This window comes from Rana temporaria, chromosome 1 (genome assembly GCF_905171775.1).
Source record: "Rana temporaria chromosome 1, aRanTem1.1, whole genome shotgun sequence".
Lineage (NCBI taxonomy): Eukaryota > Metazoa > Chordata > Amphibia > Anura > Ranidae > Rana > Rana temporaria.
Window position 1 is genome coordinate 32,694,748 of NC_053489.1, and position 72,089 is coordinate 32,766,836.

Sequence of the window (72,089 nt, forward strand, 5' to 3'; positions counted from 1 at the left end):
CGTCTGTCTCTGTCTCATCATCTTTTGCTAAATCCTTTTTTTCATGTGAGGTTTTATACAGTCAAGACTGATAAGTGAAAAACTTAAGGGTAAAAAAATATTACATTTACCGTATATAACGAGTATAAGCCGACCCGAATATAAGCCAAGGCACCTAATTCTACCACAAAAAAAATGGGAAAACTTATTGACTCCAGTATAAACTTGGGGGGGCATGCCTCACTGTGCCTCACTGTGTCCATGTGCATGCCTCACTGTGCCCATACCTCACTGTGCCCATACCTCACTGTGCCCATTCCTCACTGTGCCCATACTTCACTGTGCCCATGCCTCACTGTGCCCATGCCTCACTGTGTCCATGCCTCACTGTGTCCATGCCTCACTGTGTCCATACCTCACTGTGTCCATGCCTAACTGTGCCCATACTTCACTGTGCCTATACATTACTGTGCCCATGCCTCACTGTGCCCATGCCTCACTGTGCCCATGCCTCACTGTGCCCCTGCCTCACTGTGCCCCTGCCTCACTGTGCCCCTGCCTCACTATGCCCATGCCTCACTGTGTCCATGACTAGACTGATGTTAAACATGGGAGTCTATGGAAGGGGTGCCCAGTATAAAAAAAATCTGTGCTTCCCAACTGTAGGTCCCCCAGACAACAAACTTTGCACACTTGTAGTGGAGACACGGGGCTACGTGTGTGCCATGTTCCGTGTCCAGGGGACCTATGACCGGCCGGTATCAGGTCCCCAAAGTTACCAGAGAAATTACCATTTAACATGGGATTCTATTGAAGGGCTACATGTGTGCCAAGATTGGGGTCCATGGGACCTACGGCCGGCCAGTACCGTGTCCCCAAATCTGAGAGATCAGGTGCAAAAAGGTGACTCGAGTATAAGCCGAGGGGGGCATTTTCAGCACAAAAATATGTGCTGAAAAAGTCTGCATATACTTGAGTATATACGGTTTTATGGATTTTTTAACCACTTAGTGATCGCCCGCAATGTACTGCTGACGAGACGCCGCTGTAAGCAAAGCAATGTACTGCTATGTTGCTGCCTACTTCCGGGTTCAGGGCGCGTATGTGTACAATCACAGCGGGAGCTTGTGTGCAAGTCCGGGACCTGCTCATGGGCTGTGTACATTCACCTGCTGAGAGCTCTGTGCTGACATTCAACACAGAGCTCTGTACACAGAGAACAATCTCTGTGTGCAGGGATGAGAAACTGAGGCTGTGTACACACGATCGGTCAAAACCGATGAAAACGGACTGAAGGACCGTTTTCATCCGTCTAAACCGATCGTGTGTGGGCCACATCAGTCAGTTAACCTTCGGTCAAAAAAATTAGAACTTGCTTTAAAATTTAACCGATGGACTGATAACCGATAGGTCAAAACCGATCGTTAGTATGCAAAAGCATTGGTTAAAAACCTGCGCATGCTCAGAATCAAGTCGATGCATGCTTGGAAGCATTGAACTTCGTTTTTTTCAGCACGTCGTTGTGTTTTACGTCACCACGTTCTGACACGATCGGTTAGTTAACCTATGGTGTGTAGGCACATCAGACCATCAGTCAGCTTCATCGGGTTAACCGATGAGAACGGTCCTTCTGACCGTTCTCATCGGATGGACTGATCGTGTGTACGCGGCCTTAGAGATCAGTTAGTAAAAGCAGCACACATTACACATTGTTAAGGCTCGTACACACAATCGGATTTTCTGACAGGAATTGAGTGATTACAAGCTGTTGTCGGAAAATCTGACTGTTTGTACGCTCCATCGGACAATTGTTGTCGGAAATTCCGCCAACAAATGTTGGATAGCATGCTTTAAAATTTTCCGACAACAATAATTGTGTTTTTTTCCGAAGGCAAAGGGATGTCCAACCCAGTATTAGCAAGGTGTTCCTAATAAAGTGAGTGAAGATACAGATATAGGGCCAGATTCTCGTAGAACGGCGTATTTTTGCGGCGGCGTAACGTATCCGATTTACGTTACGCCTCTGTAACTTAGACGGGCAAATGCTGTATTCTCGAAGCACTTGCTCCGTAAGTTGCGGCGGCGTAGCGTAAATCGGCCGGCGTAAGCCCGCCTAATTCAAATGTTGAACAGGGGGGCGTGTTTTATGGTAATGTGCTGTGACCCGACGTGATTGACGTTTTGCACTTACGGCGCATGCGCCTTCCCTGGAATATCCCAGTGTGCTTTGCGGCAAAGTACGCCGCAAGGACGTATTGGTTTCGACGTGTACGTAAATGACGTCCAGCCCCATTCACGGACGACTTACGCAAACGATGTAAAATTTTCAAATTTCGTCGCGGCAACGACGGCCATACTTAACATTGGTACGCCGCAGTTATGCCTCATATAGCAGGGGCAACTTTACGCCGGGAAAAGCCTAACGTAAACGGCGCAAATGTACTGCGTCGGCCGGGCGTACGTTCGGGAATTTGCGTATCTAGCCAATTTGCATACTCGACGCCACCTAGCGGCCAGCGTAAATATGCATTAACGATACGACGGTGTAACACAGTTACGCCAGTCGGATCTATGGCAAATCTTTGCGTAACTGATTCTAACAATCAGGCGCATAGATACGACCGCGCAACGCAGAGATACGACGGCGTATCTGGAGATAAGCCGTCGTATCTCCACTGAGAATCCGGGCCATAGAACTTTAACCACTTGCCGACCGCCGCATGCAGATGTACGTCGACACAATGGCACGGGCAGGCAAATGGGCGTACCTGTACGTCCCTTTAAATTTGCCCGCCACGTGCCTCGGGTCCCGGGAACTTGATGTTCCTGGGCAGCTCGCGATTGCAGTCGGCAAAGGCAGAACAGGGGGATTCCTTTGTAAACAAGGCATTCCCCTATTCCGCCTAGTGACATGTCACTGATAGCTGTTTCCCGTGATCGGGAACGGTCATCAGTGACGTGTCACGTGTAGCCACGCCCCCTAACAGTAAGAATTACTCCCTAGTACTGACTTAACCCCTTCAGCGCCGCCTAGTGGTTAACCCCTTCACTGCCAGTGTAATTTTTACAGTAATCAGTGCATTTTTATAGCACTGATCGCCGTAAAAAGGACAATGGTCCCAAAAAGTGTCAAAAGTGTCTGATGTGTCCGCCATAAAGTTGCAGTCACAATAAAAATCGCAGATCGCTGCCATTACTAGTAAAAAAAAAATATTAATACAAATGCCATAAAACTACCCCCTATTTTGTAGATGCTATAACTTTCGTACAAACGCTTATTGCAATTTTTTTTACCAAAAATATGTAGAAGAATACGGAAATTTAAAAGCAAAATGGAAGGATGAGGTAAGTGAAGGAGGACTGCACTAAGGTAAAGGAAGCTATTTAGGGGAAAACATTTTTACCTTTACAACCCCTTTAAAGCTATTTTAATACAGTTAATATTTTATAATGCAATATTTTACACACCTAATAAGTAAAACGATGAAAGACATACAAACAATACACAGCGTAGGTCACTTTCCTGATCTACTGACGATGTTCAAGTGAATAAAATTGTATCATAATTACTTGGGATGCATTAAAAAACTGTAGAATCAATCTAAATCAATTATCATAATTTAATTGGAACACATAATTTAATTATCCACTCTTCTTTAAAAAAAAAAAAAAACACAATGATAAATCACTTCTCTGGGAAATGGAACTTGATTAACCTATTACTGCGGAGATTACTGATAAAAAAAAAAAATGTTGCTCATTTGTTTGGATGAAATGATGCCATTTATCGGCTTTATTGTGAATATCTCTGGCAACTAAAAGGCTCATTCACTCCAATGGCAGTTTGATAGAACAGGCGCATTGATTTGAACTGTGAGCATCCGATGATCACCAGCAGACAGGATATAATGAACAAAGGTTTTTAGGCCAATTGACCGCTTGCCGACCGCCACACGAACATTTACGTTGGCAGAATGGCACGGCAGAATGGACGTACCTGCCGCAAGGTGCACGTGGGACCCGCGGACTCAATGTCTGCCGGTGTCCTGCAATGGTGTCACAGAGCTGCAGAACAGGGGGGTGCCTGTGTAAACAAGGCATCTCTCTGTTCTGCCTAGTGACAGGACAGTGATCTACTGCTCCCTGTGATCAGGAGCAGTGATCAGTGTTATTTCACTGGTAGCCCAGCCCCCCGCACAGTTAGAATCACTCCCTAGGACACACTTAAACCCTTCCTTGCCCCCTAGTGTTTAACCCCTGCCCTGCCAGTGTCATTTACACAGTAATCCATGCATTTTTATAGCACTGATCGCTGTATAAATGACAATGGTCCCAAAATAGCATCAAAAGTGTCTGATGTGTCCGCCATAATGTCACAGTCACAATAAAAATCGCAGATTGCTGCCATTTCTAATAAAAAAAAATAAAAAAATAAAATGCCATAAAACTATCATAATGGTAAAATGATTGCGCTACCCCAAAAATAACAAGAAACCCTAAACAAAGGGGATGGGGAGGTGAAGCAGCTGCACAAGAATGTGACAAAATTCAAAATTTAATGAGACATCTGGGGTCTCACCTGCCCTCAGGATTGGACTGGGACAAAAATGTGGCCCTGGACTTCATCCAGACCAGCCCAGGGCACAACACCTCAGGGTATAGTGCACATCAGGGCACGGTACAGAGCACAGCACATCAGGGTACAGAGCCCAGCACATCAGGGCACAACACGTACAGGGCACATCACATCAGGGTACAGGGCACAGCACATCAGGGCCCATCACACCACATTGAGGCACAGCACATTGAGGCACAGCACATTGGGGCAACGGGGCACATCGGGGCACATAGCACATCAGGGCACAGAGCACAGGGCACATTATGGGGCACATCGTTTACCAGCAATGCATGCAGAGTAGTGCAGAAAGCGTGTGTAATAAGTTGGCTAAATCTCGATCTACCTGTCAGGCGCAGCTGTCGGCGATTGACAGGTAGATCGCTGTGGACCTCCGACCGGCCCACTGAGCAATCGGCCCACCGGGAAACTCCCTCTAGTCCCGATGGCCAGTCCATCCCTGCCTGCCCTCCAATGAATCTAAGGCTGTGCAGATCACACAACATTAGATTGTTCGCCAGCCATACAGGCTAAAGAAAGTGAAAGGTGGGACACGGAAGTGAAATTGTTTTTATTTAGCAAGAAGAAGGGGAAGAGAGCAGACAGATGTCCCCTCTACCTGGCCGGGGGGAGGGCAGTTGTGTTACCAGGGGTGTTTGGAAGCCACGGGATCACTTCTATCCGACAGCAGGCAGTCATAGTCTGTATGTCTGTTGCAGCGAAAGTCTTAAAGTGTATTTAATGCGTTTTAAGAATATGGAAATATTTAAAGTGATACTAAAGATTCAAGTTTTTTTCTTTTAAATAACAAACATGTCATATAGGAGAAAAGTAAATATAGAGCTTGCACAGATATGGCTAACAAAATGGCCAAGAGCATTACTGGTAGAGAAATGAATATGTATTCCCAATTAAGGGATGGGGCGTGGGACTATGCGAATGCAATTGGGTATGTCTGGAAAATTATCCATAAATAGAAAATAATAGCAATGATATTGATAGCTCTCAGACCACAGAAACCGTCCACCAATGACAATTTATGTATAAAAATATAACGCCAGATTCACAGAAGAGATACAACGGCGTTTCTCTGAAACACCGTCGTATCTCTCAGAGTATCTATGCGACTGATTCATAGAATCAGTTACGCATAGATAGCCCTTAGATCCGACAGGTGTAATTGTCTTACACCGTCGGATCTTAGGATGCAGTACCTCGGCCGCCGCTGGGTGGAGTTTGCGTCATATTCCAGCGTCGGGTATGCAAATTAGCAGTTACGGCGATCCACAAAGGTTTTTCCCGTCGTTACGTCGGCGCAAGTCTTAGTTTCCCGTCGCAAAGTTAAGCAATGTTTTTCATTGCTTAACTTTACACAAGCCATGTTAAAGTATGGCCGTCGTTCCCGCGTCGATTTTGAATTTTTTTTTTCCGGCGTATGTACGTTACGGACGTCGCGATTCACAAACACGTCGCGCCGCCGTAATTGAGCGCAAAGCACGTCAGGGAAAATTGCGAACGGAGCATGCACAGAACGTCCGGCACGGGAGCGCGCCTAATTTAAATGGTACACGCCCCATTTGAATTGGGTGGGCTTGCGCCGGACGTGTTTGCGATACACCGCCGCAAGTTTACAGGTAAGTGCTTTGTGGATCGGGCACTAAAACTGAAAACTTGCGGCGGTGTAACGTAAACGGGTTACATTACACGGCCGCAATTGTACCTGAATCTGGCCCATATAGTTTAATATAGTAGTTTTGTTTGATATAAGAGATCTCTTTCTCTCTTTCTCTCTCTCTCTCTCTCTCTCTCTCTCTCTCTCTCTCTCTCTCTCTCTCTCTCTCTCTCCCCCACACACACACACACACACACACACACACACACACACACTCTCTCTCTCTCTCTTTCTGGTATTTTACTAAAATATGGTGATAATCTGCATAGTTAAAAAGAAAAGGTCAGTTAAAATAGTGAAAAATAAAGATACAACATGAACAGATGATGCAGTATGATAGAGCCATATTTATGTTTGTTTAAACAGTCATGTGACAAGAGTATTCATGCTGTATGATCGGTTCTGAAAACTAGTGTAATGTAATGAATACGTTTCGTTAGGAAATAAAATATTTAGGACAGAGCCCAATATAAAATTAAAATGCTTATGAAGGAAAATATAGTAATTAGGTGAAATGGATGCTTTTATGAAATTTAACTTAGTAATGGGAATGTAGATTGGATAAATTATGTTTGCTATGGTCAACAGAGGTTTGTTAACTATAAACAAGGATGCATTCCAGTATATTACTGAACACCTAGAAGCCACTTCACAAACGTCTTTGTTAAAATCGCATGACCCTAAACATATGGCCTTATACATGATATTAGGTGACAAGGGGGGTGCATCTGGAATCATACCTGCGGACAGTATTTTGGGTGATAACACATTTGTGCTCAGGTATAGCAATTTTGTTTATATTGGTTACGATAATGTTTTGTTATAGTGACCGTGTCCTTCATTCGGAGCGGGGCCCATGCTTCCAGCAGCCGGGGCATTGTGGGCAGAACATGAGGGAAATGAAGGGGCAATAACCATAGCAACAGGCCCTGGGTATCACATTACAACAATCAAACTGGCAAAAAGCCCTCTATGTATCAGGTCATGAAACGCATACCATCGTCAGGGTAAGTAGGCAAGGCTGTTATAGCCAAGAATCATAGTCCCCATTTTCATATATATATATCTAAATCAAGCTCAGCGGAAGGAAATAAGCTACCAAAGGTAAGTTAGTAAAAAAACAGGCGTCTGTCTTTTAAAAACCTTTCGCCTAATTTTTCTCTTCCCTCACCAGGAGAGGGGGGGAGATGAGAAAGAAAGAAAGGGAATTAATTACTTTCCAGCACAGAAAGAGTTAACTAAGGAAGAGGGAGGGGGTGAAGGGGCCCAGGCACACCCAGTTTGTGCCACCATTACAGGGATGGGCAGGATTTCATCTTTGTGATCAGGAAGGCATCTTGGGACTATTAAATAAGCCCCAATTTACACATAGATTTGAATATACAAATAGGCTGGGCCGTCCCAAAACCTCAAATTACCGTGAATTATAGTGTTGAGCAGAATATGCCATATTCGATTTCGCGATATATCTCGAATATATATTCGAATATTCGAGATATATTCGCTAAATTCGAATATTCGTGATATTTTATCGAAATTAAATGATTGCGATTTTTCGCTATTGCGAATGCGAAAATAATTGCGATTTTTTGATAACTGCGGTAGGAGCACTCTGATTGGCTCAGAATATTCGTGATATTTTATCGAAATATCGCAACATGCGAATGCGATATTTATTGCGCAATTTCGAGAAATGCTGGAGGAGCGCTCTGATTGGCTCAGAATATTCGTGATATTTTATCGAAATATCGCAACATGCGAATGCGATATTTATTGCGCAATTTCGACAAATGCTGTAGGAGCACTCTGATTGGCTCAGAATATTCGTGATATTTTACAATACAAAATAATTGCGAATATTCGGCAAATGCGGAAGGAGCACTCTGATTGGTTCAGAATATTCTTGATATTTTACAATACAAAATAATTGCGAATATTCGGCAAATGCAGAAGGAGCACTCTGATTGGCTCAGAATATTCTTGATATTTTACAATACAAAATAATTGCGAATATTCGGCAAATGCAGAAGGAGCACTCTGATTGGCTCAGAATATTCGTGATATTTTACAATAGAAAATAAAAAGTGTTTTGCATTGGTGGTGATTCTTTACTCTATCCATCTGTCACAGCCGTTTGTCAATCAAACACCTTGAAGATTGAACACGTTCATGCTGCATGCTTTGGACTTTTTTTCACTTCACATATCAAAGACATTTTTATGAAAGATTATTTTTCTATTATTGGGACTATATTTCTTTATATATTTGTTTCACTGTGTATTTCACAAGTTATTTGCGCTTGCTTATTTTAAAATTTGCCCACATGTCTTGTCACTAGACATATTTTTTATTCTTGTAGAGCGACTCCATTTTCTGTCTTGTATTAAATTATGTTGTATAACATTTTTGAGTTGCTGCTGTATTCTCCCCTTTTTTTAAGGTATGCGCAATTTTTTCCTTCTTACAAAAAAAAATAATATCAAACATACAAATATTCATAACAGAAACATACACAAAGCCCCCCCCCTTTTGCATCAGAGACAATCAGAGTTCTCCTACCACAGTTATCGAAAATTCGCAATCATTTTCGCATTCGCAATAGCGAAAAATCGCAATGTTTTTTTTTATATATTCGGCAACATAAAAGGATCGCCTCAGCTTAGCTACTCGGCCCAGGGTCTCTAATCATACCAGCAATGCTTTTAGACGTCGATAGGATGTGATCTGTTTTAAAAATCAAATTGAAAAAATGCGAATATTCGGAATTGCGAATATTCACCGCGAAATTCGAAATATAGCGCGATTTCTCGAATATGCCATATTCGAGCCGAATATTCGCAATGCGAATATTCGTGAGCAACACTAGTGAATTACTGAGATTTTAAACAGATGGATTCTAACAAAAATAACAGTTGCAACATCCCAATTCAACTTTTTTTTTTTTTTTTTTAAAACTGTCTTCTACTTATCTTTTTTTATATCCTCGTAACAGCTAATAAAACATTAAAGTGTAATTTCATGAGATCATTTATGAGGGCAGGTTTAGGGGCGGGGCAGGGTAGGGGTAGGGGTTGGGATGGGGCAACTGGTGGAGAGTAACCCTTGAGGCCTGGCTAGTAGATCAGGACTTGACATTTTGAGCCCTGTATACAGTACAAGATTTTTTTTTATTGTCATTTGATCATTTGTCTGTATTAGTGGATTTCTCCTCCCTTGAAGAAGAACAATGTATATATTCTACATATTTCTATGAAGATAATGATAGCAATGTCATCTTCATTTATTTTCCTTAAGTCATGTTATCTAATTTGTCTACAAGAAGTAAGGAGTATTGATCTGATATAGTTTAATTGTATTGTGGGCTGACAACACACAGCATCTCGGGGACTGAGTGGTGTCAGCCCTGCTAAGTGTCTTTTGCTAAACTACCCACCCCCCTTAAGTTCTCCAAAACATAAAGGCTGATTATTATGTACACCAAGATAAAAACGAATAGGGGGATGTGCAGAGGACACTGGGTAGACTGGATTTGTTAACAAGACCTACAGAATTTTTTGCACTTATCAAACAAATATAAGCAAATGGTTCCCATGGTGTATTACATTATGAAAGGGGACAAAATAAGAAAAGTTCTTTGTTAGGGTCTACATACACCTTAACTCTATCATTTGTAAAGCCTTGTACACACGACCGAGTTTCTCTGCAAAAGCCAGCAAGAAACTTGCTGGGAGATATTTTTTTGCCGAGGAAACCGGTCGTGTGTACATTTTCGTTGAGAGACTCGACGAGCCAAAAAGAGAGCATGTTCTCTATTTCCTTGACGGGAATGGAGAAAATTGGCTTGTCGAGTTCCTCGATAGCCTAACAAGGAACTCGACGAGGAAAACAATGTGTTTCGCCCGTCGAGTTCCTCGGTTGTGTTCGAGGCTTAATGCTCCCAACAGTAAAGAGTCCCCTTTCACTATGGCTCAAAGGGATATTGAAGACTTTAATATTTTAATATTCTCAACAACTGCTTGTAGCATGTATAGCGAGCTTTATACATATGCAATTGCTATGTCTGTGTGTCATAGGCTTACTTGTCAGGGAGATTTTTAACTTTTACTTTTTTTGTGAACTTTCTCATTCTGCAGTCCTTGAGAATTAACCATGCTGCAATGCATTAAGATAGGAATGTAATGTTCTATCTGGTTCCACAAGGTTCGCTGTAATCTAGGTTAGTAAATTGGGATTTAATGAGAAAAGGAACACAATTAAAATCTCTGGAAGCTCACAAAGCTGTAACACTTTTCCCGAGCAGAACAAATTAAGAAACACGTTTCCCTTGTCAGGCCAAAGCAATGAACAATTCATATTCGGATTTTGTTATAATTGTGCAGCAGTGGTGTCCTCTTCAGTTATGATTGATCCCAGAGCTTTTTTTCTCAGAAAATAGGTCCAGGAACTCAACTACGACCCGTTCAGATTTCACAAACAGTAGAAGGGTCTTAAAGGGACATTAAATACCAGAATTGCATTACATACAGGGGCAGATTCAGGGGGGTTACATACAGAGTGCAGAGCTGTCACCTGTAAACACAGAAACCAGACTTCTGTGTTTGCAAGTGATTGTGTTGAGCAGGCACCAAAGGGTCTGAGCCAGAGGTGGTGGAACTGAGTTCCCCCAAGTTCCCCCTGAAAAAAAGCCCTGATTGATCCACCCAGGTGGAGACCCGTCCTAGATTGCGGCTGTCTGATACCTCCCAGATCTGCTCATGTCTCACATAGGCCTCCAGCCTTTTATTACTTGGAAAAGATAAAGGAAGGGTAGTGTTATCCGCCTTCTGTGATGTCATATTGATAGTTCCCTGTCTTGCGGGGTCCCACAAGGATACTTTTTTACATCCATATGAGGCCGCTGCTTTGCATCATTCGCTGTCACAGCCTCCTGCTCCATGTTAATGCTGACGACACCCAAATCTACTTTAAACTATCCAAGAAAGGGGAGGATCAGGTAATGCTGGCCTCCTGCCTGGAGGAAATCCAATCCTGGATGGGTGCCAATTATCTCAAATTAAATGACACCAAGACTGAATGTATAATTTTCAGTAACCAGGCATATTCCAACTTGTTTCCATTCTGGCCGGAATCTTTTAAACCTTTTCCAATTCTGGCCACTCAGGTCAGGGACTTGGGCGTCATCTTTGACTCTAGGTTGAACTTGCGCCCCCAGGTAAATCAGGTGGTGAGCTCATGCCACTTCCACCCGAGACTCCTGAGGTCAACTTTTCGCTATATCGCAGACTCTGATAAGATCGCCATGGTCAATGCCATTATCAGCAGTCGACTAGACCAGTGTTTTTCAACTCCAGTCCTCAAGGTGCACCAACAGGTCATGTTTTCAGGCTTTCCATTATTTTGCACAGGTGATTTGATCAGTTTCACTGCCTTAGTAATCACCACAGCCATTTCATCTAAGGGAAATCCTGAAAACATGACCTGTTGGGGCGCCTTGAGGACTGGAGTTGAGAAACACTGGACTAGACTACTGCAATGATCTGGGCTTGCCTGCTTGTACCATCTACAAGCTCCAGTTGATTTAGAATGCCGCAGCGAGACTACTGACAGGTGTTGGTCATCGTGACCACATCACTCCATCCCTTAGAGCCTTACATTGGCTGCCCGTGAAAGAACAAATTCTGTTCAAAACTGGATGTCATGTACATAAGGATAGATGTTGCCCAGAGTACCTGAGGGAAAAATTCATCAAGTATGCGCCTACCCGATCCTTGAGATTTGGCCAGAACCTTTAATTTGGCCAATTAAAGGTTCCAAAATTCAAAAAGAAAAAATTCGGAGAGAGAACAAGTGAAGTACAAGGAGCTGAATTTTGGAACTCCTTGCCTCTGAAACTGAGACTGGAGGATGATGTTATACAGGTTTTGATTTGTATGCCCATACACGTTATAATTAAATAAAAAAAATAAGCAAACATACACATGTACTGTAGACAGGCCCAGACTGGCCATAGCATACCTCCCAACTTTTTGAGATGGGAATGAGGGACACCTATCAGCAAAAGTATGCAGGCATAGGACACACCCCTTGCCACGCCCCCTTAAAGGAGAATTGTACAAAAGAAAAAGATTGGTTAAACCCACAAGTGCTTTTTTTTCCACTACTATTTCTTTATATTGGCTTTTGGAATTTACAAATGCAGCAATTTAGAAATCAGATGAAAGGTTTAGCACTGGGAAACACTTTTTAATTGATAAAAAGTGCATTTTATATACATCTGTATAGATCAGACCAAAATGAGGGACACATGAGGAGAATGAGGGACAGAGGGACATTGCTCCAAATCAGGGACAGTCCCTCAAAATCAGAGACAGTTGGGAGGCATCAACATCTGGGCCAAGGTCCAATGCCTGTTGATGACCAGGCTGCACAGCGGGAGGTAAGCGGTGACCACGGCCTGTAGAGGGTTAACACAGGCCTCGGTCACCGCTCACCTCCTGCTGTGTGGCCATGCCTATGTCTCCTCTCCAGGCTCTCCTGCCCTGCCGACGACATCATCTATCAGCAGAGCAGGGGCGGGAGGAGCCAGAGATCTGTACACTAAACAGCATGAGTGCAGGGATCCGTGGTTGCTAGGCAGCAGGTCAGATCCAATTAAAACAGTGATCGCTGTCTGCGCACACGCGCTGCAAACCTACTACCCGAACTCCTCAGCACTATTAAGTTCATTTTCATGGCAAAGAGGGACTTTGCAATTAATTGAAAATCATCTGATCACTCTTTATAACATTCTGGAGTATATGCAAATTGCCATCATAAAAACGGAGGCAGCCGACTTTGTGGAAATTAATATTTGTGTAATTCTCAAAACTTTTGGCCACGGCTGTACACTTTTAGCAATAAGCTCAGGATTGATAACAATCAAAGACCTTGAAACCTTCTTTCACCGTGCTCCTCATCAACCCACACATCCACTTTTTTTCAGTTACGTTATTGTGTTTTTCAGCTCAATGAACATAATGGGAGTTGTGGCCAATAATCATTGTATAGCATAATGTAATTTGCCTTTCTTCACTTTCATTTGTTCTAAAGTTGATCAGTTTTTTTTGTTTTAATCAATTACATTATAAACAATAAAAAGCAAGTTTTGACCACGTCAGGCAGTACAGGATCCATGACGCAATACCGCAATCTACAAATTATTTTTTTTCTTCCTTGGCTTGAACACTAAAACGTGATATACTGTATAGCTAATGAGCCTATAGGCATAAATTACAACTGCTTTGGCTCCTTGTAATAAATTTACTTTGGCCATTTTTTTTGCAAGTGGTTCTGTGATTCATCGTGACATCAGATTTTAAAATTCATGTATAAGGCCATTTATCTAATGGTCTATAATTCTTTGTGTGACTGTTAATCAAAAGTGTAAATGTAGAACATTGCCCTGATTTAATGTAATTATAATTCACAATCTTGCTAGCAGTGGCTTGGAGATTTACCTTTAAAGGAGAAAAAAAAAACATTTTTAAGAATGTATTTGGTTTAAAGTTAGTGCATATTTAGGAGGATCAGAATTGGCTACAAATTAATCAATAGATTAAAATTTTGACCTCTATTGGATTGTTTTTATGCTGCTTTGGGTCAAATGTCCCTGTCGTTTGACCACTTCCATACCAGGCACTTATGCACCTTCCCGCCCAAGCCAATTTTCAGCTTTCAGCGCTGTCGCATTTTGAATGGCAATTGCGCGGTCATGCTACACTGTACCCAAACAAAATTGGCTTCCTTTTTTCCCCACAAATAGAGCTTTCTTTTGGTGGTATTTGATCACCTCTCTCTGCGTTTTTTTTTGCGCAACAACTAAAAAAAGACTGAACATTTTGAAAAAAATTACGTTTTAATTTTTTCTGTTATTTTTTTGTAAAAAAGGAAGTTTTCTCTTTCAATTACGAGCACTGTTATGGCGGCACTGATGGGCACCGATGAGGTGGCACTGATGGGCACTGATTAGCGGCGCTGGTATGCAACACTGATGGGCACTCATAGGCGCCACTGATGGGCACTCATAGGCGCCACTGATGGGCACTCATGGGCAGCACTGATGGACACTCATAAGCGGCACTGGGCACTCATAGGCGGCACAGATGGGCACTCATGGGCGGCACTTATGAGTGGCACTGATGGGTACTTATGGGTGGCACAGATGGGCACTGATAGGTGGGCACTGGGCATGGATGGGCACTGTGGGGTGGCACTGATGGACACTGTGGGGTGGCACTGATGTATCCATTTTGCCAGTCAGTGCCCATTTGGGCACTGATTGGCATCTTTTTTTTTACTGACTTTTTTTTTTTTTGCCCTTCCCTGGTGGTCCAGTGTGGGCTTCCCTGGTGGTCCAGTGTGGCGATCCGAGGGGGGGCTGCGCTGATAAACAATCAGCGCTGATTAACAATCAGCGCGAAACCCTCCTGTCAGGAGAGACGCCGATCGGCTCTCCTCTACTCACGTCTGTCAGACGCGAGTAAGGAAGAGCCATCAACGGCTCTTCCTGTTTACATCGTGATCAGCCGTGATTGGACACGGCTGATCACGTGGTTAAGAGCCTCCGCCGGAGGTTCTTTACCGAGATCGGAGATGCAGGGTGTCAGGCTCCATTCACACCTAGGCGTTTTAACACCTGAAGCGCGACGCTACAATACGCCGGAGGGTCGAAATTACATTAGTCTCTATGAAGACTGTTCACATCTCAACGCCGAACGCTGAAACGACGATCGCCTGAAGCTCAAACAAGTCCCGGACCCTTTTTTGTCGCGCGTATCGGGCGGTTTGGGCGTATTTGAGCGTTTCCATTTCCCATAGAAAGTAATGGAAACGCTCGATTAAAGCGACTTGCGCGACAACGGGCGTTTGCTACGGGCGTTTCGTCGCTTTAATCAATAGAACTTGTCGCTCATGCAGAAGATTAAAAAAATCTACCAACATAGCAACAAGTGATGAAAAGATGATCATTTTTCCTATTGCAAACGCGCAAATAAGCATGAATACGCGCGGCAAAACGCCCAAAAAAACGACCGAACGACCGACGCTCAGGTGTGAATGCAGCCTCAGACTGACACCCCGCATCACCGATCGCTGCGCTGCACGCCCCCACGGGCGCACGCGGCATGAAATCCTGCAGGACGTCAATAGACGTCCAGTCAGGATTTCAGAACCACTTCCGGACGTCAATCTGTTATTGACCGGGCGGGAAGTGGTTAAACAGCAGCTTTAAAGAAAACATGATGCACATAGCTAGTGATGGACAAACTTTTTTATTTTCTGAAATTTTGGTGCAAATTGGGAGATCTCGGTAAAATATTGCCAATCTGCAAAGATGCATTATGGCCTGTACACACGATTGGATTATCCAACGGGAATTGTGTGGTGACAGGCTGTTGTCGGAAAATCCGACCATTTGCACACTCCATCGGACGATTTGTTGGATAACATGCTTTAACCACTTCAGCCCCGGACCATTATGCAGCTAAAGGACCTGGCCCCTTTTTGCGATTCGGCACTGCGTCGCTTTAACTGACAATTGCGTGGTCGTGCGACGTGGCTCCCAGACAAAGTTGGCGTCCTTTTTTCCCCACGAATAGAGCTTGTTTTTGGTGGTATTTGATCACCTCTGCGGTTTTTATTTTTTGCTCTATAAACAAAAATAGAGCGACAATTTTGAAAAAAAATCAATATTTTTTATTTTTTGCTATAATAAATATCCCCAAAAAAGATTAAACATTTTTTTTCCCCCTCAGTTTAGGCCGATACGTATTCGCGTTTATTATTTTTTTCTAGTAATGGCGGCGATCAGTGATTTTTATCGTGACTGCGACATTATGGCGGACACATCGGACACTTTTGACACTATTTTGGGAACATTGTCATTTTTACAGCGAACAGTGCTATAAAAATGCACTGGTTACTGTAAAAATTACACTGGCAGTGAAGGGGTTAACCAGGAGGGGTCGCTGTAGAGGTTAAGTGTGCCCTAAGGGAGTGTTCCTACTGTGGGGGGGCGTGGCTGTGTGTGTGACGTCACTGATCGTCATTCCCTATGACAGGGAACAGACGATTAATGTCAGGCTCACTAGGAAGCACGGGGAGAGGATTGTTTACACTTACCTCTCCCCGTTCTTCCTCTCTGTGACCCGATCGCAGGACACCGGCAGCGATCGGATCCGCGGTTCCCGCGGGGACGGTCACGGAGCTGAGGACCGGGTCGCAAGTATGCCGGCGGCGGCGCGCTGCGCGACCCACGGATGTGCTCTTAAAGGGGATGTACCTGTACGCCCTTGTGCCCAGTCGTGCCATTCTGCAGACGTATATCTGCGTGCGGCGGTCCTCAAGCGGTTAAAATTGTCCGCCAACAAATGTGCGTTGTCGGATTATCCGATTGTGTGTAATCCATTGGAAAAAACTTCAAAGCACAAACACGCATGCTCAGAAGCAATGCTAACCATAACACAACATTAGCAGAATTTGCCCAAAGGGTGGCGCTAAAGAGCCAATTCTTTGCCGTTTGTATACAAGACAAGTTCCTGGCCAACGCCCTTCGGACAAAAGTCCTATGCTTTGTCCGCAGAAAATCCGATCATATGTATGAGGCTATGGGTAAAGCGAAACTAGACCTGAAAACAAAAATGCAAGGCTTTTTTTCCCCAGAGAATAGGCGCAGGAACTCCCCTTTTCATAGTCACCCCTTATCTCCGCCCCTTCCCACCTGTCAGCAACGTTCCTTGGTTCCATCCCTACCCACCCCCCAGTACTGGCCCATGTAGAGAATACAGAACCAAGTAACATTTGTGATTCTAAGTAATTGATATGGAATTTGTTATTGATAATAAGAGAAGCAGTAAAAATAGATCAAATAGTATAGTAAAAATGATGGTATATGGTAGTAACCTATGGCTATGAAAGTTGGACCATAAGGAAGGTTGAACGCTGAAGAATTTATGCTTTTGAAGTCTCCAAATATCACCCAAACCGTCCTCTCCGCTCTTCTCAAGATCTCCTACTCTCAAGCTCCTCTCCTCCTCCCATGCATGTCTCTGGGATTTCTCCAGAGCCTCTCCAATCCTCTGGAACTCGCTACCTCAACCTGTCCGGCTATCCCCTACTCTTGCTACCTTCAGGTGATCCCTGAAAACTCATCTCTTCAGGAAAGCCTATCACGTCTCCTCCTAATCTTTTACCACTTCCATCAGCTCATTCCCCACAGTTACAACCGTTTGTACCACCTGCCTCACCCTATTAGATTGTAAGCTCTTCTGAGCAGGACTCTCTTAATCCTCTTGTATTTTATTGTATTATAACTGTATTGTCTCCCTTTTATATTGTAAAGCCCTGTGTAAACTATTGGTGCTATATAAATCCTGTATAATGATAATAACAATGGTGTTGGAGAAGACTCTTGAAAGCCCCTTGGACGGCAAGAAGATCAAACCAGTCAATCTTGAAGGAACCCTGAATCTTCACTGGAAGGACAGATCCTGAAGCTGAAACTACATTGGCCACCTAATGCAAAGAGAGGACTCATTAGAAAAGACCCTGATGCTGGGAAACTTGGAAGGAAAAAGGAGAAGAGGACGACGGAAAACAAGATGGATGTATAGCATCATCGAAACAATGAACATTAAGTTAAGCAAGCTCCAGGAGACAGTGGAGGACAGAAAAACCTAGCGCTATGGTCCAAGAGGTCATGAAGGGTTTGGACATGACTCTTGGACTATGAACAACAACAAAACTAGATCCCCTGCAGCCAGCAACAATAGATGCCCCAACAACAATAGACCCCCCAGCAGCAACAACTGATCTCCCCGCAGACAGCACCAATAAACCCTCCAGCAGCCAGCAGCAATAGACCCTCAACAGTAGATCCCTCCCAGCAGCAACTGACCCCCCCAGCAACATAAGACTCCCTCCAGCAACAATAGATCCCCCTTAAGCAACAATAGGCCTTCCCAGTAACGATAGACAAACGAATAAAAAAATGGGTTCGGGGGCCCCTTTGCAAAGACACTGTTCCTTTGCCCTGAATGGAGACAGTATCTTCTTAACCCCCCTGGTGGTGTTCCCGAGTCTGACTCGGGGTTAGATTTTCATGCTGCGATCGGTAACCCCGAGTCAGACTCGGGCTTGCCTCGCTAGATCCACAGGCTTGGTTTACTTACCTTGTCCCTGGATCCAGCGATGCCACCGCGCTGTGTGAGCGAGCGGGACCTTGCTCGATTCACACAGCGTTCTCCGTTCCCTGCGACGTTACGACGCACGGGGACGGAGAACGGCGCCAAATTCAAAAACGTAAACAAACACCTTACATACAGTATACTGTAATCTTACAGATTACAGTACTGTATGTAAAAAATACACACCCCCCTTGTCCCTAGTGGTCTGCCCAGTGTCCTACATGTACTTTTATAAAATAAAAACTTCTTTCTGCAAACTGTAGATTGTCCATAGCAACCAAAAGTGTCTTTTTATGTCAAAAATGGTTTTAGAGCAGCTAGAAAACAGCGATAATAAATTATAATCACTTGCAGAATTGTGCGATAGCGATTTGTGGGGAAATTCGTCATAGAAAAATAAAAGTAATGACAGCGACAATTCTGCAACTGAGCAAATTTCAGTGATTTTGAGTTGATTACATTATTGAATAATTTTTATTATAATTATATTATTATTTGTTATAAATATTTATAGTTATTTATTAGATTATAATTTATAATTTTGTTTTTAAAAAAATGTCATACCCGGGATGCCTACTAGACTCTTGTTTGGACAGATTTAAATGAGTTATTCCTAAGAATTACAGGCCTACAGTATAAAACGCCAAATTCCTTGCAAATAATGGTACCGTTTTCAGCACTTTTTTCTGAAAGAATCATACCGCCAGGGAGGTTAAAGAGTAGCTGGTTCTGGTAAACCACTTTTTTTTATATTTTTCATATTCCTCCAAGAACACTTTGAGTATGACATTATGCAGTTTGAGATCAGAGTATTACAATGTTGAACCAGACCAACGTGGTTCCGGAGCCAGGAAACTCTGAACACGCACCCCAGGCCAGGAGGGCCACACAAAGGGGCGGTGGGAGGACTGCCCAGGGCGGACGACGACGACCCAGAACCCGTGATGTCTGTCCCTTAAATACCCCTCCCCAGCATGCGCAGCAAGGCGATCAACCCCCACTGATTGGCCGCTGAGAAAGAATACCCAACACGCCTGGATCTGACTGCTGCCACCCTTGGCCTGGGGCAGAACTGACACCCCAGACAACAATAGTGGTCACCTGCAGTACAGCCACGGCTGGAACAGAGGTCTAAAATTTAAAAATAAAATAGGTCAGAGGTTACGAATCCTCAGACTAACCCCTTAATTTAAAGCAGGGCCAGCAAAGAAAATAGCTGCCCGCTACACTTGTAATTTGGACATCTATAACCTGCAACAAGACCCTTTGATGTGTCTTCAGCATAAATAGCATTGATTTTCCATATAGAAAGATGGAAGAACAAGAAAGAGTGACAAGAACGCGCCTTTCATCTAAACCAGTGGTTCTCAACCTTCTAGTGCCATGACCCCTTGATAAAATTTCCCAAGTTGTGGGGACCCCTAACAGTAAAATTATTTTTGTAGCATGGGTTGTCAGCACCCAAAGCAAGACAAGTAATTTGTGCCCCTAACCCACAAACATTTAGCGCTCCCTGAGTCCTTTTATTGGCAACTTTAATCACAGGTAGTGTTACTCACTGTGTTTCCGTTTTCGTGGTGTCTCGTAGCAATGACACCGATGCCGAAATCAGGAGATAGGGTCTCCTCCAGCCCCTCCCATTTCACATTCCTCACCAGTCAGCTGACTTCTAGTCTTAGCCCCCCAGCAATGCCGGAAACTGCGAAGAGGCTGAGTGGGCGGCTGCGGGTTCCAGTAACAACCCATCTGGGTGGCCACAGGCTCCAGGGGTAGCTAAAAGGCTGGGAGAGTGATGCAGGCTTCAGGAACAGACCAGGATTCTGTGACCCCTGGCAAATCCTCATTTGACCCCCGAGGGGGTCCCGACCCCCAGGTTAAGAACCACTGATCTAAACAGTTTGCCTTAGAGGTGTCCCTCTTATCTCAGCGTCGTGGGTGGTGCTGAAAACGTGATTCCATTTCCAGAACCAAAGCTACATTTTTTTATATGAAAATAAAAGGCGCCCACCAATTTCATCCAAGAAATAAAGCCCCCTTTGTTCTGCGACTTCCAAATTAACCAGGGACATAAAATTCCATCATATCTAATTTTCTTCACACAATGTGAATTTTTAACAAACTCATTCGTTTTCACGGCCCCAACTTTTAATTTTACCAGACTCGTCTTTCTGAAACATTCCATGAAGTTAAAACGGCCTTAATCCCCCCGGATAAAATGTGATTTACATTCATCTGCATAGAGTTTGCACAGATTAACGGCTAATCCTATACACATGACTGCTGCATATATATGTATTTTTGCATAAAAGCTGCATAGGCACTTTTCCAAATCTAATTTTCATAAATAAAGAGTGCAGGGCCTGACAAGCAATTCATTGAAGCTTGATTATATGGGAATTTTGCCTGAAATGGGAGGAGGATTTTAAGTGAACCTGTGTGGCTTGTCTGAGCTTTAAAGTGGACCTAGCATTATATTACAGAAAATTGTTGCCGTATACTTATCATCATTTGTCTTTCCCGGCCTAAGCTCATGTCAGCATACCAATGGGTTAGCTCTGATCTCTGACCCCCACTCAGGACAAGGGATGGACTGGCCATTGGGACTACAGGGAGTTTCCCGGTGGGCGGATAGCTCAGTGGGCCAGCTTCAGTGACAGAAGCTGTCTCTCCCTCCCCGAAGCGCTCCCCTCCTCTCTCTTCACGCCGCGCTCACCTGGGGGGAACAGAGAAGCAAGGGGAGGACCAGAGGAGACAATAGAGGAGCATGGGGGAGGGGACAGACAGCTGACTCAACAGCTATGGCCTGGGAGTTTCTCACTTCTGCCTAATCTTGTCCCATAAGGGGGGGCACCGAACTGATTCTTTCCCCCGGGTGAAATAATGTCTAGCTTCCCCACTGGTACTGCCTATCAGGCCGGGTACAGACGAGCAAACATGTACGATGAAACCGGTCCGTCGGACCGTTTTCACCGTACATGTCTGCCCGGGGATTTCTGTATGGTGGCTGTACTCATACAGCCACCATACAGAAATCCGCGCGTAAACAATACGCGGGGCGTGTCCACGCGTGGGCGGCCCTGCCAGTTCAATGCTTCCACGCATGCGTCGAAGTCATTCGACGCATGCGAGGGATGGCGGGCCCTCGGACATGTACGGTAGGTCTGTACAGACGACCGAACATGTCCGAGCGGGCAGGATTTCACATGTCCCCGCGGACCAGTTTCAGCAGACATGTTCGGTCGTGTGTACGGCCCATAAGAGTACCAGTACCAGCCGTTCTACTCTAGCAAAGTAGAATGGCTAGTGGCTAGTGAAGAGGGAGAGAGGGCTTGGGTGGCCGGGGGGTGCAGGAGTTGTCCGGCCGCCATGGGAGAGACCTGTCAAAGTGGGCCAGTCTGGATGAAGTCCAGGGCCAAATTTTTGTCCCAGTCCAGCCCTGCTCAGGACTAACCTTTCAGAATTAAGAAAAAGGAAAGTTTACCCACCCCCACTTGCCCATTCCTATGTGGTCTTACAATAGGACACTCTGGGACAATCCTTTAAGAATTAAAGGGTTAGTAAAGGAAAAAAAAAAATCCTTTAAAATAACAAACATGTCATACTTACCTCCACTGTGCAGTTAGTTTTGCACAGAGTGGCCCCGGTCCACGTCTTCTGGGGTCCCTCGGTGGCTGTCTCTGGTCCTCCTCGCAAGTACTGACCACAGTCATACGAGGGCTCGCATGGTGGTGAGTAATTGCGGGCGCGCTCCCGTGATACAGCGAAAAAAAAAAAATTTAAACATGCTGCATTTTTTAACGTCGTTTTTCGGGTTGTAAAAAATGGTTGTGTGTGGGCTAAAACGATGTTAAAAACCCGCGCATGCTCAGAAGCAAGTTATGAAACGGGAGCGCTCGTTCTGGTAAAACTACCGTTCATAATGGAGTAAGCACATTCATCACGCTGTAACAGACATAAAAGCGCGAATCGTCTTTTACTAACACGAAATCAGCTAAAAGCAGCCCAAAGGCGAATGGAACTTCCCCTTTATAGTGCCGTCGTACGTGTTGTACGTCACCGCGCTTTGCTAGATAATTTTTTTAAAACGATGGTGTGTGGGCAACGTCGTTTTAATGATGAAGTTGGAAAAACTTTGTTTTTTCAACATGCTGAAAAACAAAGTTTTTTTTCATGCTGGAAAATTATCGTGTGTACGCGGCATTAGGCTCCACGTACACTGGACGTTTTTACAACTGCTCCTGAAGTATTTAACTTAACAGATAGTAACTCATGTTTAAAACGTCAGTTTTGAAGCGTTTACATGCCACGTTTAGTGGCATTTTGCCGCATTTGCGTTTAGAAGCATTTAAAAAAAATTGTGTTTGGCGTCGGAAACGTGGAAATCTTCTGCGTCTGAACCAATTTTTTTGCTTTCAAAGAAACGCTGTTAAAATGCTGTTAACCACTTAAGGACCCCTTCACACCGATATACAGCACGTCGGCAGAATGCCACGGCTGATTATTTTGTGTCTATGTTATTTTTCTCCTAAACCACTCAAATATTGGTTTCCTTTCTTATATTATTTTATTTCTTTTATTTCTTGATCTATATATATATATATATATATATATATATATATATATATATATATATATATATATATATATGTGTGTGTGTGTGGGTGTATACAATAGTGTTATCTTCCTTGAATAAAGTTATGACAGAGTTAAAGTAAAACTCAGCCCGGAGTGAAGACAAGAGACAGATGGTTTAACTACTAATCCTAAACAGCTGCTATTCCTCCCTCCTTCCGGCCCCCTCCACCGAAGAAGCAAAATGGCGAGTGAGTGTGGAATGTGAGCCACAAGGTCAAGAATAGACGTCACAAGAAGAAAACCATATATGGACTAAGCGAGTCAGTTGTGCTCATATGAATGATGTCATTCTGTCTATAAAACTGTGGTAACAATAAAAGTTCCTCCTCTATGCGGTGGGACACTGAAGGAAGCAGACTGTTTCTCTTCATCTGCATGCTTTCACAATTTGAATCAGAGGCAGAATGGTTATGCTCTGGAGTTGTGCCAGGGGTTATCCATTTCAGTTCCTGTACGTCCTCTTTAAGTTCCCAGCCGTGGGGTCTCGAGCGAGCCGGTCCGAAGCTCCGTGACCACGCACGTGGGACCCACGGACCCGATCGCCGCCGGTGTCCCGCGATTGTTCACCAGAGCTGAAGAACGGGAGAGGTGTGTTCTTCATTGTGACATTGTCAGCTGGTAATCACTTTCCTCCTTCAAATCGCCTATTCCCATGGGATAAAAACACAGATCATCTTGCCAAATATGATGGATATGCAAAATAAGGAAGGTCGAATCTAGTGCTCTCTGTTTCAAATGTTTACTAGTATATAAAAAAGGTAAGGTATACAACTCACAAAGATGGCGCTGTAAGCTATGCAAGCTAAAAACACATTTCAGACACAATAGGTCTCAAGAGGGCCACCATGTAACGTCAATTGCATCATTACTGATTGTTTTTGATTCATAGCGCAGCACTGTTTATTGATTATTTATACCAGTGGTATAGACTGTACTTAGAATGCAAAACTGGCCTAAGGGATGGAAAAAAAAATAAGGAAGGTCTACACAAAAAAATGTTGATGCCAAAACAGAAATAAATAACTTTTAATCACTAAAAAGCTGTTCCTTGACTGGAGGGCGAATCTTCACAACTCCTTTATGAAATGTGCCTCTAAAGAATTAGATAAACATTGGACTCACATGAAGGCCGATAAAAACTGAAACCTACTTTTTCTATGTTTGAAAAGTCAGTCCTAAATCCAAGCCTTACTGCAAAAAGTTCAGTAACATTACCAGTCTCCAGGGTTCAAAGTTTAAAACCCTCCCCTCTAATGAAATCAAAGAACTTCTTTCAGACTCTGTGATAGGATGTGCAAGTGAAGAGGCTTGCATGACTTCAATAGCATGCTAATCACTCGAAAAAAGAGCCTGGGACTGCTCAACGTACCGGCCATCAAATTCAATCTTTTTAAGTCTGAGTATCTTGAGACAAGGGCTTATCCTAACCTAAGAGGCAAGGGTATCTGTCAGGGTGCTACCCAGAACAGAGGTGCATGTGGATAATTTTACAGGCTTGGCACTTCCGTCAGTATCTTGCATAAACCACACTTGTCTGCATGGGAACGCACGCAGATGTGGCAAGTTTATTTTGCAGATTGCAAGGATCTTTCTTCTGCTGAGAAATAATTCATGGGTTCCCCTCCAAGTAGTTCTAACAAACTTTGTGCCTTGCCTATGAGAACATGTTTCTACATTGCTCATACTAGCATCTTGCTAAAGAGTGCCTTACCTGAAAAATATATGGAACACAGGCCCTGTTTTGAAAAAGCACTGACTAGTGCCTCTGCCTTTGACTTCAGGGCTTGAGTCTCCAAGAAACTCAGAGATGGCAAAGCTTGTAGCTGCAGGTAAATTCCCTGATGAAGTCACGTGATCGTGACGATACGTGTCGGAATACACGGACACCCGAAGTGACGTCAGACCACGAGCTCGCTGTTCGTTTTTGTTTTATATGTTTTTACCTGCTTTTATGTGAGTACCACATATTGGCTGTTATTTAAATAAACATCTAGTGTTACATACTTCACCATTGGGATCCCCCTCTTTTTCTTTCTATATCATTTTGGAAGGATTTCCACTGCCAATTGACCTATATAAAGGAGACATATCCCAATAAGAAGCACCTACCAGGACACCATATTGCCATCTATAGGATATCCTTAGGGTGACCTATTACAGTACCCCGGACCACCATTGGCTAGTTTACACTGTGACCTTACAGCAGTAAGGTAAAGAGCCATTTCATAAGAAAAATATAAATCGTGCTACCTCAACCACCCTTCTTGGCAAACACAAACATGTGCAAGTGAGTGATCTATAGTGATATAAGTGAAAGGCTGGCTGCTATATCAAAAGTAACCATGATGGCCACTAGGGTGCAACATACAGCCACCTCTAAATCCCTCAGCAATCATAGTGATGGTGATTTACAAGAAAAAAAAACAAAAAAACAAAAACAAAAGGCACTTGGATAAAAAACATCAGCTAAATATAAGTTTTGGCTCTGAATGAGTTAATAAACAGTCCAAAATGTTGACAGTAAAGAGTCCATTAAATAGCAGGTAGTATGTCAAACACCCATGCATATGTGCCACATTATAGATTGGTTGTAAACGTGTCCAAAAGAAAAAAGTGACATCTCCTCCACCTGACTTATAGATTGGCCTCTTACCGAATTCCCACAATCCCTTATGACAGGGGATCAGAAACAGCATATAGTAGGTCCCAATCTCGCAGTTTCAGATATGCAGTCCTGATGAATCTCGTTTTCCAAGAAATTTCAGCAGTATCAATGCCCACCATGTAAAAAAGAGTGACAGCTCCACATAGTGCATTAAATGTGTAGAAATTAGGGTTGTCCCGATACCACTTTTTTGAGACCGAGTACAAGTACCGATACTTTTTTTCAAGTACTCGCCGATACCGAATACCGATAATTTTTTTAATGTCATGTGACAGTGGCAGTATTTTTTTTTTTTTTTTTACTTTTTTTTTTTTACAGTGATTTTTTTTTATTTTTATTTTTTAGGGGGGGGGTGAATTGTCAGTGTGTTTTTTTTATTTATTTTTTTACATTTTATTTTTATTTATTTTTTAATATTTATTGCAATTTTTTATTTTATTTTTAATCAGCCCTGTTGGGGGGCTTTGGTGAGATATCAGGGGTCTTAACAGACCTCTGGCATCTCCCCTTTAAGACAGAGAAAAGGACTAGGGAAACAGATTCCCCAGTCCCTTTCTCAGCAGCCTCAGCTGAAATGAATGGAGGGAAGCTCCTCCATTCATAAACTGAAGCATCGTAAACACAGGAGGTTACAATGCTCAGTTATATGAATGAACAGAGTCGGTGATCACCGACTCTGTTCATTCGGAAAAAGTAGGAGCCGGGCTTAGCGGCTTCTACCTCCGCTCTCCCCCCTGACAGATTGAGGGGGGAGAGCGGCACGGACGGACGGGGGGGGGGGGGGAATGCAGAGAGAACGGCACGGACTGAGAGAGATCTGGAGGGGGGGGGGAAAGAACTGCACGGATGGAGAGAGATCTGCACGGATGGAGAGAGATCTGGGGGGGGGGGGGAGAACTGCACGGATGGAGAGAGATCTGGAGGGGGGGGGGAGTACTGCACGGATGGAGAGAGATCTGGGGGGGGGGGGAGGGGAGGAAAGAACTGCACGGATGGAGAGAGATCTGGACAGGGGGGAGGAAAGAACTGCACGGATGGAGAGAGATCTGGACGGGGGGGGAGGAAAGAACTGCACGGAGAGAGATCTGGATGGGGGGGGGAAAGAACTGCACGGATGGACAGAGAGAGATCTGGAGGGGGGGGGGAAAGAATTGCACGGAGAGAGATCTGGACGGGGGGAAAGAACTGCACGGATGGGGGGAGGAAAAAACTGCACGGACGGACGGAGAGAGATCTGGACGGAGGGGGGGGGGGGGGGAAACTGCACGGATGGACGGACGGACGGGGGAAGGGGAGGAGAGAGAACGGCACGGACAGGGGAAGACAACACTGACCATGGGGGAGAGAAGATTTGCAACTCCCCTGCCTGGCCGCCCAAGTATCGGGTGAAGCATCGGGAACATTTCCCCGAGTACAAGTACTCGGGGAAATGCTCGGTATCGGTCCCGATACCGATACTAGTATCGGTATCGGGACATCCCTAGTAGAAATGTATTTAAAGCGGGAGTTCACCCATAAGAATTTTTTTTCAAAAAATCCCCTTAGATTCCTGCTCGTTTTGTCTAGGGGAATCGGCTAGTTGTGTTAAAATATGAGCTGTACTTACCCGTTTTCGAGATGCATCTTCTCCGTCGCTTCCGGGATATGGGTCTTCGGGAGCGGGCGTTCCTTCTTGATTGACAGTCTTCCGAGAGGCTTCTGACGGTCGCATCCATCGCGTCACTAGTAGCCGAAAGAAGCCGAACGTCGGTGCGGCTCTATACTGCGCCTGCGCACCGACGTTTGGCTTCTTTCGGAAAATCGTGACGCGTTGGATGCGACCGTCGGAAGCCTCTCGGAAGACTGTCAATCAAGAAGGAACGCCCACTCCCGCAGCCCATACCCGGAAGTGGCGGAGAAGATGCATCGCGTAAACGGTAAGTACAGCTCATATTTTAACACAACTAGCGGATTCCCCTAGACAAAACGAGCATTAATCTAAGGGGAAAAAGTGTAATTTAGGGGTGAACCTCCGCTTTAAAAGGTTAAAATTGCACTTACAGTTATGCAGTTTAAAATTTGCCTTGAATCTGATGTGCCGGCCGGTACACAAAACTCTCAGGCACCCATCCACTGGGGGAACGTTAGGAGCTTCTTGGGTGACGACAGCGCACAGCTCGCCCTATGTCCGCTTCGTAAAAAAACGTACTTCTTCCAGGGCAACTTTAAGTGCACTATGTGGAGCTGTCACTGTTTCTAGTTACGCCTCTGGTGCTTACACAGGACTAAGAATTCTCTACCAGGATCCATGTGACATCACTAGGTATACAGGAAAATGCAAATTCACCACCACTATCACCTGGAAGAAGAGCAAGAGATTCACATTTCCCCCCATACTCAGAATTTTTTTTCTTTGCTCTCAATGCAAAGCAGCAAGGGAGTGAAAAGAAGTTCCTGGTGTAATCACAATGACAATTAATGTGAACCGGTTGCTTTACCATGCATGCTGACTTTCCTGACAGGTAAGCTTGTTCTTCAGTGGCCAAGAAAGTGTGAATACCAGGGACAGCCAGGGAAATATTTTTCCTTGAGTGGGGCTGTGCTCTTACTCATGCACGGCATACTTGCATATTATGGCACACCGAGCCCTCTTTCGGTGATGACAGGCCCAGGCTCCAGTTGCCACTGACCATTTATTGCCAACTCCACGTGTACAAAAGTTACATCGTCCCTAGCACCCAACAGTGTAAATTTGATGTCCGCTCAAAGTAACTCAACACACAGCCATTAATGTCTAAACCGCTGGCACACCCCTAAGTGAAAATGTCCAAATTGGGCTCAATTAGCAATTTTCCCACCCCCGTGTTATGTGTTTTTTTTACTTATACATACTGGGGCAGATTCAGATAGATCTGCGGATCTTTAGATCCGCTAGATCTACCTGGTTTACGATCCGCCGGTGCAATTTAGCGAGGCAAGTGCATGATTCATAAAGCACTTACCTCGCAAACTGCACCGTCGGATCCTAACTCCCCCCGGCGGAATGCAAATTCCGCGGCTAGGGGGAGTGTACAATTTAAATCAGGCGCGTTCCCGCGCCGATTTAACTGCGCATGCGCCGGGGCGAAAAAGCCCAGTGCGCATGCTCCAAATGACGTCGCTACGACGTCATTGTTTGCGGCGGGTACGTCGTTTGCGGCCATCGGTATTCCCGATCGCGGTACGCAAACGACGTAGAAAATTTAAAAATCGGCGCGGGAACGTCGGCCATACTTAACATTAGCTACCCCTCATAGAAGCAGGGGTAGCTATCCGCCGGAAAAACCCGAACGCAAACGACGTAGAAAACGAGCGACGGGCGGGCATACGGACGTGAATCGGCGGTTTTCCTCATTTGCATATGCGACGGGTAAAAAATCGCGACGACACCTAGCGGCCGGCGGGAGATTACAGCCTAAGATTCGACTGGTGTAAGTCACTTACACCAGTCGGATCCAAGGAAGATCTATGCGGAACTGATTCTTATGAATCAGTCGCATAGCTCCGACGGTGGGATCTCACAGATCCGACCGTCGGGTCTCACAGATACGACGGCGGATCAGGAGATCCGCCGGCGTATCTCTAACTGAATCTGCCCCACGGTTTGCATCAACACGCATCTCATTTAAAGTCCCAACCCTTTCTCTTTTTCGTGTTATGTGACTTGTTAGTTTTACAGGGTCTCAGGTGTGAATGCGGAGCAGGTGTGTTAAATTTGGCGTTATCGCTCTCACTCTCTCATACTGGTTGTTGGAAGTTCAACATGGCACCTCATGGCAAAGAACTCTCTGAGGATCTGAAAAAAATAATTGTTGCTCTACATAAAGATGGCCTAGACTATAAGAAGATTGCCAAGACCCTGAAACTGAGCTGCAGCACAGTGGCCAAGACCATACAGCGGTTTCAGGACATTTTCCACTCAGAACAGGTATCGCCATGGTCGACCAAAGAAGTTGAGTGCACGTGATCAGCGTCATATCCAGAGATTGTCTTTGGGAAATAGACATGCTGCATTGCTGCAGAGGTTGAAGGGGTGGGGGGGTCAGCCTGTCAGTGCTCAGACCATACGCCACACACTGCATCAAATTGGTCTGCATGTCTCAGAAGGAAGCCTCTTCTAAAGATGATGCACAAGAAAGCCTGCAAACAGTTTGCTGAAGACAAGCAGGCCAAGGACATGGATTACCGGAAAAACCATGTCCTGTGGTCTGATGAGACCAAGGCAAATTTATTTGGTTCAGATGGTGTCAATCATGTGTGGCGGCAAACAGGTCAGGAGTACAAAGACAAGTGTGTCTTGCCTACAGTCAAGCATGGTGGTGGGAGTGTCATGGTCTGGGGCTGCATGAGTGCTGCCGACGCTGGGGAGCTACAGTTTATTGAGGGAACCATGAATGCCAATATGTACTGTGACCTACTGAAGCAGAGCATGATCCCCTCCCTTCAGAGACTGGGCCGCAGGGCAGTATTCCAACATGGTAACGACCCCAAACACACCTCCAAGATGACCCCTGACTTGTTAAAGAAGCTCAGGGTAAAGGTGATGGACTGGCCAAGCATGTCTCCAGACCTAAACCCTATAGGAAATCTGTGGGGCATCCTCAAACAGAAGGTGGAGGAGCTCAAGGTCTCTAACATCCACCAGCACCTTGATGTCGTCATGGAGGAGGGGAAGAGGACTCCAGTGGCAACCTGTGAAGCTCTGGTGATCTCCATGCCCGAGAGGGTTAAGGCAGTGCTGGAAAACAATAATGGCCACACAAAATATTGACACTTTGATCCCAATTTGGACATTTTCACTTAGGGGTGTACTCACTTTTGTTGCCAGCGGTTTAGACATTAATGGCTGTGTGTTGAGTTATTTTGAGGGGACAGAAAATTTACACTGTTATACAATCTGTACACTCACTACTTTACATTGTAGCAAAGTGTCATTTATTCAGTGTTGTCACATGAAAAGATAGAATAAAATATTTACTAAAATGTGAGGGGTGTACTCACTTTTGTAAGATACTGTACGTGTACTCCTCTACATGCGAGTGCAGAGCAGCATATAAATCAACATTTGTGGAGTTAGCCTATCGCTTTAGTAAATGTCTTTACCCAGAGGTATAAATAATGATTTATAGGTTGCACTGCACTCACAAAATCATCAGAGATCGCAAAGTGCTAGAAGCAACTTCTTTGGTACGAATAGGCTCAATTCACAAAGCTCTAACACAAGGATAAGGATCTCTATTTTCGGTCATGGGTCTGTCATTTTTAAAACTCAATGATTCTCAGCTGTCATTTTATTTAAAATAGGGATCCAGGGCCAGATTCACAAAAGAGATACGACGGCGTATCTCCTGATACGCCGTCGTATCCCTGTTTCTATCTATGCGACTGATTTATAGAATCAGTTACGCATAGATAGCTCTAAGATCCGACAGGTGTAATTGACTTACACCGTCAGATCTTAGGATGCAGTACCGCTGCCGCCGCTGGGGGGAGTTTGCGTCGTTTTCCAGCGTCGGGTATGCAAATTAGCTTTTACGGCGATCCACGAAGGTACGCGCGTTCGTTACGTCTTTGCTAGTCGGTTTTTCCCGTCGCAAAGTTAGGCCTGCTTTTTCATGGATTAACTTTAGACGAGCCATGTTAAAGTATGGCCGTCGTTCCCGGGTTAAATTTCAATTTTTTTTTTTTGCGTAAGACGTCCGGGAATACGAAAGTACATTACGCACGTCGCCATTCAAAACATTACGACGGGCGACGTCATTTCGCGCAAAGCACGGCGGGAAATTTCAAAATGGAGCATGCGCAGTACGTTCGGCGCGGGAACGCGCCTAATTTAAATGGTCCCCGCCCCATTTGAATTAGGCGGGCTTGCGCCGGACGTCTTTACGTTACTCCGCCGCAAGTTTACACTCAAGTGCTTTGTGAATCAAGCACTTACGAGGAAAACTTGCGGCGGTGTAACTTAAAGACGATACATTACGCCGCCGCAGTTCTCTATGAATCTGGCCCCCAGATCCTAGTTGTGTTAGCTTTGTGAATTGAGCCTAATGTGCTTTATATATAGTTATCCATGAAATGAATGGGTTACTTTCCACTTACAGTACTGCTCTTGCCCTTGGTAACCAAAATCCACATACTCTCTAAAGCTTGGGTCTCAAACTGGCGGCCCTCCAGCTGTTGCAAAACTACAAGTCCCCTCATGTACGCCTCATATAGCAGGGGTAACTTTACGCTGGGAAAAGCCTAACGTAAACGGCGTATCTGTACTGCGTCGGCCGGGCGTACGTTCGTGAATTGTCGTATCTATCTGATTTACATATTTCTAGGCGTAAATCAGCGTACACGCCCCTAGCGGCCAGCGTAAATATGCAGTTAAGATACGACGGCGTAAGAGACTTACGCCGGTCGGATCTAATACAAATCTATGCGTAACTGATTCTAAGAATCAGGCGCATATATACGACGGCTCAGACTCAGAGATACGACGGCGTATCTGGAGATACGCCGGCGTAACTCGTGCGAGAATCCGGGCCACAGTGTTGAAATACCAAAACAGAACAGGAAAGGGCCAGCGGATTTAAATATAAAGTAGAGAATCCCTTTAGGTAATCCCGGCATGCACAATTATTTCATCTCTTTCCTTGCTCAGGAGTTTTACCCCCGACCTTCCCATTCATCTTCCTACTTTCAGGTGTCATCACATTTCCTATGCACTTTTTTTTTCGTAGAGATTCACTTTATCATCCAAGTGATAGAGGCAAGATTTTATTTGAACTATGGATCCTTGGATTTTTCCATCACAAATCTGCCACATAAAGGTCATTTCTGTATACAGCACTTAATGGAAAAGGAAAAATAAAGAATGAAAATGGTATTCTGGCTGCAGGCCGGGTAAGACGGACGATTAAAGTCTTGCCCATAGAGGTTTAAGAATTATTCTATAGAGGGGTGTTTGGAGATTGTTCCTTACTATGGTGCATGATAAGTAGAGGCACTTAAAGGTACGCTCCAGCCAAACAGTTTTGTCTTTAACCACTTCAATACCGGGCATTTTCACCCCCTTCCTGCCCAGACCAATTTTTAGTTTTCAGCGCTGTCGCACTTTGAATGACAATTGCGTGGTCGTGCGAGGTGGCTCCCAAACAAAATTGACACCCTTTTTTTCCCACAAATAGAGCTTTCTTTTGGTGGTATTTGATCCCCTCTGCGTTTTTTATTTTGTGCGCTATAAACAAGAGCAGAGCGACAATTTTGAAAAAAAAAACACAATGAGCTAGATTCAGGTACAGTTACGACGGGCGTATCAGTAGATACGCCGTCGTAACTCCAAATCCGCGCCGTCGTAACTCCGAATCCGCGCCGTCGTATATTTAAGTGTATACTCAAACTGAGATACGCTTTAATGTTGCTAAGATATACGAGTGGCGTAAGTCTCCTACGCCGTCGTATCTTAGCTGTCTATTTACGCTGGCCGCTAGGGGCTCTTCCGTAGATTTACGCCTAGAATATGTTAATGACCTAGATATGCCGATTCACGAACGTACTTGCGCCCGCTACGCCGTTTACGTAAGGCTTACGTCCGGCGTAACGTTACCCCTGCTATATGAGGCACAGCCAATGTTAAAGTATGGATGTCGGAACAGCCGTCGAATTCTACGTCTTTTGCGTAAGTGGTATGTGAATGGGGCTGTGCGTAGGTTACGTTCACGTCGAAAGCATTAAGCTGACGTAACTTAGGGAGTATATGCAACGTGACTCTGAGCATGCGCACGCATGCGCGGATCGTTAGTGCAAAAATGTACATGGGGTCACGGCTAGTTTAAATATAACACACCCACTACCTTCCACATTTGAATTAGGCAGGCTTACGCCTGCCTAGTTACACTATGCCGGTTCAACGTACGGTGCCAGACCTTTGTGAATAATGGTCTGGGCGCCCTATTTTACGTCAGCGTAGGGCAGGGATATGCAATTAGCGGACCTCCAGCTGTTGCAGAACTACAACTCCCATGAGGCATAGCAAGATTCTGACAGCCACAAGCATGACACCCAGAGGCAGAGGCATGATGGGATTTGTAGTTTTGCAACAGCTGGAGGTCCGCTAATTGCATATCCCTGGCGTAGGGCATATAAGATGCGCTACGCCGGCACAACTATATGCCGAGCTACGTGAATCTAGCTCAATATCTTTTACTTTTTGATATAATAGTCATTCATAAAAAAAAAAAAAAAAAAACGTGGGGGTCCCCCCAAATTCAATTACCAGGCCCTTCAGGTCTGGTATGGATATTAAGGGGAACCCCGCTTCAAATAAAAAAAATGAAGTGGAGTTCCCCCCAAAATCCACACTAGACCCCTTATCCGAGCACGCAACCTGGCAGGCCACAGGAAGAGAGGGGGGACGAGAGAGCGCCCCTCCTCCTGAACCATACCAGGCCACATGCCCTCAACATTGGGAGGATGCTTTGGGGGTCTGTGAGCCCTCAAAGCACCATGTCTCCATGTTGATGGCGACAAGGGCCTCATCCCCACAACCCTTGCCCAGTGGTTGTGGGGGTCTGCGGGCGAGGGGCTTATCGGAATCTGGAAGACCCCAGATCCCGGCCCCCCATGTGAATTGGTTATGGGGTACATTGTACCTCTACCATTTCACTAAGGAAGTGTAAAGAATTGTAAAAAAAAAAACACACACACACATCATGGAGAAAGTCCTTTATTAAAAAAAAAAATCCAGTGGTGGTAATCCACTCTCGATCTCCGCTTCAACGCTGTCGGTATCCTGTGACGGGTGATCTCCTCTCCACCGGGGTCCAGCGATGAGAAGATCTCTTTATCCAGGTCCGGGATCCAGCGCACGCATCACCGACTGTCTCCACCAGAGACAGCCCGGCGAATGACTCAGCTTCAGCCAGTGACAGCTCTTATGTAGATGAAGGCGGGGCCACCCATCACGTGACCCCGTCCCCCTCTGACGCAAGGGAGGGCCCAGGTTTCCCCAGTGACGTGACAGGTGCGTCAGAGGGGGCCCCGCTCTCACCTACATAAGAGCTGTCACTAGCTGAAGCCACGTCAAAATTGTCGCTCTATTTTTGTTTATAGCGCAAACACTAAAAACCGCAGAGGTGATCAAATACCACCAAAAGAAAGCTCTATGTATGGGGAAAAAGGATGCCAATTTTGTTTGGGAGCCACATCGCACGACCGCGCAATCGTCAGTTAAAGCAACGCCCAGAGGCGATTCAGTTTGCATGTATTGCGCTTTACAAGTGTGACGGTATCGGTATGATATCCCCGTCAAGCATTCCCTCCTCTCCATACAAGAACATCACAGGATCATCCACACATGAGTCAAGACTGAATGCTGGAACCAAGACTGATTTATTGGCAGCTTGCTGCTGGTTATAAATACAGTTTTACAAGCTAAATCCTTAATCAAGGAACAATGGGAGCTCCACCCCCTTTTCACACACTCTGGAGTTTCTCATACAGAATATAGCCAGACAATTCGGAGCCGACCTGAGACACATTTTCTTTAAATAATGACATCAGGGAAGTTAATTACAAGGTGTACAGAACACATTAGCTGGGCAGCCTGGCACCGCATAATGAAGCAATCAGAATACATAACATGAGTCACCTCTAATCACAGTAAACAGGATTAACATCCCTTTGAAATAAGGAGCTAGCTGCAGACGGGTCATTAACATGTCAATAGCTTGTAACACATGAATCCATTTTACCTCTAACCCACAATTTAACCAAGCAGGGAGAATTACACTGACATATCCTTCACAATGGCCCCCCTTTTTCTCCCTGCTACGGCAAACCGGGTTGGACCTTCCCTGGTCCAGTAGGGTTGACGGGTTCAGAGCTTTTAGTCCGAGGTTAACTCCGTTTGGCGTGACTGACCTCCCTTGGCAACTGCTTCAGACTCAGGTATGCCACCGGGTCGTCAGATCACACGCCGGTCAGTCCCCAAGTCCTTGTGCGATCTGCAGAGTCACCAGAAGTCAGTGTGAAGACGGCGAATGGGTCTGTGCGCCGCCGTCTAGGTGTCCCGCTATGGGAGGGGCAGGTTATGGCTCTGAAGTGACAATCACAGGAGATTCATAAAAAGGAAAAGTTATATTTGTTGAAATGCTGTAGCACTGGTGCTCAGAGTCCGGGGGGGGAGGGGAATCAGAGCCCCATAAGGTCAGCCACCCCCTGCTCCCTCCGCAGCCGCCGGTTCTCCTCTTGGAGCTTCTCCAGCTCCATCTCCAGTTCATGGAGCCTGGGGGGGTCGGCCTGCTGTGACCTCAGGCGGTTGTTCTCCTCCTCCATGCGGCTTATGCACTCCTCCAGCTCCATGTATTCACGGATCAGCTCCTGCTTGCTCATGTCCTGCAGGCTTTCCACGTGGTCCTTCATCATCAGGAACTGGGTGGTGGTGTAAGGGGCCACCGGTGGGCCCTTGGCGAACATCTCGGCCCGCATCTGGGGCGCCCGCTGCGATTCCATCTCCTCCAGTCGCTTCTTCTCCTCCCAGGTCCGCTGGTTATATGACTTCCAGGACCTCTTCTTCTTGGAGGGTAGCTGGCGGTGCCTCTTTCTGCCCAGCTCCCTCCAAGGCCCCTCCGGCTCATGGCTGTCGCCCATGACCAGCTGACAATGGTGTTCCCTGTTGTCCGTAATAACAGATTGTACCATGAGGGCTTCGTAAGGGGTGCCCAATGGTTCTTCCTGACCCAGCTCCTGGGGATCCCAAGCCGAGTCTACACAATGGGCTGCTGCTGGTGGGCGGTACCCAGGTTGAGACCAATTTGATCTGGTGTTGTCATTCAGGGGGCAATTCTGCTTGAAGTGACCCAACTGTTTGCACCGGAAGCAGCGTTGTTCGTTGTCCTCCTGGCGTGGATAGCGAGGGCTCGATGTCATCGGTCTGTTAGGCGGTTGGTATCTAGCGGCTGGTGGGTGTGAGGGCGCCATTGGTCGTGGAGGTTGTACCCGTGGTGTGACCTGGTTTGTCTTGCGAGTATCCGCATATTCATCCGCCAACTTCGCGGCCTCTGGTAGAGTCATGGGCCTGCGATCTCTCACCCAATCTTTGACATCCGTCTGGATGTGATTGTAAAATTGCTCCAGGAGCATTAGTTGCAAAATGTCCTCTGCGGTGGTGGCCTGGCTGCTGTTAACCCAGTTAGAGGCCGACAGGGACAACTGGCATGCCCATTCCGCGTAAGAGTCTTCTGTGGTTTTGCGTGAGTCCCTGAACTTCTGTCTGTGGGACTCTGGGGTTACTGCATAACGAGCCAGGAGCACTTCTTTAACCCTGGCATAGCTATGGATATCCTGATCTGGCACGGTCCGGAAAGCATCAGAAGCTTTGCCTGACAGTTTGCCTGACAATATTGAAACCCACTCTCCTCTAGCTATTCGGTGCAGGTTACATTGTCGCTCAAAATCTGCCAGGTAGTTATCAATCTCACAGTCCTTTTCATCAAAAGCTTTAAAAGCGCTAAACGGAATCTTCCTTGTGTCTGCTGTGCTGTACTCACTGTTTGGAGAATGTGCGGCTGCTTGTTGGACTGCTGCCAGTTTTAACTGTAGTTCTGCGTTATTTGTTTAGCCTCCTGTAGTTCTGCGTCTCTTATTTGTGTGTCTCTTATTTGTTTAGCCTCCTTCGCTAACAGGTCCATCACTTTCAGCACCACATCCGGCGTTGGGTTCGGGCCGAACCACGCTAGCTTCTCTCTCATTAGCTTGTTGGCTGGTGATTCCTCTTCCTGAATCACTGGTGTCTCCATCTCTTGTACTGCTGGCGTTGCTGCAATCCCGTCCTCCTGGTCTAGCTCCATTAATTCTGCTATGATGACCCACTTGGTTTTGTTGCTAGCAATCCTTCCACGAACTTCCAGTAGTTCTTTCAGTGTATTTCTTTTAAGCAGGGTGTAGCAGCCTTCCATTCACTGTTCCCAGTGTCTGCTTGGAATCCTGGTGTAAGGGAGAGTAGAAGGGAAAATCCCTCTGCTTCCAACCAATTGTGACGGTATCGGTATGATATCCCCGTCAAGCATTCCCTCCTCTCCATACAAGAACATCACAGGATCATCCACACATGAGTCAAGACTGAATGCTGGAACCAAGACTGATTTATTGGCAGCTTGCTGCTGGTTATAAATACAGTTTTACAAGCTAAATCCTTAATCAAGGAACAATGGGAGCTCCACCCCCTTTTCACACACTCTGGAGTTTCTCATACAGAATATAGCCAGACAATTCGGAGCCGACCTGAGACACATTTTCTTTAAATAATGACATCAGGGAAGTTAATTACAAGGTGTACAGAACACATTAGCTGGGCAGCCTGGCACCGCATAATGAAGCAATCAGAATACATAACATGAGTCACCTCTACTCACAGTAAACAGGATTAACATCCCTTTGAAATAAGGAGCTAGCTGCAGACGGGTCATTAACATGTCAATAGCTTGTAAGCCTCTAACCCACAATTTAACCAAGCAGGGAGAATTACACTGACATATCCTTCACAACAAGTTTCTCACTCACTCACTCGCATTGCGGAATCGCAAAAAGTGCTCTGGTCTTTGACCAGCAATATGGTCCGGGGGTTAAGTGGTTAAAATCACTGCTCCCGAAAAAACGTCAGTTTTTAAAACTTTTTTTGCATTGATACATGTCCCCTGGGGCAGGACCCAGGTCCCCAAACACTTTTTAGGACAATAACTTGCATATTAGCCTTTAAAATTAGCACTTTAGATTTCTCCCATAGACTTTTACAAGGTGTTCCGCAGGTTTTCGAATTTGCCGCGAACACCTCAAATTGTTCGCTGTTCGTCGAACAGGCAATGTTCGAGTCGAACATGAGTTTGACTCAAACTCAAAGCTCATCCCTAGCAAGGCCGGGTCACAAGCCAGAGTCAGCAGCAGAGGTTCATAAACAAGAAGGGTCAACAATTTGGGTCAGGATAAAGATGTAGACAGGGCTAGTTCAAAAACAGTAGCAGCAGACGATCATTCAGCAATGATCATGAGTCATGTAGGACTTTAAATAGGCCACTGGACACCAAAGTTCATCAAACATGTTCACCCGCACATGTATGCATGCTCATGTAGATGCGCACAGTGTCCTAATTCTGTAAACAGTTCTATGGACTGTTCTATGTGCATGCACATTACTTTGACCACAGGCATTCCTTTGAGCATGAGCTGGAGCACAATTTTCCTAACAGTCATATAGTTTACATGAGCAGTGATTACAAAGCACAGTTAAGTAACAATGTTTATGAATAATACTCCACGGTAGTACAGCCCTATGGAGAATATGGATATAATTGTGGGGGCAAGGGGCCTATTTATAACTTGTTAAGTTTCTTGGAAGCCATGTTTCAATCCATTAGGATGTTTGTGGTGCCAGGCAGAAGCATGGAGCACATGTTTTTAAGAAAGTAGAAGGTATTGGCAGGTGTATAAATGGATCATTTAGAATTGGGGCTGAGGGCAGTGGACACTGGGCAGAAAGCATATTAACTTCAGTAGCTTCCTACCCTGTTTCCCCCTCCCAGCAGTAAACTTAGCAGCCTTCCAGCTTTCTACACTCTGTAACACTACAGGTGCTCATGGAGACAACCAACTAGGATGATGTTTTGCTTTATATATTTTATATCTTGCAGTAAAGCAGGGAAGCATAAAAACTTCAGTAGTGTATTATGTGCTTTTACTAAAGAGGAATGCTGTATATACAAACTTCATACAATTTTAGGAAAACAATACACAACATACAGAGTATTACAAATAAGCTCACAATATACACATGCACAAGCTATCTATCCTTCCTGGTAAATGAACATGGATAATGTATGCGACAGGGAGACACTAATGCCCCCTACACACGGTCTGACTTTTGACCATGCAAAAGTCCGCCGTGAGTCCGTCGGAAGTCTGACGGAAAGATAGAGAACAGGTTCTCTATCTAAGGTCCGTCGGACTTCCAAGAAAAAAAGTCAGATAGAGGCTACACACGGCTGGACTTTACGAGAAAAAAAGCCTGTCTGACTTTTTTTCTCGGAAAGTCCGGCCGTGTGTATGAGGCATCAGGCCCCGTACACACGACCGGATCTGTCCGCTGGGATTTATCCGCGGATCAGTTCCAGCAGACAAATCCGGTCATGTGTACGGCCTAGCGGACATTTTTTGGCAGAAAACCTGTCCGTCAGACGTGTTCGGTCATCTGTACAGACTCACCGGACACGTCCGACGGACCGCCATCCCTCGCATGCATCGTACTGATTCGACGCATGAGTGGAAGCTTTGAACTTCCAGGGCCGCCCACATCGCCGCGTCATTGTCGCGGCGACGGCGCGGCCACGCCCCGCGTATTGTTTACGCGCGGATTTCTGTCTGATGGTGTGTACAACCATCAGACAGAAATCTGCGGGCGGACATGTCCACTGAAAACGGTCCGGCGTGTGTACGGGGCCTAAAAGTTACTTACCTTCTGTTATAGTGTAGATTTAGTGTCATCCCCAAGTGAAGTTCTTTCCTTGCACAGACTTTTTTTAGTCTTATAGAGTCTCCTTCCTTTGTTCTTGTTGGTGATATGCAGTCATCTTCCTTATATCCAGGATCTCTTCCAAAACTCCACCTTGTTTCCCTGAGTCCTCCAAAAACTACTGTTTCATTGTGTTCCCCACATCATGTCTTTTTTTCCCTCCCCCAGTTCCTGACAACATCACTTTCTGTCTTGCTACTCTCCATGAAATCACTCAAACTGGTTAATTAGCATATGCATAGAGGATGTCCAGCTTTTAAAAACAATGCATGGGAACTAAAATCTATTATTCCATACGCAGTATTTATGCCATCAATATCACTAAAATAGCAATAGCAACACAAATGACATCCTTGCTTTTCTATTGAACTATAAGAATGAATTTCCCCATAGTGCCTCCAGCAACAGAGGTCACTAAGAGGCTAATTTACAGCTTGTTAAAAACAAATTTTAAAAACTTGAATTTCCATGGCCTAGCCATAGTTCTACTTTAAACTCTCTCTGCACTTTTAATAGACATCCACACCAAAGAGCCCCCCCCCCCCCCCATATACAAAGTACAGAAAGGCAATACTATCTACCTGCTTGAAAAAAGTTTTTGCTTTCTTTTTCTGAAGTTTGTAATATTGTACATTCATTTCATAAAAATACATTTTGTGCAGACGTGTAAAGTATCATTATTATATTACTTAAAACAAACCTCTTCTTCTGTATGTAATTCAAGCTTTAATGAAAACACCATTTGTTCATTATCTGTATTGGGGAATCAGCACATTACATTCATTAGAATATAGCTATATTCGCATTGCTGCCCGCACTACAGAAACACCCATCCACTTAGAACTTCTCATGTGAGTTAATGATGCGTCCTTAATGGCCCATTGTAATGTGATGGAAACCGATCTTGCAATATTTTAAACACTTCTTCAGCGCAACCTTTTCATCTTGTAATTTTGCTACGTTCTCTTCTCGCCCTGTTATTTTGCTGAAGGGCCCGAAGGTAATGTGCTATTCAGCTGTTATCCAGAGCTGGTAAGGGGGTCAGGTCTGCTCATGCGAGAGGGAGCTGCGTGCGGCACGGATCCATGAATCTGCTGGCCTTAGTGCTAATTTACTTTGGGCTGGTTTAAGAGAATACTTTTTTTTGTTTACTGCAAATGTGATTTTATATAAACCTTTATAAATATTTAGCAAGAATTAAGATTAACTACTAAAAAGTATTGTCTAAAGTAGCCTTTCTCAACCATTCTTACTATGAAGGAAACCTTAAAATATTTTTTTTGTCTCGGGACCTCAACTAAAATAATTATATCTACAGCTGATGGTAATCAGTAAGTTGTAGATATTAGACTAACCAATAAAATAGCGTACTTATCATATTTGACACCCAGAGCACATCGTTTTTTCAGCAATAATATCAAGATAAAAAGAAAAATAATAATGGCCACTAAAGAAATTCAGTCATTGAATATTATGTTTACCTTTGTGGTCAATGGAGATGTGCCCGCAGTGATGATTAGTAGAAGAAGGATCCCCTTACATTGATGGTCAGTAGAAGAAGGGACTCTCTACATAGGTGGCCAGTAGAAGAAGGGACCCTCCACATAGGTGGCCAGTAGTAGAAGGGACCCTTTACATTGGTGGTCAGCAGGATAAAGGTAGTCAGTGGGAAGAAAAGTCCCCTTTCAATGGTGTCAGCAGAAATTATAACCACTTACATTATTGATCAGTGGGTAATGGGCCCCTTACATTTTTGGCCAGTGGAAGAAGAGCTCCCCCAAAATGGTGGTTAGTGGGGTGAAAATCTCCCTTACATTGATAGTTAGACGGAGAAGGGCTCCCTTACATTGGTGGTCAGTGGGAGAAGAATCTTCTTACAACAGTGTAAGCAGAAACTATGCCTTGTTACACAGGTGGGCAGTGGGAAAAGTACCCCTTAAAATAGTGGTTAGTAAATTGTACCCATGCAGTAAAAGCTCACTGGTTATGCTCTGAGTGTTGCTGGTGTCGGAAGTATGAAGGCAATTTCAGGTGAGAGATCAATCTGCCACTCTTCATGAAACTTCTATCAATCTCTGAAGAAACTCTGCGTTTAAAGAACCCTGGATGAGATAGATTGTTCTAAAATGTAATGCTGCCCAACGTAGGCTTTACTAGACAGCTGCCCTATCAGCACCAAATTAGTTGGCATGAAATTTGTGGAGTGATTTTGAAAGTCACAGAGAAAAAGTTCCAGTTCACAGATAGCTAGGAAGTGTACTACTGGCAGGAAAGGGCATCATTGGTGGTCAGTGGAGATGTGATCCCTTTTATTGGTGGCCAGAAAGAGAAGGCCAACCTTACATTGGTATGCAATAGGAGAAGGGCCACCATACATCGACAGTTAGTGAGAAAGGGGCCCCTTACATTGTTGGTCAGTGCGAGAAAGACCCTCAGACATTAATGGTCAGTGAGCGAGGGCCCCCCTTACCTTAGTGAATAGTTGAAGAAAGTCTCCCTTACATTGGTGGTTAGTGGGAGAAGAGTCCACTTAGAATAGTGGTCAGTGGAAGAAGGGTGCCCTTATATAGGTGGTTAGTGAGAGAAGTACCCACTTATACCGGTGGTAAAAAACCTTGGTTAAAGTAGTTGTAAAGGAAAACTACTGGGCTATAGATGAGTAGCTTGATGAGCAAGTTTAATTCACATGCTTGTGAACTGAATATTATTCTTGTTGACTGTGGGATTCTGTGGGATAATGCACTAGGATGGTGCACCCTCTTTTGTTTGTTTTTTGCAGCTGCTTCTGGATTACCCTTGCCTGTCTATGTTTGCTGCCTACCTTTGTTACCACCCTCAGCCTCTTGACCAAGATTTTGCCTACTGATTCTATACCACGCTACCTGCATGTTTTCAGCCTCTGATTGTCTTTGACCTTGATTACGCTTGTGATTTGGTGCCTTCCTGCTCAACTGTTACTGAACTTGAGACCCAGCTCTGCTCGCTACTGGACTTGGTGAATTATTGGAGAAAAGCCAATGTAGCACCAATAAAAGGGCACAAAATACATCCATGGGAATTACAGACCAGTAAGCCTAACATCAATAGTATGTAAGCTCTTGGGGGGGATGATAAGGGACTATATACAAGATTTTAGTAAAGAGAACAGTATCATTAGAAGTAATCAGCATGGATTAATGAAGAATCGTTCTTGCCAAACCAATCTATTTACCTTCTAAGAGGAGGTGAGTTGCCATCTAGATAAAGGAAGGCCTGTAGACATGGTGTATCTGGATTTTACAAAAGCATTTGACATAGTTCCCCTCAAACGTTAACTGTACAAGATAAGGTCCGTTGGCATTAGGGTGACCACGTGTGCCGGATTGCCCGGGACAGTCATGCATTTTGCAGGTCTGTCCGGGGCACATAATTTCCAGGACAATACAGTGTCCCGGAATGAAACTGACACAGCCACCCCCCCTGATGCCCCCAAAAAAGGCTGCCACATCACCGCTTTACTCACTGACAGTACTTGTCCTGGCCGGGAATGCCTGGGGATCACAATCCTGCCCCCTGCTTGTGATTGGAGAAATCATAAATCCCGCCTCATGTGTCCAATCACTGTGCTCTGATTCGTTACAGCACCAGCTGATTTTTGGGAAGGGAGGGTGTCCCTGAATGGTAGTTTGGAAATGTGGTCACCCTAGTTGGCATGGACCATAGGGTGAGTACATGGATTGAAAAATGGCTACAAGGGCGAGTTCAGGGGATGGTAATAAATGGGGAGTACTCGGAATGGTCAGGGGTGGGTGGTGGGGTCCCCGAGGGTTCTGTTCTGGGTCCAATCCTGTTTAATTTGTTCATAACTGACCTGGAGGATGGGGTAAGCAGTACAATCTCTGTATTTGCGGACGGTACTAAGCTAAGCAGGGTAATAACTTCTTCGCAGGATGTGGAAACCTTGCAAGAAGATCTGAACAAATTAATGTGGTGGGCAACTACATGGCAAATGAGGTTCAAAGAAGAAACATTTAAAATAATGCATTTGGGTGGCAAAAATACCAATGCAATTTATACACTGGGGGGAGATCCTCTGGAGGAATCTAGGATGGAAAAGGACCTGGGGATCCTAGGGGATGATAGGCTCAGCAATGGCATGAAATGCCAAGCTGCTGCTAACAAAGCAAAGAATATTGGCATGCATTAAAAAGGGGATTAACTTCAGAGATAAAACTATAAAGCCTCGTACACACGATCAGTCCATCCGATGAGAACGGTCTGAAGGACCGTTGTCATCGGTTAACCGCTGAAGCTGACTGATGGTTCGTCGCGCCCACACACCATCAGTTAAATAACCGATCGTGTCAGAACGCGGTGACGTAAACCCCAAGACATGCTGAAAAAAACAAAGTTCAATGCTTCCAAGCATGCGTCGACTTGATTCTGAGCATGCGTGGATTTTTAGCCGATGGTTGTGCCTACTAACGATCGGTTTTGACCTATCGGTTAGGAATCCATCGGTTAAAATTTAAAGCAAGTTGTCTTTTTTTTAACCGATGGTTAAATAACCTATGGGGACAACACACGATCGGTTTTAACCGATGAAAACGGTCCATCAGACCGTTGTCCTCTGGTGAACCAATCGTGTGTACGAGGCCTAATTCTTCCGCTCTACAAGACTCTGGTCCGTCCGCACCTAGAGTATGCTGTCCAGTTCTGGGCACCAGGATATACTGGAAATGGAGAGAGTACAAAGAAGGGCAACAAAGCTAATAAAGGGTTTGGAGGATATTAGTTATGAGGAAAGGTTGCGAGCACTGAACTTATTCTCTTTGGAGAAGAGACACTTGAGAGGGGATATAATTTCAATTTACAAATACCGTACTGGGGACCCCACAATTGGGATAAAACTTATTCGCGGAAGGGAGTTTAACAAGACCATTGGCCACTTGTTAAAATGAGAAGAAAAGAGGTTTACCCTTAAACTACGTAGAGGTTTCTTTACTGTAAGAGTGGCAAGGATGTGGAATTCCCTTCCACAGGCGGTGGTCTCAGCGGGGGGGCATCAATGGTTTCAAGAAACTATTAGATAAGCACCTGAACGACCACAACATACAGGGATATACAATGTAATACTAACATATAATCACACAAATAGGTTGGACTTGATGGACTTGTGTCTTTTTTCAACCTCACCTACTATGTATCTATGTAACTATGTAACCACTGTGCTTCTGCTTGATGCCAGTGCTCGCAAGTTCAAGTCTTTGGTTTCAGCTTTCTGGCATCTGCACCCTTCGATTGCCCTAATTGCCCCCATTCCAAGAGGCCACCTTCATGATTTTGAGATCTTCATAGAGGTACGTGATACTGTGGATGGGAACTCAGATAGTTTTGTGTTAGAGACCACACTTTTCATACTTGATGTATGAGTATGGATTCACATGTATTCGCACGTGTACAGTATGCAACAAGAACCTCCATTGTAATCTGAGCTGTTGAAAGAGTTTAGTATTGCTATGAACAAATCCAGTTCTAGTATAGAAAGGACCTCAACTTCCAGAATTTGCTGCTTATACAGATATATTTTTAGGGACATGTCAAAAGCATTTATACAGAGTGAGCACTGTATAACAGAGAATGTTTTCACTTCTTTGTCTGCTCATCTTTTACCGTCTAAAGCAAACAGGGCGTTTCACCAACTCTGCCCCATACGCCGACCTCATCTAGAACAACAAATCAGGAATTAGCATTACCCGTTCACTTTATCTAAATAATTGAACACGAAACTGAAATGTTGAAGTGACTGGTGCAATTTATTAGCCCATAAGATTATATGAGAAAATTGGTCCCTGATATATAATGATCTCCCCTCCACACTTAATTCCTTTCAACATTTTAAATGGAATTTGAATGATTGCTCCTCGGCACTTACCAAAGAAGGCGACTCTGTCTTTAATAGAATCCTGCTGGTCTGCATAATATTGTAATTTAATAGACGTTAGAGAGAAAATGTTCGTTCTGTGCAATTTTACTTGTTATTTATTTTAATCTGTTTATCGTACGCCGGTGTGAATTGGATATTGTTGGAAAAGACAGGGGGGGGGGGGACTTTGGGAAAATGAACAGTTTCAATAAAAGAGGGAGGGTAGAATTTGTACAAAGGAATATAGGTTGTAATTTTCTTAAAAGCTGTTTTGCAAATTGAAAATACATAGGGAAGGAAAAAAAATATTAGCTTACAATAAACATCATAGCAACTTGTTTTGTCAAGAACTCTTTTCACTGCTGGAAATCAAAAGCAAAAAAAAATCTGTTGTGTGAGAAATTTGGAGCTGCTGGGCTGTCTGTCTGTGGTAAGGATTAGCCAAAACTTTCTCCAGAATTGCAGCAAAAGTTTTTACAAAATTTTACCAGTTTTATGAAATGCTTCGACATCAAGCTTTTTCCAAAAGAAGACATAGCATTTGTGGTGGGAACAATTATCAACTCCAGACTTGACTATGCAAATGCCCTCTACCTTGGACTCCCAAAGTACCAAATCACTCGTCTGCAAGTTGTTCAAATTACGGCGGCTCCACTTGTGACTGGGAAAAACCATGGGAATCTATCTCACCTTCACTGAGATCCCTTCATTGGCTGCCAGTAAAAGACAGAATCACTTTCAAGGCACTCTGCCTAACACATAAGTGTATTCAAGCTAAGGCCCCCCAATATCTATGCGAAAAACTAAAAGCTCACAACCCCAATCGCGTTCTGCGATCCACCAACCAAAATCTACTCCAGATACCCAAAGCCAGATACAAATCCAAAAGGAGAACATAGATTTGCAGTCCAAGGACCTAGACTGTGGAACACTCTACCAACCACCATCCGATTGAAGGTGAACCACTCGGCCTTCAGAAGAAAGATCAAAACCTATCTCTTCTGAGGTCAAAAAAATCTCACTCAGGAGGCTATTGTGTTGCGCTATATACGTTTTTTACTCACTCACTCAATAGGAAAGGGGAAAATAATGTGGAGTTTGCAATACAATTCAAGGTCTCCTAATACAGGGAGTCCCCGACTTACGAACACCTGACTTACAAACGACTCCTACCTACGAATGGCCTCAATGCCGGGCATTTGTGCTCCAAGCTGGTCCTGGATACCTCCGAGCAGCCATCTTGCCACATTCCACACTGCAGTACTACATGTACTGCATGGCCAGAAAAGTCCCAGAAGCGCCCGAAACATCCCATATCCATGCATAGGCAGACGCCGGAACATCCCACATCCATGCACAGGCGGAAGTTACACTTACAAGCAGTGTTCCGACTTACAAACAAATTCCACTTATGAACAAACCTACAATCCTTATTGTGTTCGTAACTCGGGGACTGCCTGTACTGTAATGCCCAGACCCTTTCCCCCTGTAAAAATTGATGGTTATTAGTACTTCCAAAGAAACACATAAAAAAAAAGTTAGTTTACCCCATGTCAACTGCTATGTTGGGTGTGCTGCCACTACCCTTCTAAAAAGATTCCTGGGGAACAACGAGTACCCCAAATCTTGTGGGAAGACATCCCGGTCCAGTGCAAGAGTGTCTTTTACTGTGATCTGGGATGCTCTGTAGTCCCCAACATTTTAACAGAAAGAAGACAGGTGCCGCAGATGTAATACTGGGGTAAGATAACTATATAATCAAACTTTTTTTTCTTTAAACATACGCTTTGGAAATACTATCAACCAGCATTTTTTGCAGTCAAAGACACTCTGGAATTTAAAAGCAGACCATGCATTGTACTGCAAGGTGCCCTTTGAGGTAGTTTTTGGTGGTGGGTGTCATAGTCTTCGAATGGCTCCTGAGCGTTTCCACTATCCTTGAAGTCCCAAAGACTGCCCCTCATTAGCATCATTATTCAGCTACAATAGAAAGTGAATAATGGAAAATTATTTATTTGAATTATACGTATACCCGAGGCTTCATGTACACTGGCCCACATTTACCACAACCATGGGAAAATGCAAAACGTGGCAAAATCACAGCACATTTTTGCCGCAGTTTTGTGTTTTTCCACAGTTGGCGGTCAAAACGTCCTATCCTGAATGCGATTCTTCTGCGTTTAGGAGAGGGAGGTTGAAGCTCACCTAAACGTGGCAGCTCCTAAACTATGCTAAAAGCCTATGTGTACATTGACAAAGGCTTTTATGGAGTTGAGTTTAGGAGCTTTGGCAAAAAAAAAAATGTCAAAAGCTCCTAAACTTAAAGTGATTGTAAAGGATCATTTAATATTTTTTTTTTAAATAACAAACATGTTATACTTACCTTCAATGTGCAGCTCGTTTTGCACAGAGTGGCCCCGAACCTGGTCTTCTTGGGTCCCCCGGCGGCTTGCGTGGCTCCTCCCCGCATTAGATAACCCCCTAGGAGAAGCGCTCTCCTGAGGGGGTTATCTTGTGGGCGCGCTCCCAAGTCCAGCATTTGCATCCACAGAAAAGCTGTGCCGTTATTCAGAACTTGGTTGATCCATTGCCCTCCTTTACAAGATAATACTACTTTGCTACTTCAGTAAGAGCTGAGATACCATAAATATATTGATCTGTGTGACGTGTCATTTAAAGGTGCTTGTGAAAAGATGTCTGAACCCAGAGTGTTATGTGGGTTTGAAGGTTCACAGAGTCATGGTGATGCAGATGAGCAGGTAAATCCAAGCAGTCCTCAAGGGGAATGTGCTACATGTACATGATGCATAAAATGCTCCACAGATGCTTCCTTGGAATCGTAGGGTTCCTTCATAGGTTGCTAGTGGTTCCTAGAGCTGTGGTTGGTTAACCTCCCATCTGATGGTGCCTACATACAGTAATTTCAGGACCAGGGGTCCTGGGAAAAAAAGTGTGGGAACTCCCACCCAAGATCCACTCCCCCACCAAAAAAAAAAAATTATACGCTTATATATTTCACAGAAAATACTGGTGCTGGCCTGGCTGGTCTCGGTACTGGCCTGACTGGTCTCGGTGCTGGCCTGACTTGTCTCAGGGTGCTGGCTGGCTGGCTGGCCTTAGGGTACTTGGTGCTGGCCTGGCTGGTCTCAGTTCTGGCCTGGCTGGTCTCAGGGTGCTGGCTGGCTGGCCTCAGGGTGCTGGCTGGCTGGTCAATCTATATATATATATATATATATATATATAAATATATATTATAGCAGGGTACAAAAAGGTTTTTTTTTACAGTTCACTGCACACACAGTGTCAGTGTGTCAGTGTCAGGGCAGAGTGCATGTGACGGTGTGAGGAGAGGAGATGCGGGCTCACCATAGCGTTGCTATGTGACTCCGCCTCCGCATGATGTCACATGCAACCGGCCGCATACTGAAGGACAGGTGGCAGACAAGGTCGGAGCCTGGAAGAGGAGCTCTGAGTCTGCTCGGCTCAGTACGCCTGCCCCTGACATTGACGCGAGTCGAGTCCTTCACTATGCGGCGATGCTGGAGGCTGCTCTAGTCCTGCAAAGGGAACGGCGTTCCTGCTGTGAAAAAAGTGCAGAGACACCGTTCCCACGTGTTCCCGCAGGACTCGAGCCCTGTCCAGGACCAACACCACTTGACAGAGTCAATAGCATGACAAAAATGATCTTTGTAGCTGTCTACAAGGGTACCATTCTGACCACCACTGCAGGGGGCATTCTTTCCAGTGAGCACCAATGAAGGACTGCTGTCGTCATTGCTACCCTAATTTAATGAGCTCGTTTTATCGCTGCAAAATGTGAGTTTCTCTCTTTTAAATACATTTTGTGACAGTTATACGTAATTATGCTATGTGCACTCCAATTTTTTATTTTTCATATTTATCGTTGGGATATCTGATATGCTTCTTTTGGGATTTGTTGCATACCCTTTCCTGGTGTGAACCCCTGGATTTCTCTGTCTGAGGTTCTATCGAGGATTCCTGTTTTTAAAACATCCGTGGTGTACCCCAAAAGTTTATACAAGCTTGATTGGCCTAGCGGGTATATGCCCTTCTGGGTCCAATCCATCCGGTAAGCCCTTTGTCATAAGTGGTGGTGGATCTCCTTATTTAGAAATCACCGTTGGACTTTGCTCACTCACACAGTCACTGGATTTCTCTTTCATGAACTTTTTATATTATTTATTCATTTCTGGCGTTGATCAGATCATATCACCAATATTCATTAATTGATAGATATATGTAGCTATATTCAGGTAGGGGCGCGCAACTTTAAGGCGGCGTAGCGTATAGTATCGTATTTACGCTACGCGGCCTTAAGTCAGAGAGGCAAGTACTGTATTCACAAAGTAGTTGCCTCCTAACTTACGGCGGCGTAGCGTAAATAGGGCCAGCTTAAGCGCGCCTAATTCAAACTAGGATGCGGGGGCGTGTTTTATGTTAATGGGTGGTGACCTGACGTGATTGACGTTTTTTACAAATGGCGCATGCGCCGTCCGTGTACATATCCCAGTGTGCATTGCGCCAAAGTACGCCGCAAGGACGTATTGGTTTCGACGTGAACGTAAATTACGTCCAGCCCTATTCACGGACGACTTACGCAAACGACGTAAAAAAATTCAAATTTCGACGCGGGAACGACGGCCATACTTAACATTGACTAGTCCAGCTATTTGATGGAATAACTTTACGCCTGAAAACGCCTTACGTAAACAGCGAATCTTTACTGCGACGGGCGCACGTACGTTCGTGAATAGGCGTATCTAGTCATTTACATATTCTACGCCGAACTTCACGGAAGCGCCACCTAGCGGGCAGCCTAAATATTGCACCCTAAGATACGACGGCGCAGGCTGTCGTATCTTAGCTAGGTTTAAGTGTATATCAGTTTGAGAATACACTCAGGCCCCGTACACACGACCAAACATGTCTGCTGAAACTGGTCCGCGGGCCAGTTTCAGCAGACATGTTCGGTCGTGTGTAGGACCGAGCGGACAGAATTCCAGCAAACATTTGCCTGCCGGGCCTTTTCCCAGCGGACAAATATTCCTGGACTTGTTTTAAAACAGTACGCTGGAATCCTGCCCGCTCGGACGTGTTCGGTCGTCTGTACAGACCTACCGTACATGTCCGAGCGCCTGTCATCCCTCGCATGCGTCGAATGACTTTGACGCATGCGTGGAAGCATTTAACTGGCAGGCCCGCCCACGTCGGACACGCCCCGCGTATTGTTTACGCGCGGATTTCTGTACGATGGTTAGTACAGCCATCGCACAGAAATCCCCGGGCAGACATGTACGGTGAAAACGGTCCGGCGGACCGGTTTCATCGTACATGTTTGCCTGTGTGTACACGGCCTCAAACTTAGGACGGCGCAGATTCCGAGTTAGGTCGGCGTATCTACTGATACGCCGGCCTAACTCTCTCTGAGCCTAGGTTCACACTGCTGCGAATTCAAAATCGCGGTAAAATGCGCGATTTTACCGCGATTTTGCCGTGATTTTGCCGCGATTTCGGCCGCAATTTAATGTAAATCGCGGCCCGAAATCGCAAAAAGTAGTACAGGAACTACTTTTTCAAATCGCAGAGGCGGCGTCGCACTGATTAGGACAGTGCCATTGCCGACAATTGCCGCCGATTTGAGATGCGATTTGACATGTCAAATCGCATCTCAAATCGTTCCAAATCGTACCCAGTGTGAACCAGGGCTCAATCTAGCTAATGGACTCTAGTTTATCATCACTATCAGTTTCACATGTGGTATTGTTTATTAATTTTGTTAATTTTTTCATTAGAATTATAGTCATTATTAGCGCTACACTTTTTCCACAAGCACCAATGAACTAGCTTGAGTAAAGATTCCCTGAGACTCAAAAACCATATCAAGGGTGTCTCTGAGGGTAAAAAAATAAATGAGAAAGGCTGCTCTACAGACTATCAATTGCAATCCTAGATATAAAAAAATGTCCCTGTGTACTTACCCTTTATTGCCATGAGGTTTTGCAGGGGATTGGATAAATCGACAGCCAAATCAGAAAAACCCTTTAATCATGGTCTGTTTCATTTTAATGAAAATAAATGCGCTTTTAGGTGTAGCGCTGTTTTTATATGTCCACGGCTACAAAACTCACTAATAGCCCATTTGTTACTTCGTCCTTCGTTTAGAACAGAAAAAGGCAAGAGCTAACAAATGCAAAGCAATAATTTCTCTGCAAACAAATAGAAATGAATGTCCTTTTACTATTCCTAATTGACAAGAGACTCCTTGCCTGTAATTAAAACAGTCTATTAGTCATGTCACGGTACAGCTTTCTGCCTCAGCGTACAAACAGGTCGCACCCCCGGCTGCCCCGCACTGCCAGTTTGACTGATCGCTACACCGCTGAAGGTGATCTGAGTGCGTTGCTGTATTATTTCTTTCGCTGGAAAAATAATGTTTGGTTGGTGATAACAAATGCAACTGCAGTACAGGGAAAATGCTCGGCTTTGAAAGTTGAGTTTTTTATATATAGTTCCTTTCTTTATCTATTATGGTTGGGGCCAAACAAATAACACTTTTAGGGGCAGATCCACAAAGCGAGTATGCCGGCTTGTTTTAAATTTAACCGATGGATTCCTAACCGATAGTTAAAAAACGATCGTTAGTAGGCACAACCATCGGTTAAAAATCCACGCATGCTCAAAATCAATCCGACGCATGCTCGGAAGCATTGAACTTCATTTTTCTCAGCACGTCGTAGTGTTTTACGTCACCGCGTTCTGACACAAACGTTTTTTAACTGTTGGTATGTAGGCAAGACTGATGAAAGTCAGCTTCATCGGATATCTGATGAAAAAATACATCGGTCCGTTTTCATCGGATGAACCGATCGTGTGTACAGGGCATTAGAGTTAGGATGATATCAGCAGAGAGTGGATTTCAGACCGCTATTTGCTGAAAACTGGTCACAGGTCATGGAAGGAAGGTGCATCTATACCCCCCCCCCCCATGTAACAAACCCGAAGCGACAAGGACTTCTCCACTCTTGGTTTGTTGTATACAAGTCGTTACCAGCTTCGGTACAAGTCGATGCGTCGATACAAGTCGTTACCAGCTTAATCTCATGGTTGGTTTGATCAGATGCTTTTGAGGGTAGAGGAGAGATCTGGGGTCGAACAGATCCCAAGATCTCTTAATGAAGAATACCTGCCGCTGCCCATGCTATCACAAGGGATGTTGTTAATCCCTTGTGAAAACGTTTTTCTCGTCTAGTTCGGCTGTCAAAAAACTCGCCGAGCCAAATTTCCCCATTGCCCAACGAGGAAATAGAGAACATGCTCTCTATTTGGCTCGACGAGTTTCCCAACGGGTTTCTCGGCGAAAAGTGTACACACGACCGGTTTTCTCGGCAGAATACGTCTCCCATCGAGTTTCTTGCTGGATTCTGCCGAGAAAACCGGTCGTGTGTACGGGGCCTACAGACATGACTAGGCATGATGGGAATTGTAGTCTCAGAACAACTGGAGGGCTGTAGTTTGGACACCCCTGCTCTAGGGTCTCTGCTTTCAAAAAAATCTATAATGTTTGGAGTCATTTTTGAGCAACTTGTATGTGAGAAATTTCAGAATTGCCGGTTTTGAATTGGTTAAAATATGCCTTATAATACAAATGATGAGTGGTTGTATTTTTTACATACCAGCCCTATAAGTAGCTCATCAATCAGAACTAATGTTGGGGATGTCAAACTGACCATGTGTTATGCTGTATTAGAGAAGTAAATAGAGACAGTCAACCACTGGTGCTTTATAGATTATTTGTAGGCTGTAGTAGAAAGAATATCAGAGTTTGACAGATGGAAGGAGAGGGACTTTAGTATGCACCTATATACATGCATATTATTTTTTTTAAGTGAAACAGAAATAAAATCATTGTATATAAAAGGAGATTTGCTGAAGATGTTCAGCTTGTTCTAGCATCTTAGCTTTTTCAAAACCATAATTGTTGTGTGTGGTTTTTAATGCTATAGGCACATCAGTCTATTAGTAATAGTGTTTTTATTTCACAGCTATTAACATACCGATGTGGTGACTTTAATAATTCAGATACACACCAGTGAACTTCAACCCAGGAGCCTTAATTGTCTGGGGCTGAAAAAGAGATCAATAAACGTTAGAAGATTGAGGAAGGCAGTTACCAGAGCGGAGTCAGCAACATATAACAAACAATAAAAAAGGAAATTAGATAAACCAATGAACTCAACGCACACAAACACGAAGACGCCCCTAAACATCAGGTTTAACTCATGCCAAGTACATTCCATACAAGGCTTAGCACATTAAAGTTCCAAATGTATTGGTCTGCTATTTTTTTTACCTATTCATGTTTTTATTTATTTATTCACGTATTTACTTTTTAATTTATATATATATATATATATATATATATATATATATATATATATATATATATATATATATATATATATATATATATATATACAGTCCTGATCACAAGTTTGGAACCACTTGAAGAATGGCAAAAAAATCATATTTTACATTGTTGGATCTTAACAAGGTTCCAAGTAGGACCCACACAAGTGAACCAAAAAGACTATAAATACATAAATCCCATGATTAAGTCAATTTATGACGAAACATGTTGGGGTGTGGCTACAGTTTGGACTTTTGATCACTTGAACTAACGTGAGAGGCCTCCGCATGTTATACTACGCTAGTGACCTCGCTTTTTTCAACACCTATGAACTTTTTTTGTTTTGAACACTTTATTTATTCACGGGTTCTTTCAACTGTTCTGTTGATTCATTTATTTATGTATTTATAATCTTTTTGGTTCACTTATGTGGGTCATACACATATTAGCGCTGTTTATATATGATTAGAATTTAAACCACATTGTTTGAATATATTATATATACACTGTCACATTTACCTTATTTAAAACAGCAGCTGTGGACTTCTGCTCTTATTCATTCCTTAGTCACTAGGGCGCGATTATTGTGATTACCATCTTTTTTCAAGGTTCCAAGTAGAGCTTCAACATGCAACAAGAAGAAATGAGAGTGAGACAAAACATTTTTTGAGCATTCAATTAATTAAAAATAACGATTAAACTGAAACAGGCTGTTTTTCAGCTGATCAAAAGTTTAGGGCCACATGCCTTTAAAAGGCCAAATCTGTGCAAAGATGTGGATTCATTGTCATTTTCTGTCAGGTAGTCACGCGTTGTGATGGCAAAAGCAAAAAAACTCTCCCTTTTTGAACGTGGTCGGGTTGTTGAACTGCATAAGCAGCGTCTCTCATCAAGACACTGGACGATCCTTAACCCAAATTAAGGCCCTTACTGGTGCTGACTGCAGCCCTATAACCATCAGACGGCATCTGAGACTGAAGGGCTTCAAAACCAAAAAACGTCTTCAAAAACCTCGTTTCCTTGAACGCCACAGAACTGCTCGTTTGGACTTTGCAAGAGAGCACCAAACATGGGACATTCAAAGGTGGGAGAAAGTTTTATTCTCTCATGAGAAAAAATGTAACCTTGATGGTCCTGATGGTTTCCAATGTTACTGGCATGACAAGCAGATCCCACCTGAGATGTTTTCTACACGCCACAGTGGAGGGGGCGCCATAATGGTCTGGGGTGCTTTTTCCTTCAGTGGAACAATGGAGCTTCAGGAAGTGCAGGGGCGTCAAACGGCCGCTGGCTATGTCCAGATGTTGCAGAGAGCATTCCTCATGACTGAGGGCCCTCGTCTGTGTGGTAACGACTGGGTTTTTCAACAGGACAACGCTACAGTATACAATGCCCGCAGGACAAGGGACTTCTTCCAGGAGAAGAACATCACTCTTTTGGCCCCCTGATCTAAATCCAATTGAGAACCTTTGGGGATGGATGGCAAGGGAAGTTTACAAAAATGGACAACAGTTCCAGACAGTAGATGGCCTTCGTGCGGCTGTCTTCACCACTTGGAGAAATGTTCCCACTCACCTCATGGAAACGCGAGGCATCAAGCATGCCGAAACAAATTTTTGAAGTGATCAACAATAACGGAGGAGCTACTCATTACTGAGTTCATGTTTGGAAGTTGGATTTCTGTTTTGGGGGGGTTTATTTTTTTTTTGGAGGTGTGGTCCTAAACTTTTGATCAGCTGAAAAACAGCTTGTTTCAGTTTATTCGTTGTTTTCATTAAATTGAATGCTCGAAAAATGTTTTGTCTCACGCTCATTTCTTCTTGTTGCATGTTGAAGCTCTACTTGGAACCTTGTTAAGATCCAACAATGTAAAATATGAAATTTTTACTTATACGTGTATATTTTATGTATTTATTCATTCATTCATTTAAGTATTTATTTGTGTATTTATTTTATACTTATTCATGTATTTATTTTATATATTTGTGTTTTTTTATTCAATTTCTGTATTTATTTATTTATGCATTTATTTTTTACTTTTTCGTGTATTTATTTGATTTGTTTATTTATTTACTTATTCATTCATTTATGCATGTTTTTTTTTTTTGTGTGTGTGTGTTTATTTATTTATTTATTAAAATTAAATAAAGTTTTTTTTTTTTACTCTTAGAGCCGGTTCACACTGGGGCGACCTGAGATCCGACTTCAAGTCACCCCAAGTTGCCCCAAGTCGCGCGCGGTCGAGAAAATGAATGGAAGTGAATAGGAGCCGTCTTAATGTACCCTACTGAAGTCGCTCCGACTTCAGAAAAGGTTTCTGTACTACTTCAATCAGACTTCTAGGCAACTTGTAGCCATTGATTTCAATGGAAGTCACCTCCGAAGTCGGATCACTGTCTTAACTGAAGCAACTTTCCAACTTTGTTGTTTGATTGGCCACTGGAAAGCCTCCTGTCCTGGAGGCGACTTGAAGTTTCCTTGTAAGTTGCCTGATGATTCATACTCAAATCGTGTCCAAGTTGCCTCCCAAAGTCTTGCTAGAAGTCGTGTTGCCCCTGTGTGAATGGGCTCTTAAAATGTCTGGCTTTGGTGGTTTCTGAGCTAATCATCACACATAGCACAGTTCCTTTCAGGAGAAACCTCTCCCCACTATCCATAGAATACTTTGAAATGTAACCATTGGTGCTGCAGTAAATAAAATAAGGTACATGTGCGCCCAATGCAAAGCTCCCAACTGTCTCTGATTTCGAGGGACTGTCCCTGATTTGGAGCAATGTCCCTCCGTCCCTCTTTCCTCCTCATTTGTCCCTCGTTTTGGTCTGATCTATACAGATGTATATAAAATGCACTTTTTATCTTTCAAAAAATCTTTCCCAGTGCTAAACCTTTCATCTGATTTCTAAATTGCTGCATTTGTACATTTTAAAAAACAATATAAAGGAATAGCAGTGGTAAAAAAAAAAAGTCCTTGTCGATTTAATTAACCTTTTTTTGTTAATTCTCCTTTAACCACTTCCTTACTGGGCACTTAAACCCCCTTCCTGCCCAGAGGACTTTTTGCGATTCGTCACTGCGTCGATTTAACTGACAATTGCGCGGTCGTGCGACGTGGCTCCCAAACAAAATTGACATCCTTTTTTTCCCACAAATAGAGCTTTCTTTTGGTGAAATTTGATCACCTCTGCGTTTTTTATTTGTTGCGCTATAAACAAAAATAGAGCGACAATTTTGAAAAAAACATTTTTTCTTGTTGCTATAATAAATAGCTCAATTTTTTTTTTCAATTTTCCTCAGTCTAGGCCGATACGTATTCTACATATTTTTAGTAAAAAAAAAAATCGCTATAAGCGACTGGTTTGCGCAAAAGTTATAGCGTCTACAAAATAAGGGACAGAATTATTATTTTTTATTATTTTTTTTTACTAGTAATGGCGGCGATATGCGATTTTTATTGCGACTGCGACATTATGGCGGACACATCGGACACTTTTGACACATTTTTGGCACAATTCACATTTATACTGCGATCAGTGCTATAAATATGCACTAATTACTGTATAAATGTGACTGTCAGGAAAGGGGTTAACACTAGGGGGTGAGGAAGGGGTTAAATGTATTCCCTATATAGTGTTCTAACTGTGGGGGAAGGGGGGTGACTAGGGGGGTGACCGATCTGTGTCTCTATGTACAAGAGACACAGATCGGTCTCCTCTCTCCCTGACAGGACGCTGTCATTGTGAGAGCCGGCAATGAGAGATGATCTCATATGTTTACATATGAGATCATCTCTCATTGGCCGCACAGATCGCCTAGCAAACGGCCACTCGGATTGGCCGTTCACGGCGATCTGTGATTGGCTGTGTCCAAGGGACACGGCCAGCACAGAAATTCCCCACTGCACGCTCGGGAGCGCGCGCGGGGAACGCAGAAAGGGGCGGCCGTAAAAACACGGCGCCCCAGAGAAGTAGAACCACCCTGCGGCCGGATATAGTCGTACGGCCGTCGGGAAGTGGTTAAGAGTGTGTGGCAGGGGGCGTTTCCTATGCCTACATACGTTAGTTATTAGGTGTCCCTCATTTCCATCTCAAAATGTTGGGAGGTGTGCCAGTGCTTTGCTCATAAGTCTGACTCTGGGAAATGTGGTGTGCCAGCCACACGAGCAAAGCACCAGAATTCCTGATGCAAGAAGGGAAAATTTTATTTGTGGCCCATTAAAAAAAATAAAATAACAGGCTCCATATTTCAATTATCTTCTTTTAAACTATCAGTAGCAGAGGTGTTTACAGTGGAATGTGTTGTATATTTGTTTTTATCTTGACACCCCTAATGAGATATACAGTACTTGGGTGGCATTTCTTATCATTTCCTATTCCCTTAAGGGGAAAAATGATATTAAATTCTCGTATTTTTTTCGCGTTTCCAGCGAAGGTGTTAATCAACTTGTAATTCAATATTCCCTTTCCATTTGCTCAGCCTTGAAATGTCAATTAGCTCTCCAATTACCTCACACACAAGATATCTAGAAAATTAGCCGCACTGCAGAGAGAGAGAGAGCCCATCAACATCCAATTCCCTATTTATAGTGTACATTTATAGGAGGCTTTAAAAGCATTTGAAATACAAAGGTTCTCCATTTAGCAGACATGAAGGCCACCAATTGTTGGTTTTATCGTCACGGGTCATATGATAGGTTAACCAGAGGACAACGGTCTGAAGGACCGTGTGACGGTATCGGTATGATATCCCCGTCAAGCATTCCCTCCTCTCCATACAAGAACATCACAGGATTCCCCACACATGAGTCAAGACTGGATGCTGGAACCAAGACACTTTATTGACACAAAAACTCAGCTTATATGTGGTTACAGCCTGTTAGGAACGCCCCCCTCACACAGTGGGGTTTCCCATACAGATTATAGGAGACAAGTCGGAGCCGACCATGCAGACACGTTTCTTTAGATAAAGACATCAGGGGAGTTAATAATACACTGAAGCAATCAGAATAATTAACATACTACTTCTCTAATCATTTAGCCTGATGATACAATACACATCTTTTAAGGGTAAACACAGATCTTCTTTACACAACACAATAGATCAATTAACCTTTAGAATAGTGAGGGGACATTAGCACGTCAATAACCGGTTAGAGGAATGAATCACACATGAAATTCCTTTCTACCTCTACAGACATGGCTAGCAGGGAGCAGTAAACTGAGACATATAGGCAAATGTATCACAATGGCCCCCCTTTTGCTCCCTGCTCCGGCAAATCCGGTTGGACCTTCCCTGGTCCAGTAGGGTTGACGGGTTCAGAGCTTTTAGTCCGAGGTTAACTCCGTTTGGCATGACTGACCTCCCTTGGCAACTGCTTCAGACTCAGGTATGTCACCGGGTCGTCAGATCACACGCCGTTCAGTCCCCAAGTCTTTGTGCGATCTGCAAAGTCACCAGAAGTCAGTGTGAAGACAGCGAATGGGTCTGTGCGCCGCCGTCTAGGTGTCCCGCTATGGGAGGGGGCAGGTTATGGCTCTGAAGTGACGATCACAGGAGATTCATAAAAAGAAAAAGTTATATTTGTTGAAATGCTGTAGCACTGGTGCTCAGAGTCCGGGGGGGGGGGGGAGAGGGGACTCAGAGCCCCATAAGGTCAGCCACCCCCTGCTCCCTCCGCAGCCGCCGGTTCTCCTCTTTGAGCTTCTCCAGCTCCATCTCCAGTTCATGGAGCCTGGGGGGGTCAGCCCGCTGTGACCTCAGGTGGTTGTTCTCCTCCTCCATGCGGCTTATGCACTCCTCCAGCTCTATGTACTCACGGATCAGATCCTGCTTGCTCATGTCCTGCAGGCTCTCCACGTGGTCCTTCATCATCAGGAACTGGGTGGTGGTGTAAGGGGCCACCGGTGGGCCCTTGGCGAACATCTCGGCCCGCATCTGGGGCGCCCGCTGCGATTCCATCTCCTCCAGTCGCTTCTTCTCCTCCCAGGTCCGCTGGTTATATGACTTCCAGGACCTCTTCTTCTTGGAGGGTAGCTGGCGGTGCCTCTTTCTGCCCAGCTCCCTCCAAGGACCCTCCGGCTCATGGCGGTCGCCCATGACCAGCTGACAATGGTGTTCCCTGTTGTCCGTAATAACAGATTGTACCATGAGGGCTTCGTAAGGGGTGCCCAATGGTTCTTCCTGACCCAGCTCCTGGGGATCCCAAGCCGAGTCTACACAATGGGCTGCTGCTGGTGGGCGGTACCCAGGTTGAGACCAATTTGACCTGGTGTTGTCATTCATGGGGCAATTCTGCTTGAAGTGACCCAACTGTTTGCACCGGAAGCAGCGTTGTTCGTTGTCCTCCTGGCGTGGGTAGCGAGGGCTAGATGTCATCGGTCTGTTAGGCGGTTGGTATCTATCGGCTGGTGGGTGTGAGGGCGCCGTTGGTTGTGGAGGTTGTACCCATGGTGTGACCTGGTTTGTCTTGCGAGTATCCGCATATTCATCCGCCAACTTCGCGGCCTCTGGTAGAGTCATGGGCCTGCGATCTCTCACCCAATCTTTGATATCCGTCTGGATGTGATTGTAAAATTGCTCCAGGAGCATTAGTTGCAAAATGTCCTCTGCGGTGGTGGCCTGGCTGCTGTTAACCCAGTTAGAGGCCGACAGGGACAGCTGGCATGCCCATTCTGCGTAAGAGTCTTTTGTGGTTTTGCGTGAGTCCCTGAACTTCTGTCGGTGGGACTCTGGGGTTACTGCATAACGAGCCAGGAGCGCTTCTTTAACCCTGGCGTAGCTATGGATATCCTGATCTGGCACGGTCCGGAAAGCATCAGAAGCTTTGCCTGACAGTTTGCCTGACAATATTGCAACCCACTCTCTTCTAGCTATTCGGTGCAGGTTACATTGTCGCTCAAAATCCGCCAGGTAGTTATCAATCTCACAGTCCTTTTCATCAAAAGCTTTAAAAGCGCTAAACGGAATCTTCCTTGCGTCTGCTGTGCTGTACTCACTGTTCGTAGAAGGTGCGGCTGCTTGTTGGACTGCTGCCAGTTTTAACTGTAGCTCTGCGTCCCTTATTTGTTTATCCTTCTGTAGTTCTGCGTCCCTTATTTCTTTAGCCTCCTGTAGTTCTGCGTCCCTTATTTCTTTAGCCTCCTGTAGCTCTGCGTCTCTTATTTGTTTGGCCTCCTCCGCTAACAGGTCCATCACTTTCAGCACCACATCCGGCGTTGGGTTCGGGCCGAACCACGCTAGCTTCTCTCTCATTAGCTTGTTGGCTGGTGATTCCTCTTCGTGAATCACTGGTGTCTCCATCTCTTGTACTGCTGGCGTTGCTGCAATCACGTTCTCCTGGTCTAGCTCCATTAATTCTGCTATGATGACCCGCTTGGTTTTGTTGCTAGCAATCCTTCCACGAACTTCCAGTAGTTCTTTCAGTGTCTGCTTGGAATCCGGGTGTAAAGGAGAGTAGAAGGGAAGATCCCGCTGCTGCCAACCAATTTGTGACGGTATCGGTATGATATCCCCGTCAAGCATTCCCTCCTCTCCATACAAGAACATCACAGGATTCCCCACACATGAGTCAAGACTGGATGCTGGAACCAAGACACTTTATTGACACAAAAACTCAGCTTATATGTGGTTACAGCCTGTTAGGAACGCCCCCCTCACACAGTGGGGTTTCCCATACAGATTATAGGAGACAAGTCGGAGCCGACCATGCAGACACGTTTCTTTAGATAAAGACATCAGGGGAGTTAATAATACACTGAAGCAATCAGAATAATTAACATACTACTTCTCTAATCATTTAGCCTGATGATACAATACACATCTTTTAAGGGTAAACACAGATCTTCTTTACACAACACAATAGATCAATTAACCTTTAGAATAGTGAGGGGACATTAGCACGTCAATAACCGGGTAGAGGAATGAATCACACATGAAATTCCTTTCTACCTCTACAGACATGGCTAGCAGGGAGCAGTAAACTGAGACATATAGGCAAATGTATCACAGACCGTTTTCATCAGTCAGAACCGATCGTGTGTGGGCCCCATAGGTTATTTAACCCTAGGTTAAAAAAAAGTCAACTTGCTTTAAAATTAACCTATGGATTGGTAACCGATAGGTCAAAACCGATCGTTAGTAGGCACAACCATCGGTTAAAAATCCACGCATGCTCAGAGTCAAGTCGACGCATGCTTGGAAGCATTGAACTTAGTTTTTTTCAGCACGTCGTTGTGTTTTACGTCACCGCGTTCTGACACGATTGGTTATTTAACCGATGGTGTGTAGGCGTGACGGACCATCAGTCAGCTTCATCGGTTAACCTAGGACAACGGTCCTTCAGACCGTTGTCCTCTGGTTAACCTACCGTGTGTACGAGGCCTAAGAGGTCACAATCCAATATGGAAAAAAAAACAATAGAGTAGAGCTTTGAGTAACAACACCTATCTAAAACTGGCCATGAATTCTGATGGTGAAATTCAAACAGTATATGGGCCCGGCTGGTGCCACTTCCTTCCACAAAAGTCAGTTGTTCATTACATTTTTGGTGAATGAAGCCCTGTACACACAGCCCAGAATCTCGTCAGGAACTAAAACGTTGTTTTTCCTGACGAGATTCTTGGCAAGAATCTTTTGCCGACCGAGTGTACAGATACTCCATTTAAAAGAACCGCGGTTCTTTTGAATGGAACGAACGCGGCGACGTCATCGAGTACGACGAGCATGCACTTGTCACATTCGATGCCGTCGCCACCATCTTGCTACACCCTACCCTACCTCGAGATTCTGGGCAGTTTTCTTGACGAGAAACCTCAAAGCCTCGTACACACGCACAGTATACTCGGCAAGAAAGCTCTGCCAGCAGTTTTCTTGCTGGTTCTTGCAGAGAAAACCGAGCGTGTGTACGAGGCTAGAGCCTTCAAAATTGTTGGTTGAATATCCAAATAGTAGCAGGCACTGGTTGGATATTCTGACATCTGAAATCTTCAGTATATGTGCATGGTCAGCTTAAGGCTTAGAGACTGTTACAGAATGAAGAGACAACCCACCATGACCTCAGCTGGGCTTTCAAAAGACACCTATAATACAATACTTGGGTTTTCATCTTTACAGTTGCGTGCGGATTGGCACAAATGGCTATATAGCATAAAATGAATGAATGAGTAACTTGTATAGCGCTACAAACGCAAGCTAAATTGCCTCAAGGCGCTTCTGCAGCCAGTGTCCGCCTGTGTCTTCAGAAGAGATGGGTCTTAACCACTTCAATACCGGGCACTTTCACCCCCTTTCTGCCCAAGCCATTTTTCAGCTTTCAGCGCTGTCACATTTTGAATGACAATTACGTGGTCATGCAACACTGTACCCAAATAAATGCTTAGCATTTTCCCCCACAAATAGAGCTTTCTTTTGGTGGTAAGTAATCACCTCTGCGTTTTTTCTTTATTGCGCTATAAACAAAAGAAGAGGGACATGTTTGAATTTTTTTCCTCAGGTAAGGTCGATACGTATTCTTCTACATATTTTTGGTAAAACAATCGCAATAAGCGTTTATTGATTGGTTTGCGCAAAAGTTATAGCGTCTACAAAATAGGGGATAGATTTATAGCATTTTAATTATTTATTTATTTTTTACTAGTAATGGTGGCGATCTGCGATTTTTATCAGGACTGCGATATTGCGGCGGACACATCGGACACTTTTGACACATTTTTTGGACCATTCACATTTATACAGCGAACAGTGCTATAAAAAATACATTGATTGCTGTATAAATATGACTGGCAGGGAAGGGGTTAACACCAGGGAGCGATCAAGGGGTTAATGTGTTTCCTAGGGAGTGATTCTTACTATGGGGGGAGGGGACTGACTGGGGGAGGTGACCGATCTGTGTTCCTATGTACAAGGGACACACCATCGGTCTCCTCTTTCCCTGACAGGACGTGGATCTGTTTGTTTACACACACAGATCCACGGTCCTGCTCAGTTACTGGGCAATCGCGGGTGCCCGGCGGACATTGCAGCCGGGAAGGCGCAACGTCATATGAAGTCCACCCAGAACGAGAGGTTCATCGTCCCATATGACGGCGGGCGGTGGACTACTGGTTAAGCTTCTTCCTGAAGGACAGATGGTTTTCTTTCATGAGGATAGAGCGTTCCATAGCTGGGGTCCTTGGACTGCGAATATTCGTTCGCCTTTTGATCTGTAGCGGATCTTGGGAATGTGGCGGAGGTTCTGGTTAGTTGACCAGAGGGGGCGACTTGGGGTGTAGTGTTTTTTTTTTTTTTTTTTCCGCAGAGGTATTGCAGGGCTTTTCCTTGTCTACATTGAAGCGGGAAGTGGTATTGCGCTAACTATTGCACAAAAATGGATTTCTATTAAGTAATCAAAAAGCTTCTACATAAGAAGTGAGGGAATGTGTAAGATGTAGCGCTAAAATATTGTGCAGTGAAAATATACCAAAAAAGTGAACAATCAAATATGCATTCAAATTTAAATCCTACTAAGTGAATACATAGGGCTAGATTCAGATAGAAGCGTCTATCTTTATGCCCGGCGTAACGTATCTCAGATACGTTACGCCGCCGTAATTTAGGGCGCAAGTTCTGTATTCAGAAAGAACTTGCACCCTTAGTTACGGCGGTGTACCGTATCTGTGTCGGCGTAAGCCCGCTTAATATAAATGTGGATGATGTGGGCGTGTTTTATGCATATTAACTGTGACCCCGCGTATTTGAAGTTTTTTACGAACGGCGCATGCGCCGTTTGTGAAAAAATCCCAGTACGCATGCTCAAAAATCCGCCGCAAAACGTCATTGCTTTCGACGTGAACGTAAATTACGTACATCACTGTTCGCGAATGACTTACGCCAACGACGAAAATTTTTCAAAACTCGATGCGGGAACGACGGCCATACTTAACATAGGATACGCCTCATATAGCAGGGGTAACTATACGCCGAAAAAAGCCTAACGTAAACGACGTAAAAAAATTCGCCGGCCGGACATACGTTTCTGAATCGGCGTATCTAGCTCATTTGCATATTTATTCCTCGCTTAACTATACGGAAGCGCCACCTAGCGGCCAGTGTAAATATGCAGCCTAAGATATGACGGTGTAAAACACTTACGCCGGTCGTATCTTAGGGAAATCTATGCGTAACTGATTCTATGAATCAGGCGCATAGATATGACCGGCTGGACTCAGAGATACGACGGCGTATCTGGAGATACGCCGGAGTATCTCCTCTCTGAATCTAGCCCAGCGAATCCAATGATATAAATCAATCCTGGAAGAGAGCAAACAAGGTTCACAACAGACAAATGGTGGTTCTCAAGACGGAAATGATGGTGAGGCAGATATATGGAACCTCCAGGGTGAGAAATCATCCATTCAATGAATATATACTCTTACCAGAACCGGTGGACCCGAATGTCAGCGACAACTAGTCGGTAAAGCATAGATATTCAGATAGGTAAGTCGACCAAACGATCCAGAAAGTCCAGGAACTCCGGAGGCACATCCACAGGACCTGGTAGGTGACAGCAGGACTGGAAAGTGGATCACCACGGTTTGATAGCCAACAAGACTCACATCCAGAAGGTATGTAGAGAAAAAAAAGCTTCCAATAATATAGGTAAAAAAACGCAGGTTTTTATTATAAAACCAACATACATGGATTAAAATGTGATCACGAATAAAAGCAATGTGGGGAGTGAAGAACCGTAGCTCGACACGTTTTGTCCAACTAGGACATCTACAGGGGTCATCAGATGGACGAAACATGTCGGGGCTACAGTTCTTCGCTGTGCTTTTTAGCTATAGCCCAAAGGTCAGAAATTTTGGATTTCCACCATGGCCTATAATGAACATTTTACAGCCTTTTTTTTTTCGTACTTCCCTTGTTTTTATAAAAAATAAACCATGTTTTTCATGTATGAAGTATGAGGTTTGTTTTTCGTTTTTTTTTTTGCCTTCACCATGCTTTAAATTCATTAAAAATGTAAGCGTGGTCTGTGTAATATCACCTTCTCAAAATATGTATTACAAGGGCATTCTGAAAACAAATTGTCGAATGTTTAATGTATTTGTTTACCAGGCGTATGCAAAACCGATATCATCTCCAATGTTTACAAAACTCTTCCCGTGCCCCTACTAAATATTTACAAGGGTTTGCGCCGTGGGCTGTAAGAATATCCATTTTTTTGCCACGGAAATGATGGCCGGAATAGCAAGCAGTGTTTAACACGTTTTATATGAATATGATTAGATGCTACAGATTATCTCCTGAAATAGATACATTATTTATGCAGTTATTTTATACCGTACGTAAGAATGCTCCTGTGTGTTCTCTTCTGGGAACAAGTTACAGAGCGTAAAAAAACACGCAATATGTGTATTGGGTAGACAGGTGATGGTGTGACAAGTAAGGCACACTAATATCCATTCAAAAACTGTGTCTGCTAAAAGCAGCTCTATCTCTACTGCCTATTCCATATTTAGGCTGAACTGGATTTTTATTAACCACTTCCCTTCCACCGTACGTGTAAACGTCCTCAGATAGGAAGGGTGATATCTTGGTGATTACTGCAGCTGTAGCAATGATCAAGATATCACTTTCTTCTGCCAGCGATTCCCTGCAAAGTAAAAGTAATCCTGGTGACTAGGGATGGGCCGAAAACCCACCAGTTCAGTTCGCACCAGAACATGCGAACAGGCAAAAAATGTGTTTGAACACGCGAACACCGTTAAAGTCTATGGGACACGAACATGAAAAATCAAAAGTGCTAATTTTAAAGGTTAATATGCACGTTATTGTCATAAAACGTGTTTGAAGACCTGGGTCCTGCCCCAGGGGACATGTATCAATGCAATTTTTTTTTTTAAAAACTGAAGTTTTTTCGGGAGCAGTGATTTTAATCATGCTTAAAGTGAAACAATAAAAGTGAAACATTCCTTTAAATTTCGTACCTGGGGGTGTCTATAGTATGCCTGTAAAGTGGAGCATGTTTCCCGTGTTTAGAACAGTCCCGCACAAAATGTCATTTCTAAAGGAAAAAAAGACATTTAAAACTACTCGCGGCTATTCATGAATTGTCGGGTCCCGGCAATACAGATCAAAGTCATTGAAAAAAACAGCAGGGGTTCCCCCCAATCCATTACCAGGCCCTTTGGGTGACTCCGCCCCCCCCTTTGACGCAATGGGGGTTTCCAATGGTTTCCCATGGTGTCACGGGGGAACCCGCTTCCATCTGACATGTCACGGGAATCCCCTGTGATGCGTTAGAGGGGGCGGGGTCACCCGTGACACCACAGGAAACTGCCAGAAACCCTGTTACCAATTCACATAGGCGGGGCCGGCATCAGGAGGTCCCCTTTCTTAAAGGGGGCTTCCAGATTCTGATAAGCCCCTCGCCCGCAGACCCCCACAACCACCGGGCACGGGATGTGGGGATGAGGCCCTTGTCCCCATCAACATGGGGACATCCTCCCCATGTTGAGGGCATGTGGCCTGGTATGGTTCAGAAAGGGGGATCTCTCTTGTCCCACCTCTTTTCCTGTGTCCTGCCAGGTTGCATGCTCGGATAAGGGTCTGGTATGGATTTTTGGGGGGAACCCCATGCCATTTTTTTTATTTGGTGCAGGGTTCCCCTTAAAATCCATACCAGACCTGAAGGGTCTGGTATGGATTTTTGGGGGGAACCCCACTCCATTTAAAAAAAATGGCGCAGGGTTTCCCTTAATATCCATACTAGACCTGAAGGGCCTGAAATGGAATTTGGGGGGGACCCCCCACGCTTTTTTTTATTTTGATTTTGGGTTCCCCTTAAAATCCATACCAGACTCCTGCCGTTTTTTTAAATGACTTTGATTTGTATTGCCGGGACCCGACAATTTATGAATAGCCGCGAGTAGTTTTAAATTGCTTTTTTCCTTTAGAAATTACATTTTGTGCAGGGACAGTTCTAAACATGGGAAACATGCGCTACTTTACAGACATACTATACACACCCCCTAGGTATGAAATTTAAAGGAATATTTCACTTTTATTGTTTCACTTTAAGCATTATTAAAATCACTGCTCCCAAAAAGAATGCAGTTTTTAAAACTTTTTTTTGCATTGATACATGACCCCTGGGGCAGGACCCGCGTCCCCAAACACCCCAAATTGTTTGCTATTCGCGAACAGGTGAACTTACGTTCGACTCGAACATTGGGCTCATCCCTACTGGTGACTAAAGAGCTTCTGGAAAAGGGGATGTTGATCATCCCTTGTGATAGCAATAAAGTTGATCCAAAATAAAAAAAGTAAAAGGTACAGCGTTAAAAATAAATAAATTATGTAACCATTTGAAGACCAGGCCCTTTCTGGAACTTTTTGTTTACAAGTTTAAATTTGTATTTATAGCAGAGACTCTAGAGAATAAAATGGCAATAGTTGCAATATTTAATTTCCCACTCTATTTGCCCAGCAGTTTTTCAAACGCTATTTGTCGTTTAAAAAAAAAAAAAAAAATGTTTTAATTGAAAAACAAAACAAAACAGTAAAGTTAGCCCAATGTTTTCGTATAATTTTAAAGATGATGTTACGCCAAGTAGATAGATACCTAACACATCATGCTTTAAAATTGAGCACGCTCGTGGAATGGCGACAAACGAAGGTTCATTAAAAATCTCCATATGAGACATTTTAAAATTGTTTGCAGGTTACGTGTTTAGAGTTACAGAGGAGGTCTTGTGCTAGAATTATATGTTTACATATGTGGGCTCGACATAATGTATGCGTTTGCTTCTGCGCGTGAGCTCGGAGGAACGCAGTGCTTTACATTTTTTTTCTTATTTATTTGAATTCTTATTTTTACACTGTCCCTTTAATTGTTTTTTTTTTATCACTTTTATTCCTATTACAAGGAATGTAAACATCCCTTGTAATAAAAATAAGCATGACAGGTCCTCTTTATTGAGAGATCTGGGGTAAAAAAAAAACTAAAATCTCTCATTTACCTTTAACCACTTAAGACCTGCATTGTGCTTTTTACAGCGATCAGTGCTATAATGATGCACTGATTACTGTAAAAATGACCCTGGCAGTGAAAGGGTTAACCTGTAGGGGGGCGCTGAAGGGTTTAAGTGTGTCCTAGAGAGTGCTTGTAACTGTTAGGGGGCGTGGCTTGCCGTGACACACCACTGATCGTTGTTCCCGATGACAGGGAACACGATCAGTGACAGTGTCACCTAGGCAGAACGGGGAGATGTGTTTACACTTACATCTCCCCGTTCTTCAGCTCTGTGTCCCAATTGCGGGACACTAGCGGGGATCGGGTCCGTGGGTCCCGCGGGTGCGGTCACGGAGCTCACGGCAGGGTTGCAAACGCGCTGCCGGCGGCACGTGTGCGACCACATGGCTCGCAAATTAAAGGGGAGGTATCTGTACGTCCATTTGCGCAGTCGTGGCATTCTATCGACGTACATCGCTGTGCGCCAGTCAGGAACCGGTTAAAAGCAAAAAAAATGTAATTTTTCCTTTAAGAGAAAAAGAAAATCATCCCTTTAAGGCTGAAAAGGGGAAGTGACGTCGGAAGTCGCTCCATTCCTCCATGGGCATAGAGCCGAGTCGGGGCCATCTTGCCCCCACTCAGCTTCCTACCCAGACACCCGACAGATCGGATCGGCTCTGGGCTAACCGACTGGCCTGATGACCGGGAAGCGGCGGGAGAGATACATTACAAAGAAGTTGCGCTCTAACTTACGGCGTGTTCTATGCTAAATACTCGCGACCCCACGTATTTGACGTTTCTAACGAACGCCGCATGTGCCGTCCGTGAAAGTATCCCAGTGCACATGCTCAAAATTACACCGCAAATAATCCATGCTATCGACGTGAACGTAACTTACGCACAGCCCCATTCACGGACTTACGCAAACTACGTAAAACGTGAACAATTTTACGCGGTTCCGACGTCCATACTTAACATTGGCTGAGCCATCTTTTTGGTGGTTTATCTTTACGCCGGAAAACGCCTTACGTAAACGGCTTATCTTTACTGCGACGGGCGTGCGTACGTTCGTGAATAGGCGTATCTTGCTGATTTACATATTCTAGGCGTAAATCAGCGTACACGCCCCTAGCGGCCAGCGTAAATAGGCAGCTAAGATACGACGGCGTAGGAGACTTACGCCGGTCATATCTTAGCAACATTTAAGCGTATCTCAGTTTGAGCATACGCTTAAAGTTACGACGGCGCGGATTCGGACTTACGACGGTGTATCTACTGATATGCCCATTGTAAGTCTTTATGAATCTAGCCCAATGTTTGCTTCTAGCAACAAAAAAAAATAATGTTTTTTTTTCCCTTTCTCCTTGCACCCAGCACTCTCCTATTTTCTTTCTACACTCTAGTTGTAGGCGGCCCATCCTCATGTACAATGCAGGACCACTGATCCTACATGTACAAGATGACATCAGAGTGCGACAACAGCTGAACCCCCGAAGAGAAGGGCATTCAGGGGACTAATCACACAACATGGTGGAAGTTTGCCAGAGAGAAGAATAAGGTGTGTACTTACCTATGTATGTATTTTAGAGATCCTTCTGATGTGCTAACCACCTCCAGCCCCCCCCCCCCCCCCGAGGAAGACTTGTTAAGTCAAAACGCACCGGCGGTCTGGATTTATGCAATCAAAGTCGTCACATCTCGCTTTGTAGTTCATTACCAAATGTCAGGGAAGAAACAGGAACCGACCCTGCCAGCTTCGCCCTTCCCTGCGCACATGCACGGCAGAATGGCACTTTGGCGCACGCGTGTGCGCGGACCAACAGAATGGCACACGCGCATGCTCACTAGCGCACGCATAATGTGAACCCCTTGCTGGCCTATAAAAGCTGCTCAGTTCCACAAGCAAATAGCTGGTTTATCTTAAGCTTCCTGTATAACTTGCTAACTTGACCTCCTCTGATCTCCTCCTGGACCTGACCCTTGGCTTGCTTTACGGACTCTGCTTCCTGCCTTCAATGTTTGACCCTCGGCCTGCTTACGGACTTATCTCTAGTCTCCTGCACCTTGACCCTCGGCCTGCCTACGGACTTATCTCCAGTCTCCTGCATCTTGACCCTCTGCCTGTTTATGGACTTGTCTCCTGTGTTTGGCCCTCGGCCCGTTCTGGTGTCCTGTTATCCTGTTGGGCTCCAGTACCTACCAGTTCCTGCACCACACTCAAGACCTGCTCTACCTGCTGGTGGCTTGTGCCTCTTTGTGTGATTCACCCTCTGTACAATCTCCAGGGGGTGGAGTGTGCTTAGTCGCAAGAGTGAATCGCTCTCTGCATCTTGGCCTCGGTGAGTACCTGTCTGACACCAAACATGATGTTGTTTTATTGTCTACTTCAATAACCATTTGACTTTTAT